Here is a 72,089-nt window from a genome sequence, read left to right as displayed (position 1 = left end):
ATAGTGTTATTCTCTAGTTGTCATTTGACAACAGACGTGGTTTTTTCTCCAGTTTTGGAGTTTTCATGTTAATCTCTTGTGTTGTTATTTTGTTCCTCTTTTTCTATATATTTTTTATTTTTCCAACAAGTGGTAACAGAGCTGTTGGGGAGTCTGGGAGAGTCGAGAGCATCAATGAGACTAAAACTAAACACAAAGACCTAAATAAAACAAGAAAAAGAGACAAAGATTCGAAGGACTAGTTCTAGAAGAGTCTTTGAAAATACTCACGTTTGATGTCGTACTGGATGTTATGACATCCACAATTACACAGCACAAATCGTTAAAACAGAAACACATAAAAACAATAAAGAACACACATAATTGTTTACCCAGTTCGGTTCAAACCACCTACTCTGGGGGCTACCAAGCCAGGGAGGGAATCCAATATAAGCAGAATTAATTCGGAGTTAAACTCCCCCGTTTACAACTCCTCACTTAAAACCTACCCAATGAAATTCTAATCTATTCCTAGACCTGAGTATCTCCACTCACTCCCCCTCAATCACAGCAGTGATTACAAACAAACATTAAACAAATTCAGAGAGAAGACACACTTCAAAAACACACCTTGATCTGCTTAAAAGCTTCAATCAAGAGACACACACTCGTGCTTAAAAGCTTAGAGTGACAATTAACAAAACAACCTATTCCAATACAATCATCAAAAGACAATTGCTTGGAGTACAAGAGACAGCTACAGAACTATGGTTCTTCACAATTAAAATACTCTCTCTGCGTTCCAAATTAGGATTGCAGTCTTTTTATATGCAGCTCTTGGGCCTTGGGCTTTTCATGAATCAAATTAGGGTTAACCAAGTTAACCTAATTTACACGCCATCTGGTTGTTACAGAATGTGCTGTCAGCGAAATCTTCTAGACGAAATATTCAGCACAAAATAAAAGGTTTCCTAAATTGTAGATTGAGATAAATCAGGAAACACATTAATAAAATATAACAGCCTCTGCTGTCTGACAGGGATGTCATGACATCGGTCATGCCATTCACTAATAGAACCTGTATTAGCTAAACACAAATGCAACCTGCATAACACAATATAAATCATGTCATGACATCAGTCAAGACATTAAACACCCAAGTATGTTTTACCACAAATGCAGCCAACGTGAAAATATTTACAGTCTTCTATCGCAACACAAAGAACCATGACTTAAGTTGACAACAACAATTGAAACAATAGCGGCACGCCGTGTCAACATTGTCCCAGATTTCTAGCTCATATCGCTAAGATTCAAAGTAATGTTTGACAAATTGAAATTTAAAAGGGATTATTGCAAAAAAAATTATGTTAAACTTTTTTGCCGATTTAGATCATGAAGACTCGTACACGCACCTCTACGAAATTGCTTGAACGCTATGGGCTCTAGAAAATGAAGAAGCGGTATTCTTATGATTTTTTCCACATTATTTGATTGGTAAAGCAAATGAATGGTATCTAGATCAACCAACAATGACAATGACAAATTGGAACTTCGTGGAGGAAAAGTTCTTGAGTAGATTTTTTTCCTCAAAACATTTATGGAAGCCAAGACAACCATCACAATGTCTTCCCAAGGCATACAAGATCTCTCTATGAGGCATGGGAAAGGTACAAGTCCATGCTAACACGATATCCAAACCACAGTTTTAACGAAATCACGCAAATACACATCTTCAAGAATGGACTTCAACAACAACTAAAGTTACTGCTAGATGCGGTTGATGGGGGTTCTCTTATGTCCAAAAGCGTGGATGATGCAATATTAATCATTTATCTCATGGCACTCAGTGATTAACAAGGGCAACACATCATAAACCCCTCCCTAAGGAATAACACTATCATAGAACTGAATACCAATGATGTCATTCTTTCTCAAAACAACTTGTTAACTCGAACAATGAATAAACTGACAAAAAATTTGTCAAAGTTGATGCAATAAATGAACAAAATGCATTAATTACCTAACAACGTATCCTTTGATCTTCACAGGGGGAAGTACGTCATAGTCTTTTAATGAACCAATGTGAATTGCCGCTTGAGCAAAAGTGTTGCCAAGAGAAAAGACAAAAGTAGCCTCCAATATTTTTGAATTCACCAAACTTTTGAAATGTCTTTGTCATCCTTCTTGATAAAACTTTATGTAATAACCATGATTAAATATGTTAAAAAAAACTAACGCTGCTGAAGATAAGATGCGAAACAAGCTCAATCACTCACCGTTCCAGAAACCCTAAAAATGTGTAAAACAAAGGTGAATGAAAAATGAGACATGCAAAGATGAAATCGACAAGAAAAATTTCCTAAACATAAATCGACGCTTATACCAAAATATTTCCAGAAAAATGAAAGTAACAAAGTGTTTTTCTGTGCAAAGTCAATAACACTCGAAAGGGGCAAATATAACATTCTGAGAATCCTATACACTCCCTTCGAAAGCTGAAGATCGTTCAATCACTTTACACTATCAACGATGAAGATTCGTCCAAAATGGCTTGATAGACACTCAAGCACCCTAATAAAGGAAAATCATCATTACTCACTAGAGCAATGACACAAGTCATCCACTCTTAGCCTCGTGTAGCACGACACATGATAATATTTAATTTTCTTATTCTGAATAATGGCGAATTCTCATCAAAGATTTCTATTTTTATGACTTTGCGACCAAACAAGATTACTTGTTACAAAATGTCGCCCTGCAGAGGAGAAACATGGGCTTGAGGGGCAACTTGTATGGAATAAGTGGATTTCATTTTCCAGAACACTCTGATGTACCTAGTCGCAAAATCTATCCTCACAGTCCAGATCCATTTGACAATCGACCACATTTCACACCCCATACACACATTCAGTTGCTAACTGACTCCTCTATTTAAAGAGATAATCACTCCATTTCTCTGGGAATGAATTTTTTTCCATTCAAAATTCATTTCTTACTCCCTTATTGACTTGAGCGTTGGAGTGCTATATTTACAAATCAACCCCCTTTCCACCGCATCAGAACCTTAAACCACTGCATATAGCACTGTGAATTCAACCTCTATGATCATCACTTAGTTCCATAGTATCCCAAATCACAACATAACACTCATATATGTGAAATCAAATTTCTTTTATGGTCGACTTTATAGGGCAGTTGACACTATACCATTAAATTAAGAGAATTTTTTTTCTCTTAATCTTAAAATTTACCGTCAACTAAATTATAAACTTCACTTTAGAGTGTGATTGGATGAGGTAATTAAAAATTTTAAAATTCTAAGCAGTTCAAATGATTCAATTGAAATCAATTCCTTCTTAAACTCTTTTGTTTGAAAAGAGAATTAAAACTATTCATTATTAAATTTTAAAGGCCATTTTTATACATTTTAGAATATTGGAGCCTAAATTTAAATTTTGGAAAATAGAGAGCAATTTAGAAATTTTAAAAAATTTAAAGTGACCAATTTATAAAATTTGAAAATTATTAAATACCAATTTGCATTTTTTTTTTAAATATTGGAGATCACTTTTAATATTTTGGAAAATATTGTAACCAACATACAAAATTTGAAATGATAATAACCTATTTGACATTCACATTTTAAAGAATATAAGAATAAATTCAAATTTTTTAATTTTATTTGTCATTTTAAAATCATTAAATTTAACTTGAGTGAAATATCTCAAAATATAACATTTCAAAGTTATTTTCATTATTTTAATAAGTCTTCTAAATTTTATATAAATAATAAATTTTATTTAAATCATTTTAAATTCTTTGAAAACATAATATTACATTTTTTATTAAAAAATTTAATCCAATCACACTCTTAAAGAATTCAATTTGATACTAACATTTATGATATTCAGCTAATATGAGAAGAAACTTAACCCCTCAAATTTATTCTTTTCTTATTACATTCTATGGTCAATATAAAACAAATAAAACATATTTAACTTTCAACCTTTCTTTAAACCTCTAAGGCTACCTTCAATGATGAGAATCAAATTCCCCTTTGATGCTCTCAATAGATTCCAAACTTGACTTCATATGCTAGAATGGATTAAAGGTTAAATTTAAAGTCAACATCAGCACATGTTGCATTTGACCATGCTTTCCAGCCACCGTTGCTCTTTGAAGATATCAGCTCTGACTGATGTTTTTTCTTTGATGGGTACTCATGTTTTTTATACAGCACAAAGCTCCTTAATTAACTCATAAGATCATATGGGTTCCATTGAATTCAGAGCTATCAAAAAAGTTTAACTAATCAGAATAAACCTTTAGCATATAATTATAATTTACAAGTAGCAAAACTTTACTTTATATTATAACATAACATGGACACACTTTGTATAGGTATATGGTAAAAGTTATTTTTGAATAAATTTAGTAGAATTAAAAAAAACAATATTGGTTAAGTTTAGTTTTAAGGTATGCATATTCTTTTTTCTTAATTTTAAGGAAACTAATATTGATTAAGGTTACCATTAGGTTGGACCACAATCCTTTAGCAACACTTTAGGCCCAAGAAAGAATATGTGGTGGAGTGGATGGTTGTCTGGAGTAAAGCAGTGAGTTAAGACAGAGAGATGCTTGTACTCGAAATGCATTTTTTTTTTCACTTTCTAGTTATTTTGGTAGGGGATTGAAATTAGTTCCAACTCTATATTGCAATTTTGAGAATATTTGGATTGTGGTGTATGCATGATCCATATTAATTTTGTATGCTATAATGATACTGTAGTGGGCCAAGGTGAGGAAATTGAGCAAGTGCAACCCACAAGCCCATCAGAACCAAGAGGATTCCTAACAAATACCAAGACCACATACTCTACTAATATTTTGGAATTGTCATGTGACTTTTATTCTATTTTATTTCTTAAGATTCTAGAAGCTTGTGACTCAGCTTTATTGTTAGGTTTGATGAGCTGTCATATCTAGGGATAGATTTTGTTATAACCAATTGCTCTATCAATGGAAAGAAATATGGACTAGTCATCGTTGATGATTATAGTAAATGGACATGGGTAAAATTCTTAAAACACAAGGACGAGTCGCATTCTGTATTTGCCAACTTCTGTTCTCAAGTGCAAAACGAAAAGAGTTGCAAAATAGTCAGAGTCAGAAGTGATCATGGTGGAGAATTTGAGAATAAGGACTTTGAGAGTCTGTTTGATGCAAATGGGATATCACATGATTTCTCTTGTCCTAGAACTCCACAACATAATGGTTTTGTTGAGAGCAAGAATAGAACCTTGCAAGAGATGGCTCACACCATGATCCAAAAGATTGACATGGCTAAGCACTTTTGGGCAGAAGCAGTGAATACGACATGCAATAGGACTTCTATAAGACATGTTTTGGGTAAGACTCCATATAAATTGTGGAAAAATAGAAAACCCAACATTTCTTATTTTCATCCATTTAGATGTACTCGTTTTATATTAAATACTAAAGAGATTTGAGTAAATTCGATTCCAAAACACATAAGTGTCTGTTGTTAGGATACTCTGAACGCTCAAAAGACAATAGAATCTATAACACAAAATCACGAATTGTGGAAGAATCAATTCACGTCAGATTCGATGATAAGCTTGACTCTGAAAAGTTAAAGCTAGTTGAAAAGTTTGCAGATTTGGAGATAACTCTTTCAGAACCAGTGGAGAAGGAACAAGAAGTTCAAGAATCAAAAGCTCCAATTGTTGAGGCTGCTACAGCTCCTTCTGATCTCCCACAACAGAAGAAAAGTAGAATTAAAGCTTTTCACCCTGAAGAATTGATTATAGGAAACAAGGATGCCTCTGTCAGAACTATATTAGCTTTCAAACCTACTGAAGAAACTCTTCTGGGTTTGGTGTCTCTCATTGAGCCAACATCAATTGAAGAAGCTCTTCTAGACAAAGACTGGATTCTGGCAATGGAAGAAGAACTGAATCTGTAACATCCCGAAAATTCTTATTTAATTAATTTAATCAAGTTTTAAATTAATTATGGGAAATTAACATTTTGTTGAATTATGTGGAAAAATAATAAAATGTTAAGTTATTGGGCCATGCGGTGGAATTAGTAAAGTGGGGGTGTAATTGTGTAAGAGCCCACTTCTAATTTTATGTTTTTCATAAAATAAAGGAAAACAAGAGGAGAAGGGAAAAATTAGAACGTGAAAACCAGAAGCTGTGAGAAGAGGAACTGAAGAACGTGAAGGAGAACCAAAGAGGGAGAGGAACCAATTCAAGAATTTGGCTAAGGTAAGGGGGGGACTTATCTGATTATCATCTATTATCGGGTTAGGGGTTGATAATACTGAATAGATGTGGAATTCGGGTCGATTGAGTCATATGATAGGTTTAGGGATTGAGTCAATTGTATGATGTTTGATCTCTATGTTTGAATCTATGATGTCTGCGTTGTTATGGTCTCAATTGATGTGTAATTGGTGTATTATGAGATGTATTTTGTGTTGTTTGTGCATTCCATTCCCCTAGGTTCGTACTGGTATGAATTGGGTGAGTTTGGAATGTGTAGAATGCTGTTTTCTGCAGGTTGGGGTTTCTGAAATCGCCGGTTCGCGCCGCGTGCATAGGGTTGGCGCCGCGAACAGGTGGGCAGAATGCCAGGAAGTTGTGATACGCTCAGGTCGCGCTGCGTACCTGTGTTCGCGCCGCGAAGGCGTAACTTTTCCTCGCTTCGCACCGCGTGTAGATGTTTGCGCCGCGAACAGCTTGGCAGAGGGCCAAGGAATTCTTGGAACGCTCAGTTCGCGCCGCGAACTGATGATGGCGCCGCGTGCTGTTGGTTTTTGAGATATTTTTGAAAGTTCAAAGATGCATAACTTTTTAACTGTTGGTCCGTTTGATGCGCCGTTTCGAGCTAAACGAACCTTATAGGATAATCTATATGATGATGATTGAATGGTTTTTAGAATGATGAAAATACATGTATGCTATTCTTATTGAATATGATGATTGGTGCAAATACGTGTATGTTTTGTATATGATGATGATGGAATTGTGATTGAATGATGTTAATATATATGAACATACTTGAATGATGATGTTGATGATTGATGGTGATGATGGTATAAGTATGTTGTATATGTTGCATTCATTCATGTTCATTGATGATACTGTATCCATAAGGGTGTGTTGGATCAGTGAAGGGCATGATTCCCATTGTGTGGAATCTGTGCTGGCAGGGCCGTATCTTGGACGATGTTGGATCGGTCATGGGTTATTCCCATTTGATGATGTTGGTACCACATGCATAGTGTCAGTTCATACATATGCATAATTTATAACATGATTGGATGTATTCCAGTGTTGTAAATGTTGATGATGTGTTGATTGTGGTTTGACTTGTTGTGAATGTCTGTTTATGAAACAATTGGGTGAATGATGCAACTGTGATGTGTTATTGCTTTATAACCTTATAACATTTGTTAATTATGATGAGACTCACCCTTACATGTTGTCATTTTCAGATTGAGGATAGCGGTTGTTCGACTCGGTGAGGATTAGCTCATGAGTCAGTGTCTTAGTTAGCGTCAGGTGTCATGCTCTGATAGTTGTAACACTGGGGACGCGATTGTTTAGAGTTTATGATTATGACTCTAGTTATGTTTTTGATGTTTTGAAGGATAATTTTTAAAGATGTTAAACTTAGTCCGTTTTTGATAAATTTCCGCTGTGTTAACATGAAACGTTTTAAGTTATGATGATTACCTCAGTGAATGCATGACATGACTGAATGATGTTTATTTATTATGAATTGTGGCACCCTTATTTCATGTACTCTGAATAATTGTTTTAAATTGCCGCGGGGTTAGTAAGGGGTGTTACAGAATCAATTCTCAAAGAACTATATATGGGATCTTGTTCATACACCTAAGGGTGTCCATGTCATTGGAATCAGATGGGTGTTCAGAAACAAGCTCAATGAAAAAGGTGAAGTCGTCATAAACAAGGCACGACTAGTAGCACAAGGTTATAGCCAACAAGAAGGAATAGACTATACAGAAATATTTTCTCCAGTCTCCAGGTCAGAAGCAATTTGTTTACTTATTTATTTTTTTGTTAATCATAGAATCATCCTCTATCAGATGGATGTTAAGAGTGCATTTCTGAATGGTTATATCTGAAGAAGTGTATGTTAAACAACCTCTTGGTTTTGAAAGCTCTGAGAAATGAGATGTTGTGTATAAACTCAAGAAATCTCTCTATGGTCTAAAGCAAGCTCCCGGAGCTTGGTATGACATATTGAGTAGTTTTCTTTTAGAAAACCAATTCCTCAGAGGAAAGGTTGACACTACACTCTTCTGCAAAACATTAAAAAAATGACATTGTGATTGTTCAAATTTATGTTGATTATATTATTTTTGGTTATGTTAATCCTTCTCTTTGTGAAGAATTTTCTAAGATGATGCAGGCTGAGTTTGAAATGAGTATGATGGGAGAACTGAAGTAATTTCTGGGAATTCAGATTGATCAGAAATCAGAAGCTACTTATATTCATCAGAGTAAGTATACAAAGAACTTCTATAGAAATTCAACATGCTATATAACAAGTCAGCGAAGACTTTGATGCATCCGACATGCATTCTAGAGAAAGAAGAGGTAAGTGGAAAGGTATGTCAAAAGCTATATCGTGGTATGATAGACTCTCTTCTCTTTTTAACAGCTTCTAGACCATATTTTATTTAGTGTTCATTTAAGTGCTCGATTCCAATCTGATCCTTGAGAATCTCATTTAACTGTTGTTAAGAGAATTCTTAGGTATCTGAAAGGAACTACTAACCTTGGCATGATGTATAAGAAAACATCAGAGTATACTCTTTCTGGTTTCTGTGATGCAGATTACACTAGATATCGACTGGAAAGAAAGAGTACTTTTGGAAATTGTCAGTTTCTTGGAAAGAATCTGATCTCGTGGTCAAGCATGAGGCAATTTACAATTGTGCTTTCAACAGCAGAGGGTGAATACATCTCGACATCTCTTTGCAGCACTCAGATTCTATGAATGAAGAATCAACTGGAAGATTATCAGATCTATGAGAGTAACATCCCAATCTTCTGTGATAATACTGCTGCTATTTGTTTGAGTAAAAATCACATTTTGCATTATAGGGCTAAACATGTAGAAATAAAGCATAATTTCATCAGAGACTATGTTCAGAAAGGGGTTCTTTCTTTAAAATTTGTGGATACAGGCCATCAATGGGATGATATCTTTACTAAACCCTTAGCTGAAGATAGATTTTCTGTTTATTCTAACATCTGAAAATGGATTATTGTCCAGAGTAAGATTTCATCAAAATCATATATGCTTTAGTGTTCAGTCATAGTCTAACGAAATGTGATTCTGATTTAAACAAAAAGTATATTATTTTCTTTTTTTCCAGAATCTCAATCATCAGAAGATATTTCAATCAGAAACGTCTCTGATTAGAGGAAAGTATTTTGATTTTCCAGACTCTGAGGACATTAACACGTATCACTTGGCATGATTAATGCGTGTAACCTTTGGTTATGCTTAATCATTAACTCTGACTAGTATCACTCGAGCAGTGTGTTTATTTCTTGGAATTGATTAAAATCAAATTGTGGCTATCATTTATTATCCCTAATGATTATGTTTCTTTTTCTCCCTCTTCCAAAAACACGCTATACACTTTCACCCACGACCTCACTCTCTCACTACCCACACTTTTATTAGAAACCCTAAAACCTTTTTCTCTCAACTGTTCTTGGTGTTTTTCATCTCCTTCCATATCTTCATCAACGTTCTTCATCTTCTTCAACAACTCTTCATCATGAATACTTAACAGCAAGAAGCGGTTAAGTTCTCTGAAGAATATAAATGCATTTTTATTTCTTCCGGGTCTGTAACTACAATTGTTCCTCCATCTTCATCAACTGTTCAACCAAGTTCTTCAACCGTTAAAACCAGTTCGTCAACTGCTCCTATCATTGATAAAAATCACATAACAAGGAGACCTCCACAAGTTCATTGTATCACTCTTCCTTCAGAGTTAAATGTTTTGTGTGAAAATCTTGTGGATTTTGTCAATCTTGCTGATAATGGATATGATTTGAGTGAAGAGATAAATGCTCAAGGTTGAAAGAATTACTTTGAAAGACTTTATGGTCTAGTCTATGAAGCCCTTGTTAAAGATTTCTGGAAACTAGCGGATTATGATGATCTTCACGTTGTTTCTCATGTTTTGGGATACAAGATTGTTATCACTAAAAAGTCCATATCAAATCTTCTGGGAATGGAACTTCTGAAGGGAAAGCGAGTTTATGGAAAGGATAGCAAGTCAAAATTTGTTAAGGAAACTATTCATAAAGAAATCTTCAAGAACTAATCTCTAGAAAAGACTGAATACAAAGGAATTGATCTTCATGAAGATTTGAGGATCTAGCAAAAGATCATTCTGGGATGCATAAACCCTAGGCCTTCTTCAAGCTTCTCTGATTACTTCAACGCAAATCAGAAGTACATGGTGTACTATCTGAAGACTCATCAGAAGATGTGTCTTCCCTCAATTCTTTGTGAAGATTCCATCATATCTTACTTTTGGAAGGTTGCTAAGTGATATCTTTGTGGAGAGTGGGGAGGTCAAGTTTCTAGTAGAAGAAGTTAAGTGTATAGAGGATTTGACTCCACGCATTGGAGAATTCATCAATGCAAGCAATCTGAAGTACATGAATTTGCTGAAGAAGATAGTCACCCAACCTCTGACAACTCTTTCATCTACCATCACTAACATAAGATTTCATGTTAACGATTTCCCTCTATTCACCAAGGGAGATTGCCCGAATGGAATAGCTGCATATGTGGTAATGATGGCTGAAGCAGGGGTTGATGTGTCAACCTTCAGATATGAAGATGTGCATCCTACACCTGCTCTCACTGAACCATCCAGAGGCAAACGGAAGCAAACTTCAAAAGGCCTTGAACCGAGGAAGATGAAGAAGAAGAAAGACAGAGCTCGGGCTTTTGGAAACATCTCGGTTGGTTATCCAGAATCTTCGGCTGGTGGCTCTACGCCTAATGCATATGCAAGTAAGTTTGTTTTTGTGTCTTTACCTTATAATATCAATGTTACTTCATCCTCATCCATTCCTCTCTCTAAATCCCCTTTTTTCGCCTATATGTTTATACCACCATCTTTTGTTGTTCAGAACCTTCGAAAACTATTCCAGTCACTATAGCCATACCAACAACCATACCAATAACTGTTTCTGATGTTATTTATACAGCTTTTGATCATGTTTCTTTGATTATGTCATCTGCTTCAATAACAAACAGCATGTTTCTGTCACTTTTCTATCTTTAACTCTTCTCATTCCATCAACACTGATTCAAACCTACACATCACATGTTTTAACCCCAGTATCTGAAATTTTTCATACTGCCACCTCTCAACCTACTACCACTCGATCTGAAACGTTTCACTTAACAAACTTGCATCCTTTAATGAAAAAGGGTATGCTTTGTAGAAAGAAGATGAAAATCTCCATATAAGGCATATATTTTAATATGTGGGAACCTGTGAAAAATGGTCCATTTGATCTCACAAGTTAATGATATTGTGGTGAACAAAAGGGAATATGATTGGACCAAAGAGGAAAGATAAAAAGTGAAGCGGAGTCTGAAAGCTAAAACTATCATCACTACTTCTCTTGATCTTGATACGCTTTTGTGTACGTTTCTCACTATGAAAGATTTTCTCTGTATCCATAATGAATAATAACTTTAAAATATTGATACCCGTATAACCATTGATGCACTCTTCTTTATCCCTCTCTTTAATTTTATGTATAGTTTGTATGATTATATTTTTGTCGTTTTCGTAGAATCGCATGTTGTTAGATTTTATCTGTTTGTAGCGATTTTTGTATAAGCGTGAGTCTGGAATAGATTAAGTCATCAGATTCATCTTTCTCGTGATTATATGTGTTTGTAATTTGTAATATTTTATTGGTTGTTTGATTAATAAAATTTAATTTAAACACCTCATATAAATTGAATTTATATTGATTGATTCATTGATTGTCTAAAATTCTCATAGCTTAATATTTCATCGTATCGTATGAATATAGTGTAATTTGAGATATCAATCCAAAATATATTTTATAAAAATACTGCTGCTCTTTTTTTTATATAAAAACTCTAATTTAAAACAAACAAAAAATTAAAACCGTTTTTAAGGGTAATGTCTATTCAACACACGGTCAAACTAGATGATAGGCAACTTAACTCCAAAGGTGGACCATATAGCAGAGGTTCTCGCTAGTCGCTACCATGAAGATTATTGTTGACGGTCCACTCCGTTCACAAACTTCTTTATGCTATAATGGTTTAAAGATAAAATTCAAAGTGGATATAAGCACATGCCATATGTGATATTAAGAAACCAATTACCCATTATATTAATTTCTAAAGTACAAGCACTTGGAAGAACATATACACTTCAATGCTAAGGCCATTATCATCTAGTGTGACATTGACCACAATTCAGAAATTCAAACGGAATTTTCCAACATCTTCACAATTCATATGTCATCAATGTGACAAGATTTTCAAACCAAAAGATTTGTTTAACCATGCTTTCCAGCCACCATTGCTCTTTGGAGATATCAACTCTGATTGCGGTTCTTTCTTTGATGCATACTCCTGCTTTTTGCACATCACAAAGTTCCTTGCCTCATAAGATCCTATGGGCTCCATTGGATTCAAAGCTATCAAAAAAGTTTCACCAATCAGAATAAACATTTAGCATATAATCACAATTTACTAAAATCTAAAGCAAGCTATAAAGCACGGTCACAAACACATACATGACACCGACTCTGACACACGTTAATACAAGTAATAATTTGAAAAATAATAAATGTAACATAATTAATTACTAATCTCGATAAGGTGTTTGTATCGGTGTTAGACACCCGACACGGACACGTCTTTTTCAGAGGTGTTGGTGGTCCGAGTGAGCAAGCATACCATCAAATCCTGCGTTTGGATGGTAAAGAAGAAAATTGGCAGCATGGAAACCAAGAACAGGAAGCCTTCCTTCTCTTGCATAGGATTTAAGGGCAGTATCAATGACCCCAGAAACAAGCTCTTTCTGGTTCACCACAAACCTTATAGGACCCGAACTTCCCATGATGTTTATAGTCACCAAAAACCTGTCGTTTCTCCCTGTTTTCTTGTTCTTCTCAAAAACAACTTTTTTCATCATGCTGAGTTTTTCTTTTTCAAATCAAACAGTGAGTGACCCAGACGAAACAAAACCAAAAAACTGCAACTTTGTATGTGGAAATGGAACAATGAAACTAAATTTGTTTAAGGGTCAAGGCCAAGGCAGAGAGATGGTACAAAACATTGTTGGAGATTCCGAATGAAGGAGTTGGTTGTGAAGCAACGTGGAAGAAGATGAAAGGGAGAGAAATACGCAACATTTGTTACGTAATTGGAAGTTTTGAAGAAGAATAAGAAGAATGCATCGAGTTCAGGAGAAGAACAACATGGAATGGAAGTGTTTTTAGCCTACGCTGAAAGCTTCTTCTTATATATAAATATTTTATGTTTTTCTCTTCTAGAAGTTATTCTGCCTAATTGTGTATCGCTCATTAACACATGCACTTTATTCTGTTTTATTTCTTTGCATTTTTTTCAAAAAAAGTATGCTTAAAGAATTTAGTACAAAAAGTTTAAATATTAGTAGGTTTTTACACCAAAATTAATCCAAATTAAATTCATAAATGAAAAAAAAAATCAAATTTTTTAGAATTTCTAAGTACTCACATTATTTTATTTTTTAACTCAGAATCTATCCTCATAAATAAATTTTACAATTTATTTTTATTATTAGTGTAAGAGGAGGGTTAGTAACACACTTTTTAAATTATGGCGGTCAATTGTGTTGTGATAATTCTGAAAAACCTACAATAATGTTTGGAGTGACTCTAAAGGATTTGAAGATCTAACGAGAATTTTTTTAAATGACGTATTCGAACATTGACATCAACGTGTTAAATCAAACTCATATCTTTTTAGATTTTTCTGAGGGACAGTCATCTCTTGTACAATTTATAGTATATATAACTCAGGATTTATATTAGGTACTATCTAGTTGATGGTATTTATCCAAAATAGACTAGGTTTGTCAAGACCATCCTAATGTCATAAGGAGATAAAAGGAAAGTGTTGCCCAATTTTAAAAAAAATGTAAGGAAGGAGGTAGAGCATGCATTTGGAGTTATTCAATCATAATTTGTTATTATATGAAACTTTACACGTAATTGGCATATGGATATGGATATTGTAATGTTATATTTGTAAGAGGTCTTGTCTAGGGTGATGTTCTAGAACTGTCTTAGAAAATGGAGGCAGCATAAAGTTGTTCGAATGGAGGTATCGCCTCGCCCTTAAGTCTTCTTCGTCCATGAAAAAAAATGTGGGATAAGACATGTCTTGCATATATAAAAAGTCAGAGTCGTTGCTGACCCCATCTTCCTTGGGAATAGGGATTCAACTGTCCACCATTTAAGTGAGTGGGGAGTGACCTTTTCCGAGGAAACCCTAGGTCCTAGAGGCCTTTACAAATACATTACTCCTTAAGGAATTACGACATACTCTAAGTCATATACACTCTCCACGACTCAAAGAGCACTACGCTCGTAACCGACGTAACATATTCAAGCAATCTAACTGCCCGCCTGCAACCAAGCAATGCTACTCATCTGCAGGATCTCACTTCACGAGGATAAAATTTGTGTGTTCCCTATTTTTCCCCCTCGACCACTAACCCGGGGTGAAAAATAGTGCACATTCCATAACGCCATAAGTTACCTAGGACTTGCAACTGAGATAAAATCTTTTTTCCAGTCGATGTGAAAATTCTTTTTTTGTAGGAGTGTAAAGTAGATTAAAGGGGTCTTTCTAGCCTTAGGATCATTCATTACATACTCATACAATTATACTTTTACAATTAAGTAGCCTTACACATTGAAAACAATCTTGCTTTCATGATTGTACCAGTAATAGATTATCACTTCATTCACGATGAGATTGTTTGTCAAAATCTGCAAAAAATTTATGTTTCTACTCACACGTATCTTGTAGATACATTTACAAAAGATTTAGGTCGCACCTAGTTCATACCTTATTTTGATAAGTTAGGCATTTTTTATTTGAACTGGAAAACGGCTATGTAGCAAGAGTATGATGCTCTTATAAATAATAAAACTTGGACCCTTATTTCCTTCACTCCCAAAACCGGTTATTGGCTGCAAGTAGGTCTTTAGAATTAAGGAAAATTCGTATAGTACAATGGACAGGTACAAGGCTAGGTGTAACACCCTTCTAATACCCCGCATAAATATTAAACAATAATCAGAGTAAAACATGAAAAGGGCATTACAACTTCCATTAATCAAACAAATACTCATGTCATGCCATAAAAGAGAACGTTAAACCCAAATTTATTCAGATCATCATGTTAACACAGCGGAAATATATTTAACATCTGAACAAAGAAACATCCAAAGTCATAGACTTAAAACGCCATCATAATAAAACACCCAAATAAAAAAGTTTAACTAGTAACTCTAAACAACGTCCCCAGTGTTACACGACCAGAGCATGACACAGACCCAACTGACTCTAACGAACTACTTGACGAGCTAATCTTCACCAAGTACAAGAGCTACTCCTCAATCTGAAAAATAACAACAGTAAGGGTGAGTCTCATTCACATTTAACTAATGTTATAAGGTATAGATAATAAAATATCAAATCACATGCCATTCACCCAATTACAGTTACAATCAGTATCACAACCACACAATCAGTACAACAACCAAACAATCAACACATATTATAACATTGGACAATCTTCCATTCATGTTATAATAACACAAGTAGCCTAATGCAATGCAACTACATGCATGTGGTACCAAAATCTGGGATAACCCAACTCACCGATCCACCATCGTCAAGGATACGACAACACCCACTCACTAATTCCACACAATGGGAATTAGCTACCACTGACCCACCATCGTCAAGGATCAGCCACACAATGATTATGAATGCATGTATCAACCATAACATGCTCATCACCCACATAAATCAACCAAATGTCATAATCATCAACTACAATAATCAATAGCCACACACAACCATGCTATTTCTCAACCATATTAAAACACATATTTTATACCAACAATACATGTATAACAAACACTGGTTACAACCACAACATCATAGCAGGTAGAATATTCACTAGTATACCTGTAAGTATAAACCACCACAACCAAATAAAATCGAGTATTTTAAAATAATCTCGAGTCACGACTTAAAACACCATTTTATTATGTAAATTATTTGATTAGCTTCACCATGCTCGAAACGGCACCAAAATCTGGTTTACGGTTTAAAAGTTACACCTCTTTAAACTTTTCAAAGTGGCCTGTCACCAACAGCACGCGGCGCCAACCTTGGTTCGTGGCGCGAACTGAGCGAGTCAGAAATCCCCAACATTCTGCCAAGCACTTCGCGGCGCAAACATGTGTTCGCGGCACGAAACGAGAAAAGAAGTACGCCTTCGCGGCGCAGCCATATGCTCGCGGCGCGTACTGAACACAACAAAACTTCCTGGCTTTCTGTCAAGCAGTTCGCGGCGCCAACCTCTGGACGCGGCGCGAACTGGCGATTTTCAGAACTCCGAATCGCAGAAAACAGCCTACGATTTCGCCCGTCTTTCTCTGAATCATTACCAACCTGGCGGCGCGAACTGGCGATTTTCAAAACACCGAATCGCAGAAAACAGCCTACGATTTCTCCCTTCTTTCTCCGAATCATTACCAACCAATTCCATTTCAACCAGATTTCGCATACAGTAAAACAACCACATATTATAACACATTTATTATACATTTCAACCATCCAATTAACACCATACATGATCAATACAACATTATCAATCAATTCTCCCAAAAACCTAACATTTCTACAACCTAAGCATAACCTAATTGACCTAAATAACATGATCAATTCTATCCTACTACCTATAACCCCATAATAGTAGATAAACGGAAGAGTCCCCCCTTACCTGAAGGTTGATTCTTCGCTCTTCCTCTTGTCGCACTTCTCTGCTTCTCCTCTCTTTCGCGTGTTTCTCTTTTTTCCAAATGATGTAACCTTCTCTATTCCACAACTCCTTCTATTTTATTAAAAATGGAATAAAATTATTTTAATTAGTAATAGGGCCTACCAATGCACCCCCTCCTTTACTAATCGCGACTCAAGCCCATCTGATTACTTCTTCATAATCCTCAATAATTCCAAATAATTCCCCCATAATTCAATTAAATTAATTTAAATTAAATTATGAAAAATATGGAGTGTTACACTAGGCTTGTTGCTAAAGGTTTCCATCAAAGATATGGGTTTGATTTTACCGAGACCTTTTCTCCTATGGTCAGACCTATTACCATCAAAATCATTCTCTCAATTGCTCTCACTTACAAGTGGTCAATTCAACAATTAGAAGTGGATAATGTCTTTTTCAATGGCCTTCTTCATGAAGAAGTATATATACAACAACCCAATGGATTTGAAAGTTCCAACCCTATTGGTTTGTAAGCTCAATAAGGCACTTTATGGCCTTAAACAAGCATCAAGGAAATGGTTAGAAAGGCTCCAAAGTGTCTCAATTCATTTACACTTCAAACCTAGCAAGTGTGATTCTTCATTTTTTATCTACTTTCTTGAAGGTCATACCATCTACATTATGATTTATGTAGATGATATCATCATCACATGCAGTTCAACTTCTCTCATACAAACTATTATCTCCAAGCTTAATGTTGTTTTCTCTCTCAAGCAACTAGGTGACCTAGATTACTTCCTAGGCATTGAGATAAAGAAAGCTACTCAAAACTCCATCTTGCTATCTCTTTGCCACACAATTGTTTCAGCTTTCGATCTTCAATTCTCATAGGCAAAGTGTCATACCCCAAAATTTGCCCATGCTATTTCTCTTGTTCAAGTTCAAATCAAGGTACAATGTTCAAAGACACCCTCTCCTAAGCAAAGTTCAAAGAATTAGGGTTTTGTTGTTCTGAGAAGAAATCAATGGATCAAAAGCTCCAAGGCATCCCACATGGTCTATGATACCCCACATTACTTCCATGACAAGTTTCAGATCTCAATTCAAAAGATTGATCACTCAATTGTTCAGAAAGTCAACAGTCGACTAGGTTGACTTAAAAGTCAATTATGGTCAAAGTACAGTCAAAACTCCTTATTTTTTGTCAACATCCTCATATTGAAGTATCATTCACCATTTGATCAAGAATTGATCATGGTTCATCAAGGAAAGATCAGAAATCAGCAATTCCAAAAGTTTCTAAATTAGGATTTTCATTGGAGAAAGTCAACTGAACTTTGACTAGCCATAACTCCCACATGGAACATCAGAAATTTTCAATCCAAAGCTCATTTTGAAGGAAATTTGATTCTCTACAATTTTGTGTCTCACAAGCCAAGGCTTAAAATGCTTCATTTGGGAGATGTGGACCAAAACATTATAGGTCCTTTTCAAAAGTCAACCAAAAGTCATTTTTTTCAAAAGGACACACAAGGAGCATGGAAAATTATTTTGACATGAGACCAAAAACACTGGTTAGAGGACTCTCCAAGGTTTCTAAAAAGTCCTAGAACTCCTCCATGCCCTAAAAATTGAGGGAGATATGCCTTGTCAAAGTTGGACAAATTTGAGAGGGAAAAATGTGAAATAAAAGGCCTCAAATTGATTTCTTTTGCAAAGGAGCCCAAGTTTTTATGGCCCAATCTTGCTTCCCAAGTCATCTAGAAGATCCAAGACCAATGCCACAAAATTGTGATAATTATTTAATTTTTTATTGAATTTCTATTCATTAAAATATGATTTAAATCAAATAAATCAAAGAAATTTGAAAAGATTTGATTTAGTTATATTTTTTAGGGTTAATAGGCATTTACACCCCTGTAATGTTAGCGAATTTTGCTTTACCCCCCTCCGTTGCCAAAAGCAGGTTTTGGCAACGATTTTTTTGAAAAAACCGTTGCCAAAACCTGCCTTTGGCAACCGAGGGGGGAAAAGCAAAATTCGCTAACATTACAGGGGTGTAAATACCTATTAACCCTATTTTTTAATCAATTCAATCACCAATTAAACACAATATTTGATATAATTTCGTGCAGATACTAATTGAAAGAGATTGGATTATATTTAGACAAATTTAGAAACTTTAACATGATATTGAAACCAAATCTCAAATATTTGATTAAAGAGGATTTGATTGGTTTTCACAACCCTAATTCGTTCTCCTATAAGATCATAACATCCTCAGAAGCAAAAAAAGAGGATTAGCTGCAACCAAAAATCTCAGAGAAGCTCTCAAAATTCAACAAAAAACTCCAAATCGGTTTTGGCATTTGAGGAGGTTTCAAAGAGAATCAAGGGTTCCATCACCTTCTTTGGAGTTCACTGAACTGGTGTGGATCATTACGTGATATCAATACCCCCAGAAATCCCTCCTATAAGCCACGGTAAGAAGCTCTTAAACCCGAGCTCGATTAGGATCATTCATGCATTGTTCATGAAAATTAATCGCATATATGTGTTCATGATGATGTGCTAGTGCTTTCTAGAACTTTAATTACATTATTATGCTTGTTTGATGACGTTTGCTATGGACAAATCTTAGGGTTTCCGATTAGGGTTTTTTCGTTTCAGCAAGAATCAGGTCTTGATTTTGGTATAGGTGTGACCGCATGGCCAAGACGAAGCCAATGGTGACCTTATTTTTTATTTTTGTGCATGTATGTGTGATCTATCATTTGCCAGGTGTTATATGTTTGCGTTTTCGTAGCGTTCTGTAAAAGAGCGCTGTAAAAAGGCTGTTTACAGGTTTCAGTAAGGAAGATGATGAGTTGTCATCATCGTATTGGCCAATTCAAATGTTCGCGCGCGTTTTCTATTATCCCATTTATGTTTATATATTATATGCCACGCGCGTACATTGAACACATGGGCAGCCTGGTTGAGTTGGTTACCGCGTGTGGGAGAGGGCGTCGGTTTGATTCTCCTCTCCTACGTTATTTTTACAAAATATTTGGCCCATTGATCTGGTGCGTACCATGTAAATGGAGCTACGATGCAGCCGCATCCTCAACCGTCAGATGATCGTTCAAGATCAATCCAAAGGACCAGAAGGCGTAAGACTACCATGGACCATCACAACCTTGCAACATACAATCAAGCTAAGTTTTTATTTTAAATTTTTCTATTTATTATTATATAACTGTTTTTTATTTATTTATATATACATATATATATATATATTGTTTTTTCCTTTTTTTATAACCTTTTTTAAAAATAAGTTTGTTTATATATATATATATATAATAAAACTTTTTATTGTTATATATAATAAAACTTTTATTTTGTTTATTTAATTATGTTTTTATTTAATTAGTTTAATAAATTCATATAATTTCATAAAATCATAAGTAATTTATTTTAATTAATTAAAAGTACATTAAGGTCATATTTAATCGAAACTTATTTTCCATCGATTTAATTAATTAGGTTGAAAAACCAATAATTAATTAAATATGATTTTCTCTTATTATTTAATTTACGCCTGAATCAGGGTTTACGAGAATTTGCCATACATTGAAAAAATATTTTTTTGTGCATTCTTTTCAGGGTTATTTGCACATACCCCCCGATCACGCGCCACGCCTTTTACGAAGCTAAGTTCTGATTTTATTTTCCTTTAAATACTTATTTGCATTATAAAATTGTTATTAGGATTAAAACCTCAAAAGTCAATGGACTCTTTTGCACTCACGCATTTTGCCTCTTTTTGCCTATTTTTCAGGGTTAACCTCTAGGCTACCGTCGACTACGAACCATATCAGATCAAATCAAAAGCTAAGTCTTATTTTATGTTTAAGTATTTATTTTGCCCTCTTTTATCAAATTAGGGTTAGCCCTAATTGTCATTTGAATTAATAATACACTCACCCCTTCGTGTTTATTTTTCCTTTTTCCAATTTTTCAGGGTTAGCCAACCGCCAAAGCTCAATAGTCGGTAACCCTAAAACCCTGATTTACTTTTTATAATTATTACTTGTTTAGACTTATGGCACTATTGATCCGCTGGTTTCTTTCTCCCTTTCCCCCGCTGGTTTCTTTTTCCCCTTCCCCATATTAATTGATGTGGTTAGTAATTTTAGGGAGTGTAACTCTGAACTAAATTAGAGTCATTTAATTATAAGATAATTTCTGAATTAATCACATGATTGTTGCACCCACGCACCTTTTTCGGTAACCTCTCTTGTTGCCTGTTGTTTGTTGCCTTGTGTTTTTTTTTTTGCAGAATAACCATGTCTCTCGAATACGAGGATACCTCAGCCATGTTGCCTCGACTAATGTAAAGATCATAAGTCCCTAATGATGCTGCCTTCGATACACTAATTATGATCTCGTCCCTCGAAAGTTGCCTACGAAGGGCTGAGGTATCCTCTGGTTGCCTAAACGAAAGGCTATTTTGATCCTTCCCTTAGACTACTTGCCTCTCTATGGCATGGGACAGTCTTATGGCGAACGATAATGCGATGACCCTTCAACCTCCAAATCAAAGGACTTCCTTGTCCTCCTATGGCAGGGATAGCCCTGAAAGGCTAAAAGAACTCTTCTACAAATATTAAGGTAATTGCTCCTAATTGCCTTGCTCTGGCTAAAATTTTTTTTTCTACCCTTTTCTCAAAAATACTTTCAAAAAGCTACGCTTATTTACAAGCTAAAGTCTTATTGCATTTCTACACTTTTTCTTCAAAGAGCAAAGCAATTAAGAGCCCATGGAAAACCATGGATGCAAAGGGTGCCTTACACCTTCCCTTTGCATAAATTACCCCCCGAACTCAGTTTTTTTATTTAAAAGGTTTTTCCTGTTCTTTTAGCCTTTCCGATATTTGGATAAAATAAAAGTCGGTGGCGACTCTTGCTTACCGCGACATTTCGATAAAGTCAGTTCACCGTATTACACAAAGCTTCAACTGTCATGTTATCCTTCACCTGTACATCATCTACCTAGATCACATGAGATGGATCCGCAATGTATTTCCTCAACTGTGATACGTGGAATACATCATGCAAATTCGCAAGCGTTGGCGGCAACGCAATACGATAAGCCACCTCTCCAATCCTTTCTATAATCTGATACGGACCAATGAAACGCGGAGTCAACTTCCTTGATTTCAGTGCTCTACCAACACCAGTCGTAGGAGTCACCCTCAAGAACACATGATCTCCTTCTTGAAATTCAAGTGTCCTTCGTCTCTTATCATGGTAGCTTTTCTGGTGACTCTGAGAAGCCTTCATCTTCTCTTGAATCCATTTAATCTTCTTCGTGGTCTCTTGTATGATTTTTGGTCCAATCACAGTACTCTCACCAGATTCATACCAACACAAAGGTGTTCTACATCTTCTACCATACAAAGCTTCAAATGGAGCCATACCAATGCTCGAATGAAAACTATTATTGTAGGTAAATTCAATCAACGACAAATAACTATCCCACGCACCACCTTTTTCTAATACACAAGCACGCAACAAATCTTCCAATGACTGAATTGTCCTCTCTGTCTGACCATCGGTCTGCGGATGATAAGCAGAATCCAACCTCAATTTAGTACCCAAAGCCTTCTACAAACCTTCCCAGAATCGAGATGTAAACCTTGGATCTCTATCTGATACGATACTCGAAGGAATACCATGCAAACTTACTATCTTCTCAATATACAATTGAGCTAACCTCTCCATCGGATAATCCATTCTCATCCGTATAAAGTGAGCAGACTTCGTCAATCGGTCCACAATAACTCAAATAGCTTCACAATTCTTCACCGTCCTCGGCAAACCAGAAACAAAATCCATAGATATACTATCCCATTTCCATTCAGGAATAAATAACGGTTGCATATCTCCATACGGCTTCTGATGCTCACTCTTCGACTTCTGGCAAGTCAAACAAGCATAAACAAATTCAGCTATCTCCTTTTTCATTCCAGGCCACCAAAACAGCTTCTTTAAGTCATGATACATCTTGGTAGCACCAGGATGAATACTCAATCCACTACGATGTCCCTCCTCAAGAATACTTCTTCTCAATTCGACAACATAAGGAACACAAACACGGTTGCCAAACCTCATTATACCATTCTTGTCGATTCTGAATTCACCTCCTTTACCTTGGTTAATCAGAGTCAACTTATCAACCAACTCTACATCAGTCTTCTGACCCTCTCGAATTTCTTCAAGAATACCACTAGTCAGCTTCAGCATACCCAATTTAACACTGTTAGGAGTGTCTTCGCATACTAAACTTAAATCTCTGAATTGTTCAATTAAGTCCAACTCTTTCACCATTAACATAGACATATGCAAGGACTTCCTACTCAAAGCATCGGCAACAACGTTTGCTTTACCCGGATGGTAATTCAGCCCAAAATCATAATCCTTGAGAAATTCTAACCACCTTCTTTGTCTCATATTTAGCTCTTTTTGATCAAAGAGATACTTCAGACTCTTGTGATCACTAAATACTTCAAACCTTGAACCATACAGATAATGCCTCCACAACTTCAACACAAATACAACTGCTGCCAACTCTAAGTCGTGAGTCGGATAATTCTTCTCATGCGCTTTTAGTTGTCTCGACGCATAAGCGACTACCTGTTGATTCTGCATTAGCACACCTCCTAATCCCATCAATGAAGCATCACAATACACAACAAAAGATTTCGCCGGATTCCGCAAAATCAAGATCGGCGCACTAGTCAGCCTCCTCTTCAGCTCTTGGAATCCTTCTTCACATTTCGAATCCCAGATGAACGCTTGACCCTTTCTAGTCAACTTAGTCAACGACAATGCTAACTTTGAAAAAACTTCAATGAACTTTCTATAGTAACCCGCAAGACCAAGAAAACTACGGATTTCAGAAACTGACTTCGGAGCTTCCCACTGAGACACGGCTTCTACCTTTGTTGGGTCAACGGCAATACCATCTTTAGAAATTACATGCCCAAGAAAGCTTACTTCACTTAATCAGAACTCACACTTTGACAGTTTCGCATAAAGTTTCTTTTCCTTCAATAGTTCCAATACCACTTTAAGATGCTCTGCATGTTCTTCTTCACTCTTAGAATATATTAGAATATCATCGATAAATACTACTACGAACTGATCGAGATAGGGATGAAAGATCCTATTCATATATTCCATAAAAACACCAGGTGCATTAGTAACTCCAAATGGCATCACAGTATATTCGTAATGACCATACCTCGTTCTAAATGCAGTCTTCTGAATATCGTCGGTCTTCACCCGAATCTGATGATATCCTGACCTCAAGTCAATCTTACGGAACACGCACGCCCCAACCAGTTGATCCATTAGATCATCAATCCTCGGCAACAGATACCGATTTTTGATAGTAACTTTATTCAGTTGTCTATAATCCACACACAGCCTCATCGAGCCTTCTTTCTTCTTTACTAGTAATACCGGTGCACCCCACGGTGAAACACTAGGACGAATAAATTCCTTCTCAAGTAACTCTTCCAATTGACTCTTCAATTCAGTCAATTCAGATGCCGACATACAATAAGGTGCCATCGACACAGGACTAGTCCCAGGAATTAGCTCAATAGCAAATTCCACTTCTCTCTCAGGTGGCAACTCTCTAACATCTTCTGGAAAGACTTCGGGAAAGTCGCATACTACCGGTAATTCACTTCTCGCCACCTTCTCCTTCACTTCCATGGATGCAATCAACATAAACACGGTAGCCCCGTCCTTAACTGCTTCATTTATCTGTCTAGCAGTCATCGCCAAACCTTCCACACCTTCATCTTCAGGGAAAATAACTGTCTTCGAGAAACAATTGATATGAACCCAATTGAATTGTAACCAATTCATTCCCAGAATAACATCGAGTTGCTCCAACGGAAGGCACACTAAATCCATTCCGAACTCTCTACCAAAAATATCAATTGGACAGTTCAAACAAGCAAACGAAGTAGTCGTTGAACCCGACGCAGGAGTGTCAATGATCATACTTCCATTAATATCAGATATTTCCAAGTTCAGTCGTTTAGCACAATCCAACGAAATAAACGAGTGAGGTGCTCTAGTATCTATAATTGCAATTAAAGGAGTGCCATGAATAAAACACGTACCTTTAATTATCCGATCTTCTGGAGTAGTCTCAGAACCAGATAAGGCAAACACCTTACCACCAGCTTGATTCTTCCTTGGCTTAGGACACTTCGGACTAATATGGCCCTCTTCTCCGCAGTTGAAACAAGTTACTGTGTTTCCCTTGCACTCAATAGCAATGTGACCTGCCTTCCCACATTTATAGCACTTCTTTTCTTCACTTTTGCACTCGTGAATGCGATGTCCAGGTTCTCCACACTTGAAGCACTTAATAGGGGCACTAGAGTCTCCCCCACTAGGCTTCTTCCAACCTCCAGCTTTCTGGTTACCTTTACCATATGGCTTACCACGATCCATATGCTTCTTCCCTTACCTGTCGACTAACTCGCGAGAGTGTGACGACTTCAGCTTAATATTGTCCTCTTCAAAGATTCGGCTGCAGTCAACCAAATCAACAAACCTGTGAATCCTCTGATATCTGATACCCTGTTTAATCTCGTCACGGAGACCATTCTCAAACTTAACACACTTCGAGAACTCGCTAGCCTCATCATTGTTGTAGTGGACATAATACTTTGCCAACTCAACAAACTTGGACGCATACTCCGGCACTGTCATGCTACCTTGCGTCAGCTCCAAAAATTCAACCTCTTTCCTGCCTCTAACATACTCGGAAAAGTACCTTCTCAAGAACTCTCTCTTGAACACAGCCCAAGTAATTGCAACACCAGCAGCTTGCAGTTCATCCCTACTAGCCATCCACCAATCATCAGCTTCTTCAGACAGCATGTGAGTACCATACCTCACCTTCAGATTTTCATCACAATCAATCACTCGGAAGATCCTTTCAATTTCCTTTAGCCACTTCTGAGCGCCTTCGGGATCGTGAGTGCCTTTGAACAACGGAGGGTTGTTCCTCTGAAAACTGTTCAGCTGCCTGTCAGCACCAATTCCAGCCCCATTGGCATTCCCTCCCAGCACACCAGCAATCATACCCAGAGCCTCAGCAATCGCGTCGTCGTTTCTTCCTCCACTTCCGGCCATCGTTCTGCTAAATATTAAAACAATATTTATTAGAACAAGAAGTATCGATCGTGTCAACCTTACACTAATCGCATACGAGGGATTAACCGACACTAAGACTCTGACTCAAACGATCGACTATGCTCTGATACCACTTTTGTAACACCCTTCTAATACCCCGCATAAATATTAAACAATAATCAGAGTAAAACATGAAAAGGGCATTACAACTTCCATTAATCAAACAAATACTCATGTCATGCCATAAAAGAGAACGTTAAACCCAAATTTATTCAGATCATCATGTTAACACAGCGGAAATATATTTAACATCTGAACAAAGCAACATCCAAAGTCATAGACTTAAAACGCCATCATAATAAAACACCCAAATAAAAGAGTTTAACAAGTAACTCTAATCAACGTCCCCAGTGTTACACGACCAGAGCATGACACGGACCCAACTGACTCTAACGAACTACTTGACGAGCTAATCCTCACCAAGTACAAGAGCTACTCCTCAATCTGAAAAATAACAACAGTAAGGGTGAGTCTCATTCACATTTAACTAATGTTATAAGGTATGGATAATAAAATATCAAATCACATGCCATTCACCCAATTACAGTTATGATCAGATTCACAACCACACAATCAGTACAACAACCAAACAATCAACACATATTATAACATTGGACAATCTTCCATTCATGTTATAATAACACAAGTAGCCTAATGCAATGCAACTACATGCATGTGGTACCAAAATTTGGGATAACCCAACTCACCGATCCACTATCGTCAAGGATACGACAACACCCACTCACTAATTCCACACAATGGGAATTAGCTACCACTGACCCACCGTCGTCAAGGATCAGCCACACAATGATTATGAATGCATGTATCAACCATAACATGCTCATCACCCACATAAATCAACCAAATGTCATAATCATCAACTACAATAATCAATAGCCACACACAATCATGCTATTTCTCAACCATAGTAAAACACATATCTTATACCAACAATACATGTATAACAAACACTGGTTACAACCACAACATCATAGCAGGTAGAATATTCATTAGTATACCTGTAAGTATAAACCACCACAACCAAATAAAATCGAGTATTTTAAAATAATCTCGAGTCACGACTTAAAACACCATTTTATTATGTAAATTATTTGATTAGCTTCACCATGCTCGAAACGGCACCAAAATCCGGTTTACGGTTTAAAAGTTACACCTCTTTAAACTTTTCAAAGTGGCCTGTCACCAACAGCACGCGGCGCCAACCTTGGTTCGCGGCGCGAATTGAGCGAGTCAGAAATTCCCAACATTCTGCCAAGCACTTCGCGGCGCAAACATGTGTTCGCGGCGCGAAACGAGAAAAGAAGTACGCCTTCGCGGCACAGTCATATGCTTGCGGCGCGTACTGAACACAACAAAACTTCCTGGCTTTTTGCCAAGCAGTTCGCGGCGCCAACCCCTGGACGCGGCGCGAACTGGAAATTTTCAGAACTCCGAATTGTAGAAAACAGCCTACGATTTCACCCTTCTTTCTCCGAATCATTACCAACTAATTTCATTTCAACCAGATTTCGCATACAGTAAAACAACCACATATTATAACACATTTATAATACATTTCAACCATCCAATTAACACCATACATGATCAATACAACATTATCAATCAATTCTCCCAAAAACCTAACATTTCTACAACCTAAGCATAACCTAATTGACCTAAATAACATGATCAATTCTATCCTACTACCTATAACCCCATAATAGTAGATAAACGGAAGAGTACCCCCTTACCTGAAGGTTGATTCTTCGCTCTTCCTCTTGTCGCACTTCTCTGCTTCTCCTCTCTTTCACGTGTTTCTCTTTTTTCCAAATGCTGTAACCTTCTCTATTCCACAACTCCTTCTATTTTATTAAAAATGGAATAAAATTATTTTAATTAGTAATAGGGCCTACCAATGCACCCCCTCCTTTACTAATCGCGACTCAAGTCCATCTGATTACTTCTTCATAATCCTCAATAATTCCAAATAATTCCCCCATAATTCAATTAAATTAATTTAAATTAAATTATGAAAATATGGAGTGTTACACTAGGCTTGTTGCTAAAGGTTTCCATCAAAGATATGGGTTTGATTTTACCGAGACCTTTTCTCCTATGGTCAAACCTATTACCATCAAAATCATTCTCTCAATTGCTCTCACTTACAAGTGGTCAATTCAACAATTAGAAGTGAATAATGTCTTTTTCAATGGCCTTCTTCATGAAGAAGTATATATGCAACAACCCAATGGATTTGAAAGTTCCAACCCTATTTGTTTGTAAGCTCAATAAGGCACTTTATGGCCTTAAACAAGCATCAAGGAAATGGTTAGAAAGGCTCCAAAGTGTCTCAATTCATTTACACTTCAAACCTAGCAAGTGTGATTCTTCATTGTTTATCTACTTCCTTGAAGGTCATACCATCTACATTATAATTTATGTAGATGATATCATCATCACATGCAGTTCTACTTCTCTCATACAAACTATTATCTCCAAGCTTAATGTTGTTTTCTCTCTCAAGCAACTAGGTGACCTAGATTACTTCCTAGGCATTGAGATAAAGAAAGCTACTCAAAACTCCATCTTGCTCACTCAATCTAAATACATTAAAGACTTACTTTTAGATAACAAGATGCTAGAACCTTGTCATGTGCAAACACCAATGCGATCTACATGTAAATTAACCAAAATTAGGTTTGCAGTTGTTACTAATCCTTTCGTGTATAGGTTAGTTGTGAGTGATTTGCAGTATGTTATTATTACTAGGCCTGACATTGCCTACTCTATCAACAAGGTCTGTCAGTTTATGTTCCATCCTCTTAAGACTCACTGGGTGGCAGTAAATAGGATTCTTAAATACCTCAAAGGCACAATTGGACATGGTCTTCTACTTTCTCTTATGTCCCCATATGTTTCTCCTTCTCTTCATTATGATGTTGATTGGGCTTTTGACCCAGATGATAGAAGAAGCACCTCTCGGGCTGCAATCTACTTTGGAAATAAGCTCATTTCTTGGTGGTCCAAGAAGCAACATGTTATTGCTAGGTCCATCATTGAGGTAGAATACATGAGCCTTGCTCAAGCTATTATTGACTTGCTCTAGGTGCAGACTCTTCTCAAGAAATTCCTTATCTCTTCCAAGATTCTTGTGGTGCTTTGTGATAATCAGTCAACAGTTATGTTGGCTCATAATTCTATTCTTCACTCAAGAATCAAGCACATGGAGATTGATCTCTTCTTTATAAGAGAAGAGTGTTGGCAAAACAACTGCATATCTCTCATATTCTAGGCACATACCAATCCTCTCATATTCTAGACATAGACCAATGGACTGATACGCTTACCAAGCCTCTCCCTTCAACTAGATTCCGAGAGCTAATGAACAAACTCAAGGTTGCAAGCTCCCCTTGAGCTTGTGAGGGAAGGGAGATATTAGAATATGTAATAGAATTAGGCTCAAGACAAACACATATCAGCTTGAGCGCTGATAAAACCTACTATTGTAGGTCAACTAATCTGCTATATATAAAGCAAATTGTTGTAGCTTGATGTAACTAACTAATTCTAAAATCAATAGTTAATTAGATCTAAAACGCGTCTACTATCTCCATCTACCAATTCTATCAATATTGGTTTCAATTATTTTATTGATCCATCTGAAGTCATTTTAAAGAATGCAGTACCTTCAAATACTTTTTTTTTACACTGTCATGTTGCTAAAATATTTATAGAAAAAATAAGCAAACAAATTTTGTAATTTTTTAAATTAATTTTACATAAATAAAATATTATAATTTAATAAATACATTATTTTAAAATACAATGATGTGAAATTACTAGTAAGATATATTAGTAAACAAAAAATAGAATTGTTGAGTTGGAGTGATAGATTTTATAATAAATACTTTTACTTTTTTCTAAAAAGATATAATAATTTATGTGATCAGAGATCTCATTGTTTAGATGTTTATTATATAATACTAATGTGAATGTCTTAAGCAATGTCTTTTTGATGGTGGAACATACACTTGGTGCAACATTATTTTTTGAGAGGAAATGCTGCATGGAGCAGGCAAGTATCAATTGGTGAAGTTAATGAATTGATGGGAACAGGTAAATTATTGTTATATTGCATGAAAAACTATTATTTATAAAATCTTCATTTATTTATATAATGCATGATATCTTTTTGCAATTGTCACAAGTGGAATGAATGAGACAAACTAAAAAATATACATAAAATGTTAGCGTGCTTGGACACCAAGGCTGCTATTTAGAATATTAATATAACAACTAATGTGCACATGATGTAATGTGTTATGTGTTGCATTTCAATTTTTCAAAATTAATTCAAAGATATGACAAATATAACACATTTCATTAACATTTACAATAGTATATGTGAAGATAGACTTGTTAGCTTATAAAAACGACTTGTGATTAAACAACTTATATGCAAGTGCTGCTGGGATTAATTAAACAACAATTATTACTCACTCAACAATTAACAAATTATTTTTCATTAACCCTTCACCAGTTACAGGTAACTCTGATGATAGGTGCCATTCACCATCTACTAAGAATTTGACTTCATACCTGGATGATAATAATTTTTGGTTTTTGAGAGTTAGAAGGAAACTAGAGATTGTAATTAAGCTCAATTTGAAAGCTTGAGTGAGTTGATAAACTTGTACCTTCCAGGCCTGAGCATCAATGTTGTTGAGAACCTTGTGTAGGAACCTGTATACTCTGGTGAAAGGTGCTCTCCTTGGCTCCAACCATCAAAGCTGCCCATAATTTGCACACTCTGATAGAAACAGAAATTCAAAACAAATTATCAGTATGTTGAAATGTTTCTCATCTAAAAGTTGAAATTATTTACTTTTATTTTACCCTCTGAAGTGAGGAAGTCAGATCATAATAATGATGAGAAAACTTTCCAAAAGATAAGAACTTGAGATTGTTTGAGTTAAGGGAAATATTTTTTGACATGCCCCGTAAGTGGTTTTCAGCTTATTCCTATAAGTTCTTCAGGGTAGCTTATGATAACAGCTTGAAGCTTATGTCAAAACAGTTTGACTTTATTTTATCTTTTGTTATAGAAATAACTTATACACCAGCAGTATATGATAAGCGTTTATACTATAAGAGCTTAATTAAGCTGCTCCCCGAACAGGGCATTAATCTATGTCTATATCCTAAACATTTGAAGACAATGATTCAAGTTAGTTTCATCAAATAACTAATAATTGAAAACATTGTCCATAGAAAGCTATGTGAGTATATGTTCTGAGAGCACTATATAAATAATCATTACTGCAAGCAAAACACAGTTCCTGTGTGTTAGAATCATGTAAATTGAAGAGATTGAAACTATTTGGTCTGAATTTTGTTTATAATGATTTCCCAGTTGCATTTACAATGGTGATCAATCTATTTATGGATTTGCTCTAGTAGGTTCTAGGTAGATAACTCACTGTGATAGTTGTCAGTTAGTAACAAGCATTTTATAAGCTATGGGAGAGACTAAGCAAGCTCTCCGAGCTTGAGATAGGCTATTCCTTTAATACTCTCCGCAAGCTTAATTGAGTGTAGGGAGGAATCAACACACATTGAGTATGGCACGAAGGTCTTCAAACAAGGAAGGAGCAAGGGTCTTGGTCAGCATATCGTGTGCGCCTAGGACCATAAATGACCAAGAGATTTTTTTCAAGGACCTTTTTCCCCGATAAAGAACAAGCCTAACTCTATGTGCTTGTTAAGAGCATAGAGCAATGGTACTCATGTTTTCACAGAAGACTGTAGGAGTGCAAAATGGAACACCTAGTCTAATGAGGAGAGACTGAATCCAATGAATTTCTGAGGTAGGAAGGTAGAGACCCATTAATCCTGCAATACGAATCAGCAAATAGAGCACAAGCAAGGTGTAGAAACAGATGCAATTAAAGTAAATATAGTGTAGTACTGATCATAAAGGATAATAGTAGTCTTCTTAGCCTTCCTTTCAAAAATCCTCCATAGCTTGGGTTTGCCCATATTACCCTTATCACTAGTTTCCTTCCCGTCATAGCCAGGGCAAGGCTTCTGAAATCAGCTTCATTACTAGACCTGGATATAACAGGTTGCTTTTTAGCCCACCAGAGATCAAGTTTTAACCTAAGAATACACAAGCACCAGACGTGGATCTTTTGACACCAAGAGAAGTGACATTACTGTTTTATTTGGTTTAGAGGAATTGTTAGTACAAAGTCCTTTTTGAAACGATGGAAGCAGAGAGAAGCATCGTGACCATATATGTGACACACCTGGCACTGAAAAAATTTGTGCCCGCGTACCTTCTCCAAACATGAATTCTGCGCATACTGAATTCTGCGCATACTGAATGAATCATTAGATTTCATAGGATCAGTTTCTTCAGATGGAGGTAGACTGCTTATCATTGGTGGATGTGTTAGGACTTGCAGAGCAGACAAGAATGACTTAAGGTAATGCTAATTTGCAAACAAGTTTAAGACAAGCTTCGTGACCTAGAAGTAAGGTTTCAACCTCTTTGATTGAAATTGAACCAAACTTTCCACTGATGAATGAAACTCTGGACTCATAGTCATGATTCAATCCTCCAAGAATGACATCAAAGTGTTTGTGAACTGAAATTGATTTGTCAATGGCATATTAGCATGAATTGAGCCAATAGTAGACTCAGTCTTGAGATGGAACTCTGAAACAAAGTAATTCTATAGTTTCGTGTTACATAATTCAAAACGAAGCTGCCAAAGCTTCGCTTAACATGCGTTTGAAAATATGTGTGTGGATCTTGTCCCATTATTTCCAAGAATTCTTGCAGACTATCACTCCACGAAGCATTTCGCTAATTAAAGCCAAACAAGGAGCAATTGATGGTTGATCCCATGTCTAGAATTCTTTGGAGATGCAAATTGCTTCAGTACCTTCAATAGTTGCGTATTTTGCCGGAATTGCAGGATTTACCTAGAAATGGTGAAGCTTATGAGCATTAATAACAGGTTCTAACTGGTGGCACCATTGGTGGTAACTCTCAGTATCGTGTTTTTCAGAGATAGCAGAAAACGAATTTGAGTGTGACGACAACAAAGCAAGGAAATCAGCGACGGTGGTGGCAGTGCTCCAGTTTGTGACGGAGAAGTTTGGGAAGAGAGCACTGGATTGTTACCGCTCTTCTGATATCATGTTGGAATTATGTAAATTGCAGAGAGATTGAAACTATTTGATTTGAATTATGTTTATAAGGATTTCACAGTCGTATATACAATGGTGTGATCAATCTATTTATATCTTGCTCTAGTAGGTTCTAAGTAGATAACTGAATAATAGCTGCCACTAGTCAGTTACAAGCATTTTATATGCTATGGGAGGGATTATGCAAGCTCTAATAAGCTTGATCTAGGTTATTCCTTTAATATCGTGGTACAAAATTCCAAACTACATTCTCAATATTTGTAAGTCTATTCTTGCATATATGTTTACCTCAGCCATGCCGGCCCAAAACACAGAGACCTCCTTTGATTGTGCCGCATCAACATCCTTTATTTGCTCGTTTAATTGCTCGTGTACAGCTATGAAAGAAAAAACAACAAATTTGCATCAATAAGGATACAAAAGAGGAAGAAATTGCGATGCAGTCCAAAAGTACACATATGTGCCATGTAGGTGTTGTGCAGGGTAAGTACCATTATACCTTTTAATCTACCAACAAGGTGAGTATGAATGTACTTTCCATTGATCTTCCTCGAACCTTCTGGAATACCAGATTTAGCTATTTCTTCTGCTAGCCTGGCCAAAGCCTGCATCCAAAGAAACAATGTTACAGTGCAGATTAAGATTCTCAACAGATTTTATGTTTGAATAATTATATAAATGCAACCAAATGAGGCAAACTAACGTTACGCATACTAAATTTAAATATGATGCAAGTTTGCAGAGCTGACTAATTTATTGGGTATAGAACTAAACTCCACTTAATCTTGTGCGCATTATCATCTATTCATCATACTATTACAATATAGATTTTACCATCAAAAGTTGCTATAGATTAAGCTATTTACTTGCATAATTATATAATTAACAAAGGTGCTATAAAATTTTGTGAATCAATCCCAGAAAAAAAAATAAGGGTTATCTAGACATCAATTGTTATGAAATGTAAAATAGCCAGTGTTATCAAATGGAAGCTATAGAGGTGTTATAGCATAGTAGAATTTTAACAAATCACTATTATTGTGCAATATGTGACTGGTGCAATGCGTGATTGGGTATAAAGTGTTGCCTAATAGAGGTTTAGTAGAGCTATAGCACTGTAGCATGATAAAATTTGAATAAACGATTATTTTCTGGGATCCACAATAAATAACACTGATAATAGTGAAAATTTATTAGCTCATAGTGCCAGTTCATTCAATTAAAAAGTTTGAAAACTGCAAGTATGTGTTAATCAGCTGGTATCAAACAAAGAAATGCAACCAGCATAAAAAATAGCATCAAAATTGACAAGGTGGTAAGAAAATTTTACCTGAACTTCAAGCTCTAGGACAGCAAGTTCACTTTTAAACGTTACCAATGCATCCTCCTTTATATACAACTGCAGAGAAAGAGTCGAAATTACAGTTTACTGCAATGGCCTTTTCCTTTTATACATCTTTGTTATATTTTCGAACTATACAGTCTCAAATTAGAAAAATATTTCCCTTCTAAATGTTTCAGCATATAGTCAGAAATCAGCATGGCTTATGAGTTCAGTAATAAAACCATCCCCCATTACGTTTTCCTGTTAACATCATAATTAGTAAGATACTGCATCCAGATTGCATTGACTAAACCCAGCCAAGGGGCTGGTATCGACATCCAACACATCTTCTCCCCATAAATATATGATATATAAGATTCACAATATCTTCATACAAGATTGTGATCCAAGTCTGATCATTTAGGGGATAGCATAAACTCCCAAAACAAGAACCATTGCTATCAAAAAGAAAACTGCAACTAGATTTCAATTTAATGGTAATGCAAAAGATCTCCGGCACACACATACACACCTGTCTTTTTAGGAATCGATTTTGTTGGTTGGCTTCACTAAGCTTCTTAGTGAGGTTTGCTCTTTGAGTATCAGCAAGCAATACCTTTATCTGCTTAATACAATTTGAAACTGAAGATCTAAGTAAGATAAGTTGATTGAAGTTACATGCACACTTAAAAGGTATCACTAATATGCGTGAGCCAAAAAAAATATAATTAAAATGTGAGATACTTTTTGCCCCAAAAAGTATTCTCAGCGTACTGCACTTATCACAAATTCAGTCTAAGAACCTCGTAGCTTACAGAATATTGATTTTGATTATATACAAACTTGTTTTAGTTATGAATTATGAGTCACATATTCAAGAAGCCCTCTTCCCCAGTTGCAAAGAATGACTCAACTAAGAATTAAAAAGGAATATACAAATACACACCATAATAGCAGCCACTTAAAAATAACGGCACACAAAAAAAAAGGTGTTGAGTATTTGGAACTTGGCTAAACCATTTGTTCCAGTTATTTTTCTTATTTTAGAAATTGTAGAAAAACTAATCTGAATATTAATAACTGTGTAAAGAATACAAGCAATAATCTCAGTATATGACAAACTCAAACTACTTAGCCTGATTAATGGGCCTATACAAAAAATTTAAGATTTATGATTTAAGATCTATTTATAGTTCACAAGGTAATGCTTTGAAAGATATTCTATAATTTCAAAACAACAGATCCGTCTGTATTCCAAATAGAGAAAAATAGCAGGGATACTTGATTAGGACAATCAAATAAATGTTAAGGAATACCTGTTCATTGGTAAGTGGTTGTGACAATCTCTCGTCTTCTGAGTCTGTAGATGGATCCATATCCTCATTAGGATTATCTCCTTGTAATGATTCAGATTCCTCTATACGAGTTGCCATTGAATGTGTTCTACAAAAAAAAGGCCTTCTTGGATACACTGCAGTAAATGTTTGGCACGAAGAGGCTAATATTTGAAAGTCCCATCTTGAATTCAGGGATACTACATTGCACAGAAGTTTATGAGAAATTTTTCTTCCTTTTGTCCTCGAAATATTGGAAAAGAATATCCCTTGTGCTTCTAGATGATGACACCTATTTAAATTATGAAAGAATCATGACCAAGAATTTACCAACAAAAAAAAACAAACTTAAAACTTTCAAGACTTCAATGTTTATGTACACTACACTATTATATTTTCAGTGTAAGCTTACCTTGAAATATTGATTTCCATCACGAAGAGGTTTAACTTCCCCTGTCAAGGATATGAGAAAAGGGAACTTTTCGACCTAATCAAGCAAATATGATGAAATTTACAACAAAGTAAACACTAGAAAACCAAAATGTAAGAACTTAGGATAACTGATTTCAAGGAAAAAAATTACATACATTCTCAACAATGTGTTTCAAATTTAGTGGCCATATATTGATACTTAGAACAAACACCAAAAGTTAGAATAAAGAATGACTTAAAGATGACAGTTTTGGCTTCCAAATTGTAGGGATGACAATCTTTATATCCTAATTCACAACTATTGTATAAAATAACGGGATACCGTGTTCCTTAATTCACCGCCTAATGCACAACAATTACACTCAAACTGCCAACGCGACATAATGATGAAATCTCAAGAAAAAGAGAGCTATAAAAATGAACAAACCACCTAAGACAGGATTCCATTCTACCACCTTATCTAGGTCGGATATGAATCATTCCAATTTGTAACCTTAGCTTTACTTGTGTGACCACTCATCAGTCTTAATATTCTCATCCATGTGACCCTAAGTTAATTTAGAGTCTCATATCATATAAAATATAGTATGAAAATATGCTTATAAGTAGGAGGCATCATTCATCTTACCTTACAAGCCGGTTAAGTTAGGTAAGTTAGGTACAACCTGAAATCTAAAATATTTCACTTGTTTGTAGGCTCTTTCCCACCCTACATTCAATCTCCTACAGCATTGTCGGTCGAGGAGTGCTAGCAAGACTTACTCTTAACACATTTTTTGACATTTCTTCTGGGCTGGCCATATGCCCAAAAAGAAAAGGCTCACATTTGATTCAGATCTTGAACACCTCAACCAAATTTCATATATAAGAGATCTTATGTGAAAAAATGTATGATTCAAATTCATTCTCACATTATTTCCCACTCTCTCACTGGGAGTTTAAGTGTTAACCTTGAAGGTCAATCCCTTCTCCACCACCATACCAGAAACACAACTCTGCCGCATCAAGGCATTCACCAATCATTTCTAGTTATGGACTGAACAATATTCATTATCTTTTTCAGTAAAATTCATACGAGTCCCACCATATTAACAATATGTCCTACATAAAGTGGGTGGTAGGACCCACATGAACAAGAGAGTGAATGTTGGAAAGAAAGTGTTAAAGTTTGTGTTGCTAGCAGCACTACTCTGGTAGACTTGATGGTTGTGTGATAAAAAATTTCCTTTAAACTTTAGTAGTACTTTTATATCACACATGACACCAAAAACATTCACTCATTTCACCTACACTGCTTGGGTTATATGATTGACTCCTTACCACCACTACTACACCAATTGCTACTTTTTTTCCCTCAACCAGCAATTACAAAAAAACTCCAATTTTCAGTAAAATTATCCACCACAACAATATTCTATCTGAGAAAAGAAACAAAGTCATATATCTCATATGATTTTATCCTTAGACCCTAACTCAAAACAAGTTTTCATAGGCACATAACATCAAACACAACACAGGCATGGAATCGTTGTTAGCATGAGAAACGAAAACCTTATCTTTTCAATTCTTAACTAAGATGCTTAAGGAAATTCGGTTTGGTTTCCCGGAAAAACAGAGAAAAATGTAATGCTGAAAGTTAAAAAAAGAGTGATAAACGGCAATTTCGGTTAAAGAAAGAAACAAAGTGCGATGCAAAAAACTTACAGGGACTAGGAATAGCAGGAGAGAGTTAATAATTGTTGAATACTCTTGAAAGTTTGATAGAGTTCAAGCGACAACATTAGATTTTTGTGAGCGGTGCTTATCGGAGTGAGGGACACCACACTGATATTTCAGATCACGTGGTAAAGATCAAAGGCACTCATAAATCGGCACGTGGATATCATTGGAGTTGATGTGGTTTAGATTTCTCCTAAGACCAAGTGCAATGGGCAGTTTAATTAAAGTCAACATGGGGAAAAGATGTGCAATGGGGAGTTGAATGTGGTGTTGAGTGTGTGTTGGAGGAGAGAGGTGTTGAGAAAACTCAACACCAATTAATCTGTCCCAGAAGCTGACGTGGCAGCGTGTGAGTGGTGCAACGCAGGCGCGTGTGGGCCACGCGCTGGGAGTGAGAGTGGGAGAGTTTGCACGCGGAGAGAGAATGGAAAAGGAGATAAGTGCAGCCACGTGGCTGTTTCTGATTGGCTGGCCAGATTTTTATCCATTTAATACTTTGAACTCAATTATTTCGCTGCAAATTAATTTTTTTTTTTTTATACCAAAATTCATGATTTTTTTTTCTCTATAAATAGAGACTTGGTTCATTTGATTTGGACACAGAAAAAAAAACCTAGTTTTTCACTATCTTTCTCTATTATTATCTTTCTATTAGTGTTTTTTTTAAGTTAAGTGTCTTTTTTTAGTGAAATGGATCCCAATAATCATTTTAACACTCAAAATTCTGCTAATTTTCCATTTAACCAAAATCCCAACAATTTTCAAAATCCCAACAATTATCAAAATCCCAACTATTATCAAAATCCAAATCAATTTTCCAACCAACATCCTCAAAACATACCTAGTTTTGGTTTTCCACCAAATTTCAACCAGTCATCCTCTGTTCCAAACTTTCAACCATATTATGGATCTATGCCGAGAAATCCATCTCAAACACCCCCGTTTAATGGTTATGTGACAATGGCGAATGCAAATTTTCCAAGTGGTGGTGTACCTGAATTTCCCGAGTTTTCAACACAACTAACTATTGGTGGCATGATAGTTTCTAATGAAGTCGCTCCAAATTCAGAGGATTCAACTCCTAAGAGCAGGAAAACTCAGCAACCAGCATGGAACACTGAACAAAATTTGGTGCTAATTAGTGGGTGGATTAAATTTGGAACAAGCAGTGTTGTCGGGAGAAACCAAAAAGGTGAAACATATTGGGGTAAAATTGCTGAGTATTGTAATGAGCATTGCTCATTCGATCCTCCGCGTGATGGACCTGCATGCCGAAACCGTTTTAATTATATGAACAAAGTGTTGGGTAAATGGATTGGCGCTTATGATGGCGCTAAGCGTATGCAAGGAAGTGGTTGGTCGGAGAATGATGTTTTGGCAAAAGCGCAGGAATTATATGCATGTGGGAAGAATGTTAGATTCACTTTAATGGAAGAATGGCACGCTCTCCGTGATCAACCACGTTATGTTAGTCAAGTAGGAGGAAATATTGGCTCAGGAAGTAGTGGATCTAAGAGATCTCGCGAGAGTGATGCATGTGGCTCAAACACTGTAGAATCCAGTGCTCGTCCTATAGGAAGGGAGGCAGCTAAAAAAAAAGGGTAAAAAGAAAAGCAAGGAATATGCCTCAGAGGTGGTGGACAAAGAATGGGCTGAATACAAAGAATTCAAGACGAAAGAGCTTGAACGATTGGACAACATAGCCTTGATGCAACAGCAGGCTAACAATATAGCCTTGGAAAAGACTAAAACCAAGAAAATGAAGATGTATCTAAAGCTAACTTCCGAAGAGCATCTAGATGACCGGAAGAACCAGCTGTTGAAAAAGTTGGAGGCAGAACTGTTTGATAATTAATTTCAATGAAGTATTTGTCAGTGTAGTGTTTGCTTTAATTATTGTTGTTTCAATATGTCAGTGTAGTGTTTGCTTTAATTATTGTTGTTTCAATATGTCAGTGTAGTGTTTGCTTTAATTATTGTTGTTTCAATATGTCAGTGTAGTGTTTGCTTTAATTATTGTTGTTTCAATATGTCAGTGTAGTGTTTGCTTTAATTATTGTTGTTTCAATATGCCAGTGTAGTGTTTGCTTTAATTTTTGTCGAATCTATTCGAATATATTCCTGATCTGATAATTAACTCTATACAATAAATTATTTCAAATCCGTCAGTGGTCCACCACCCACATCCAATATATTCCTTATCTGATAATTAACTCTATACAATAAATTATTTCAAATCCGTCAGTGGTCCACCACCCACATCCAATATATTCCTTATCTGATAATTAACTCTATACAATAAATTATTTCAAATCCGTCAGTGGTCCACCACCCACATCCAATATATTCCTTATCTGATAATTAACTCTATACAATAAATTATTTCAAATCCGTCAGTGGTCCACCACCCACATCCATTTATATATAGGGACTCATACATCCATTTATGTACCAATATCCCAAATCCCATCCAATCTACCTCCAATATCACAAAAAAATGGATCCATCACAATATCATTTTGATATCGCAACCTACAATCAAAATCGTGAAATTGAAGAAAATTATATAGTCAATCGATTTAGAGAGCGTAGAAACAAAATATCGGAAGATAATGCACCTCGTAGTAGAAAATATCTCAATAGAGATCATGCAGCGGCAAACCAAAGACTAATTGACGACTACTTTGCCAATGAGCCTACATATGGCGATGCAATGTTTGGTCGTCGGTACCGGATGAAAAAAAATGTTTTCCTTCGAATCGTTGGGGACCTTTCAAGTAGTGATAACTACTTCACCCAGCGAGTTGATGCAGCCAATAAAGAAGGTATATCACCCTTAGCAAAATGTACCACAGCAATGCGAATGTTAGCATATGGTGTTGCAGCAGATGCGGTCGATGAGTACATCAAAATAGGAGGTACTACAGCATTGGAGTGCTTACGTAGATTCTGTAAAGGAATCATACGCTTGTACGAGCAAGTGTATCTGAGAGCACCAACCCAAGATGACCTGCAAAGAATACTGCATGTTAGTGAAATGCGGGGGTTCCCAGGGATGATTGGGAGTATTGACTGCATGCACTGGGAGTGGAAAAATTGTCCTAAAGCATGGGAAGGACAGTTTACTAGAGGGGATAAGGGAACCACCACAGTTATTCTTGAAGCAGTTGCATCTCATGACCTATGGATCTGTGTTGAGTGTCTTTTGTTGTTTCTATTCGTATGTTTTTAAGGCACTTTTTAACCCCTTTTTCTATGTTTTTAGAAGAATAGCTTATGTAAATAAGTGATTTTTGTCATATGTAAATATTTGGTATTTTGATCTATTTTCTAGTGTTTCAGTTATTGGTGATAGCAAATGTTCAGAAAAATCGGGAAAAAAGTCGAAGAATCGAGGATTTTGGCAACTCTGAAGGTGTCAGTATTCCTCTTGTTTTCGCCCGGCGAATAGCTTGGAAGCGAAGCTCCGCCCGGCGAGGGGTAGGCGAGCCAGGGGCGAAGCAGCTCAATTTTTGGCCATCTTTCTGCTCTGGAGCGCCCGGCGGAGCATCTGTCTCGCCGGGCGGAAGAAGATATTTATTTTGGGGTTCTTTTGTGTACTTTTGAGGTCACGTGGCCTGTTTAGTGGGTTTCGCCCGGCGAAGCTGTTCTTCCGCCGGGCGAATCTGGGCTGATGTGCCATGCTATATAGTGCTTGTTAGATATTTTGAGAATCATTCCATCTTTAATTTCTCTCTCTTGAACCAAAATATACCATTTGGAGTAAGAAACCCTAAAACTTCCATTGTTAGTAGAATTCAAGTTTTTACCCATCAATCTTGGAGACTTCCATCTTGATGTTCATAAAGCTTGATAGTTTGCTTGTTACTCAAGTCACCATGGAAATGGGTGGCTAAACCTTCTTGGTGTCAAGATTAGAGGTAGATGATTTGCTTTTAGTTTGTATTTCTTTTGATCTTTTGTATGTGAACAAGTGATGATATATATATGGTGAAAAACCTTGTGTTTATTTAGTTATGAGATTTGTATTCTATTTGAGAAAATGTTTTCAAGTCTTGACCTAGGTTTTTTATCTATCAACAAGTAAAGTTTAGAAATAGCTTTGTGAGTTGATATTTACCTATATTAAGCTTTGAGTGTTGTCATTTTGATAGTTAGGTTGAGAGATCATTTAAGGATCAAAATGGCAAATTTCACAATATGGTTTAGACATGAAACATATTGAGAGGATTGTGATTATATGTATCATTCATGAGTTCACGTATTTGATCAAGAAAATACGATAGAAGCAAATCATCAAAAACAAATCTAATCTTGACATTCTTTTACCATCTTTTAAAACCACATACCAAGTTTAGCATTTCTTGCTTGAGATTAAACAAATTATGTTACCAGAATCAAAATCAAACCCCATGATAACTTTAACTCACGACAAAGTAAACTATAGAACGGCAGTGATATCGCAATAATCCCTGTGGAAACGATAAACAAAAAGTACCACAATACTTAATCAACAAAATGGCGCCGTTGCCGGGGATTGTTGTTTAGATATTGCAAGCATTGCAATAGTTTGTTTTGTATTGAGTCTTATAATTAATATCTTGTTTCTAAATTTATTTTCCTTGTGTTTGTTAATTTGCTTGGTTAGTTTTTCAGATTACAGTTTATGCGAGGACGTGTACCTGCAGATCAACTCCTTTTTGATCCTGAGATTGAGAGGACTGCTCGTAGAGAGAATAGCAAAACTCGTAGGAGGAGACAACTAGCTAGGGAAAGAAGACAACAACAAGAGGCATCTTCTTCTTCAACTCCTGTTGAAAACTTGGTTGAGGAAGAAATGGCTGCGGATCCTCCAGCTCGAGGGCCATGTGTTAACAGCCCTCGTCTAAATGCACAATTTGCTCGTGATCAGGCCAATGGAAGAAACTCCGAAATGAAGACGGGGTTACTTCAATTATTATACCAAAATCCGTTCACAGGGGCAGATCACGAGGATCCATTTACTCATCTAACAAAGTTCTACGAGATCGCCGGAACAATTGGTGCTCCGGAAGACCAAGAAGAACAGGTGTTCAGGAGACTTTTTCCTCATTCCTTAATTGGAAAAGCTAAGGAATGGTACCTTGATCAACCTAATAATGTCATGACAAATTGGAACGAGTTAGAAGAGAAGTTCTTGGATCGGTTCTTTCCTCACAATAGGTTCATGGAAGCGAAAACTTCTATTGCGGTGTTCTCTCAAGGTTCGAATGAATCTCTCAATGAAGCATGGGAGAGGTTCAAGTCCATGGTTAGAAAATGCAAAGGTCATGGGTTTGATGAATTGTCTCAAATCCATATCTTTAGAAATGGACTCCAACCTCAACCAAAAACTCTTTTAGATGCTACCGCGGGTGGTTCGTTGATGTCAAAAACTGCTGCAGAAGCGATTGCTATCATTGATAGAATGGCTTTGAATGATCATCAAGGGCAACACAACCGTAGTGCATTGCAAAGAAAACCGGGAGTTCTTGAATTGAATACTAGTGATGCAATACTTGCTCAAAACAAGTTATTGACACAACAAGTAGAATTGCTCACTCAACAAATGTCAAAACTCCCTCAACAAATCAAAGAGATAAATGGGAGCCCTTCTAAAAATCAACATGTGTTGTGTTGTGAATTGTGTAGGGGTGACCATCAAACAGGTTTTTGTCCTCCACCGGGTGAAGAGGTGAATTATGTGTCTAATCCTAATCAAGGATATGGTGGGAGACAACAACAACAACCTTACAACAATAACCAAGGTTACCAACAAAGAGGTAATCAAGGTTATCAACAAGGATGGAGGCCGGAAGCGGGCCCATCGAATCGTCAAAATCCTTATCAAGGCGGTTACAATCAACAACCTCAACAAACAAAGCTTTCAATCGAGGACACTCTTAGCCAATTCATGCAATTGCAAATTGCAAGCCAAAAGAGTACGGATGCCGCAATAAAGAACCTTGAAACTCAAGTCGGGCAATTGTCAAAGCAACTTGCCGATCATAACAAAGGTCCTTTTCCGGCTACTACACAAGAAAATCCTCGTGAGCATTGTAAGTCAATTCTAACTCGTAGCGGTAGAAATATTGATATGGGAGTAGGAGAGATAGTTGAGGAGGAAATTGTTGAGAGTGAAAAAGATAGGGTGATTGAAGTAGAAAAAAATGTTGAGGGTGATTTAGTTGAAAATGAGAAAGAGAAAGAATTAGTGGAAAAAGAAACTCTTGAGAAAGTTGTAGAAAAAGAGAGAAAAAAATTGAGTGTGAGTGAAAAGGGAAAGAAGAAGGTGGATGATTCTATACAAGTGAAGAAATTACCTTACCCTCCCGGTCCGTCAAAGAAAGAAGATGCAAAGCACTATGCTCGGTTCTTGGACATTTTTAGCAAGTTGCAAATCAATGTTCCTTTTTCCGAGGCATTAGAGCAAATGCCGATGTATGCGAAATTCATCAAAGACATCATCACTAAGAAGAGAAGATTCTTGGATCAGGAGGTAGTAACGGTGAGCTCTTGTTGTAATGCGTTAATTCAACGCACTACTCCGATAAAATCAAATGATCCTGGGCGGGTAACCTTACCGGTGTCTATTGGAAATGTTCACATAGGCAAAGGTTTGGTAGATACCGGTTCTAGCATTAATTTGATCCCATTGTCTATGGTGAGAAGATTAGGAATCAACGATTTGAAGCCGACAAGAATGACGTTATCATTAGCGGATAAATCCACAGCTCATCCTCATGGAGTTGCGGAAGACTTGCTTGTCAAGGTTGACAAATTTTGGTATCCTGTTGATTTTATTGTCATAGACATGGAAGAAGATCCTGAGATTCCATTGATCTTAGGAAGGCCTTTTATGAAGACGGCCCGAATGATGATAGATATTGATGATGGCTTAATGAAATTAAGGTACCAAGATGAAGAATTATGTCTTGATCTCTTTGAAGCCATCAAGCATCCTAGTGATGACGATGATTGTTTTAGAATCGATGCCACAGAAAAAGCAATTATGAAAGTAGAGAATGAAATGCACTTGACTAATCCTCTTGAGAAAACTTTAATGGAAGCTCTTGAAGTGCTTACAAAAGATCAAGAGAAGGAAATTGAAGATTGCTTGAGAAATCTTGAGGCATGTGATGAGATGAATCCTTTTGAAGTTCAAATTGATGAGTTGAAAGATGAGCTTGAAGTTGAAGAACCAAAGGTGGAATTGAAAGTGTTACCTTCTCACTTGAAGTATGTGTTCCTTGAGAAGAATGCAAACAAGCCGGTTATCATTAGCAACGCCCTTTCTAAGGTTGAAGAAGAAAAATTGCTTGTGGTCCTAGAAAGAAACCAAGAAGCAATGGGATGGACACTTTCCGATCTCAAAGGCATTAGTCCCTCTTTTTGTATGCATAAGATTTTGATGGAGGACGACTTTAAACCGGTGGCTCAACCACAAAGACGTTTGAATCCGGTGATGAAAGAAGTAGTGCGAAAGGAAGTAGTGAAAATGTTAGAAGCCGGGATGATTTATCCGATCTCGGATAGTGCTTGGGTGAGTCCCGTCCATGTGGTGCCTAAGAAGGGTGGAATGACTGTGATTCGAAATGAGAAGAATGAGCTAATTCCTACTCGAACTGTGACTGGATGGAGGATGTGTATCGATTATCGTAAGCTTAACAAAGCTACGAGGAAAGATCATTTTCCCTTACCTTTTATGGATCAAATGCTCGAGAGATTATCCGGTCAACAATTTTATTGTTTCTTAGACGGGTATTCGGGATACAATCAAATTGTAGTCAATCCCGAGGATCATGAGAAGACCGCTTTCACATGCCCTTTCGGTATTTTTGCTTATCGGCGAATGCCTTTCGGGTTGTGTAATGCACCGGCAACATTTCAACGGTGTATGCAAGCTATCTTTTCTGACTTAATTGAGAAGTGCATCGAAGTTTTTATGGATGACTTCTCGGTTTTTGGGGCTTCATTTGATTTATGTTTGAAAAATCTTGATACCGTGCTAAGTCGTTGTGTGGAGTCAAATTTGGTCCTCAATTGGGAGAAGTGCAACTTCATGGTTACTGAAGGAATTGTGCTAGGCCACAAGGTGTCTTCAAGAGGCCTTGAGGTGGATAAATCAAAAATTGAAGTTATAGAGAAGTTGCCTCCTCCATTGAATGTGAAGGGTATCCGTAGTTTTCTAGGACATGCCGGGTTTTATCGAAGATTTATCAAAGATTTTTCCAAAGTGGCAAAGCCGTTGAGTAATCTACTCAACAAAGGTACTGAATTTCTTTTCGATGAATCCTGTTTAAATGCTTTCCTAGAGCTTAAAGAAAAGTTGGTAACCGCACCCATAATCGTCGCTCCTAATTGGTCGCTTGATTTTGAACTCATGTGTGATGCGAGTGATTATGCGGTGGGTGCCGTATTAGGACAAAGAAAGAACAAAATTTTTCATGCTATTCACTATGCAAGCAAAGTTTTAAATGAAGCGCAAGTCAATTACGCAACTACCGAAAAAGAGTTGCTTGCTGTTGTGTTTGCATTAGAGAAATTTCGTTCTTACTTGATTGGTTCCAAAATTGTGTGTTATACTGACCATGCAGCTATCAAATACTTGCTCACTAAGCCGGACTCAAAACAAAGGCTGATTAGGTGGATTCTCTTGCTTCAAGAGTTTGATCTTGAAGTAAGAGACAAAAAAGGGTCTGAAAATGTGGTAGCTGACCATTTATCTCGGTTGGTGAATACCGAGGTAACACAATTTGAAAGTGAGATCAAAGAGGAATTTCCTGATGAGAAACTGTTTATGGTCCAAGAGGTTAGACCCTGGTTTGCTGACATGGCTAACCATAAAGCTACCGGGTGGATTCCGGAAGATCTTACTTGGAACCAAAAACGGAAGTTTTTATCCGATGCTAACTTTTACGTTTGGGATGAGCCTTATCTTTTCAAATTAAGTAGTGACAATCTCTTAAGGAGGTGTGTAACTAGTGAGGAATCTCAAAGTATTTTGTGGCATTGTCACAATTCACCATATGGTGGTCACTACAATGGATTACGTACGGCAACTAAAGCCCTTCAGGCAGGTTTTTGGTGGCCTACGTTGTTTAAAGATGCCTATCGTTATGTTTCGAGTTGTGACAGTTGTCAGAGGAGTGGTGGAATTGGTCGTCGAGATGAAATGCCTCTACAAAGCTTCCTAGAGGTGGAAGTGTTTGATTGTTGGGGAATTGATTTCGTCGGTCCATTTCCATCCTCATTTGCCAATGAATACATTCTGGTCGCTGTGGACTATGTGTCTAAATGGGTGGAAGCGATTGCTTCACCAAAAGCTGACGGTAAGACCGTAATCAAATTTTTGAAAAGGAATATTTTTTCGCGTTTCGGTACGCCAAGGGTGTTGGTGAGTGATGGTGGATCGCATTTTTGCAATGCTCCACTTGAAAAAGTGTTGAAGCAATATGGAGTTAGGCACAAGGTTGCTACTCCATACCATCCGCAAACCAACGGCCAAGCTGAGGTTTCAAACCGTGAGATTAAAAGGATCCTTGAAAAAACTGTGTCAAGTTCGCGAAAGGATTGGTCTCAAAAGCTTGACGACGCATTGTGGGCGTATCGTACCGCTTATAAGGCTCCAATTGGTTTAACTCCATTTCAAATGGTTTATGGTAAAACTTGCCATTTACCCGTTGAGATGGAGCACAAAGCTTTTTGGGCGTTAAAGCTTTTAAATTTTGATCCTAACTTGGCCGGTGAAAAAAGGAAAGTTCAAATCCATGAGTTGGATGAATTGAGACTTAATGCCTACAATTCCAACAAAATTTATAAGGAAAAGGTAAAATTTTATCATGATAGCAAACTTCGGCAAAAAGATTTCCAAGTTGGTCAAATGGTGCTTCTCTTCAATTCCCGTTTGAGACTTTTTCCGGGAAAATTGAAGTCAAAATGGTCTGGACCGTTTTTGGTCAAGGAGGTGAAGCATTTTGGAGCGATTGTGGTAGAAGACCCGAAATCCAAAGAAACATGGACTGTTAACGGGCAAAGATTGAAAGTGTACCGTGGGTGCGAGTTTAATAGAGAAACAAAGGTGCTTGCTCTTAGTGATCCTTGATCACTTATAGCCGTCGAGCTGACCGACGTTAAACAAAGCGCTAGTCGGGAGGCACCCCGGCATTGTAAGTATTTACTGTTGTTTTAGTTGTTTTATTAGCTGTAAAATCTTATTTGAATGTTGTGTAACCAAAGGCCTAGACCTGTAATCTTTTTAAAAAAAATTTTTGGTTCTGGTGTGGAGCGCCCGGCGGAGCAATTTGTCTCGCCGGGCGAAGGAGTATTTTCTGTGGCAGATTGTCACGTGCTTGGGCTGCAGAAAGGGGGCTAAATGAGTGAGGCCCACTCTTGCCAGCAGTTCCAAAAGAAACTTTCGTTTCCCCCCTTCTTGTTGTTGCCCTAGCCGTTTCCTCCTCCAAGCCAAGCTCTCATTTCCTCTATTCTTGCTCTTCTCTTCCATCAATTTCAAGCTAAGGTATTTTCTTTTTGTTCTATTTTCTCTTGTGTTGTTCTTGAGCCATAGATTAGAGCATGAAATTAGTTAGGGTTTTGAAAACCTTGGTTTGAAATAGAGTTGATTAGATTCACATTTAAGTTTTAGAGAGTGTAGCAAAATTGGTGTTGAGAGTGGATGCTTATTGTGTAGAGTGTTTTCCCCTGTTTCGCTCGATTCGCCCGGCGGAGCATTCTGGCTCGCCGGGCGAGTCACACCAGACCTGCAATATTATTATTTTTGGTTCCTACAGTCGATGGTGTGTTTTGTGCTAACGATCTTTGGTGGCTTGTTTTGTGTGGTTCCTTCTTTTTGTGCAGATGTTTAGCAGGCAAAGGAAGCGATCCAAGTCTCAAAAGGATGCAACTGCGGCTGGTAGTTCAAATCCTCCGCCAAGAGCTTTTGATGCATTGCGTTTCAGTAGTGCCATCCACCAGGATCGTATGCCCATGCTGGAAAAGAAAAAGATTTTGGCGGAGAGGAAGTTTGTGATTGACACTGAGGGAAGCTACAAAGAAATAGCAAACATTTTCAATGCAAAGAAGTGGGGAAGGTTGCTCACTCCGGTTGATTGCATAAATTATGAGATTGTCCGTGAGTTTTATGCTAATGCACTTCAACCGGAGGGTGAGTTGTGTTCTTATAAGTCTTTTGTTCGTGGTAAGGAGATCGATTTTTCGCGGAATGCAATCAGTGAGCTCCTTGGCAATCCTTGGAATCCATTTGATCCAAATATCCAGACTGATGAGTTTTCTGTTGCACGGCGAACTCATCAGAACCAGGAAGTAATTTCTCGTGTGATCCTTAAACCGGGAAAGCAGGTGGAGTTGAACAATGTTCAGGAGCCGATTCGTTACAACAGGATTGATATGACTCCTTTGGCGCAAGCGGTGCTTCTTCTGATTGTGTTTAACATAAGGCCAAGGTTTCATAAGTCTTCGGCACCTCTTGATGTGGCTTTGCTTGTTTATCACATCTTGGAGAACAAGACGGTCGACGTTGCTAAAATAATTGCTAATGAGATGAAAATCTTCATCGAGAACACTCGTCGTCCTGGGGTACATTCTAGCGCACCTATCATTTTTCCTTGTTTGATTACTTCTTTGTGTCAAAAGCAGGGTGTTCGTTTTCCAAGTGTGGTGAACGAAAGGAAAAGAGATGTGGTTGATGATATCTACATCAACCGCTACTGTAATGCTAAGTTGGCTGCTAAGAAAAAGCAGAAGGAAGCTGGTGAGTCCTCTGCTGCAGGTGAGCATGGTGAGACTCTGGATTATGAAGATTGGGATCCGAGGTTGAGAGCATCTTTTAATTATACTTGGGATGCGCTTGAGGCTGGAAGGAGGTCCAGTGAATTCCTTATGGACTCCATGAGGCAGTTGTATCTGCATCAGTCTGCACCTTCTGGTGAGATCCCTCCTTTTCCTTCTCGCGAGGATTATTCTGCTTATGCAAATTGGCCTGAGGGCAGGCCTTTCTTTTCTGAGGGGGTGGATGATGCTGATGCAGAGGGTGATGAAATTGGTGATGACATCCTTGATTAGGAGTTTGCTAGTTATTTTGTTTTTGTCTTAGTTTTTTTTTATATGTTTTAAGTATTTGCTTTTGGTTGTTGGCGCTTGGCCATGTTTTGTTGGATAATGTTAGTTAATTTTAGTTGGATTTCTTTTTATATATTTTAGTTGTTTAAATTTTTAGCTTTGAACCATTGTTTAAGATTTTGGTTCCGCAAGGAGCAAGAAAAACAAAAATATTTGTCAGCTCAAAAGTGTGGATGGTGATGATAAGATCCTCAAAAGTGTGCGTAGAAGGTATTACTTTAATCGCTTTGTAGAATGATAGCACGATAATTAAATTAACGCTTTATGCAAATTCGTGATATGCATCATCTAGTAAATATATGTTCAAGTGTGAATCATTAGGACTTAACCATAAATGTGAGTAGCTTCCATTGTTCACCAAAATATTGTGATGTCTAGTAATATTGTTTAACTCGTTCGATTCATGCCAAATCTTGTGTTCAATTGAAATTATGGAACTTTGAAGGGATCAAGGCATTGTTTGTATTATTGAGGAAAACCACCATTCCAAAAAGGCTTCATTTAACCGAATTAGTGTGTGCGCATTTGTAAACCTTTTTGAGCCGAAAGTTTGTGTGAATGAATCCATTGCATGCCAACAAATTATTAAGATTACCACTTAGTAGTTGTGTTGTTGATCAAGTAAATTTAGTCAATGATGATTCATTCTCATATTTTTTCTTGTGTAAACACTTTCCCTTGAACCTTTATCTTACTTTGAAAAGCAATTCTCGTCTCTTGAGATAGAAAAGTGTGAAGTTGGGGAGAGTGGTTCCTATTTGTGAAGTTGCCATGGGAAAGAAAGTGTGGTGGGCAATGCATCTTTTAAATACATGATTATAAGAAAATATGGATATATATATATATATATATTGAAAAAAAAAAAAAAAAAAAAAAAAATGAAAATGAAAAAAAAAAAAAAAAAAAATAATAAAGAGAAGATGCATTGTAAGAAAAGGAAGTGAATTGTGAGAAGTTGTGATTTGAGCAAGAATGAATTTATCAGATTGAGAATTGTTTTCCTTGTTTCTTACCAATTTTCGTTTCAATGGCCTTATATATTATCCTTTCCTGTTTATCCTAAGCCAAGCTACAACCGAGAAAAGTCCTTTGTGATCTTTGTTCCATGTTTTTTTTTGCGAATTGTCGAGATGAACGTATGAATTGTTCTGGATGTTAATATAGTTATTAGCGAGAGTGTTTTGTCCATTGTTTATATTGTGTATAATCCCTGTTTTGTGAGAAACTTAGGTGATTCATACATGAGCATGTTTTGGCAAAGATTTGCATTTTGAAGTTTGTGTTTAGGGTTTAATTCGTTATAGTGCTATCTATCTATCTAAGTTATGAAGTTGCCTTGGGCGTGCACTTGTCGAGTTTGAACCATTCAAGTTTTGTTCGGTTGATTTTGTGCTTTGAATCGTTTTGGTTTAATTTTAAAAATTTTCCTTTGATTGAGGACATTCAAAGATGCAAGTTGGGGAGATTTTGTTGAGTGTCTTTTGTTGTTTCTATTCGTATGTTTTTAAGGCACTTTTTAACCCCTTTTTCTATGTTTTTAGAAGAATAGCTTATGTAAATAAGTGATTTTTGTCATATGTAAATATTTGGTATTTTGATCTATTTTCTAGTGTTTCAGTTATTGGTGATAGCAAATGTTCAGAAAAATCGGGAAAAAAGTCGAAGAATCGAGGATTTTGGCAACTCTGAAGGTGTCAGTATTCCTCTTGTTTTCGCCCGGCGAATAGCTTGGAAGCGAAGCTCCGCCCGGCGAGGGGTAGGCGAGCCAGGGGCGAAGCAGCTCAATTTTTGGCCATCTTTCTGCTCTGGAGCGCCCGGCGGAGCATCTGTCTCGCCGGGCGGAAGAAGATATTTATTTTGGGGTTCTTTTGTGTACTTTTGAGGTCACGTGGCCTGTTTAGTGGGTTTCGCCCGGCGAAGCTGTTCTTCCGCCGGGCGAATCTGGGCTGATGTGCCATGCTATATAGTGCTTGTTAGATATTTTGAGAATCATTCCATCTTTAATTTCTCTCTCTTGAACCAAAATATACCATTTGGAGTAAGAAACCCTAAAACTTCCATTGTTAGTAGAATTCAAGTTTTTACCCATCAATCTTGGAGACTTCCATCTTGATGTTCATAAAGCTTGATAGTTTGCTTGTTACTCAAGTCACCATGGAAATGGGTGGCTAAACCTTCTTGGTGTCAAGATTAGAGGTAGATGATTTGCTTTTAGTTTGTATTTCTTTTGATCTTTTGTATGTGAACAAGTGATGATATATATATGGTGAAAAACCTTGTGTTTATTTAGTTATGAGATTTGTATTCTATTTGAGAAAATGTTTTCAAGTCTTGACCTAGGTTTTTTATCTATCAACAAGTAAAGTTTAGAAATAGCTTTGTGAGTTGATATTTACCTATATTAAGCTTTGAGTGTTGTCATTTTGATAGTTAGGTTGAGAGATCATTTAAGGATCAAAAGGGCAAATTTCACAATATGGTTTAGACATGAAACATATTGAGAGGATTGTGATTATATGTATCATTCATGAGTTCACGTATTTGATCAAGAAAATACGATAGAAGCAAATCATCAAAAACAAATCTAATCTTGACATTCTTTTACCATCTTTTAAAACCACATACCAAGTTTAGCATTTCTTGCTTGAGATTAAACAAATTATGTTACCAGAATCAAAATCAAACCCCATGATAACTTTAACTCACGACAAAGTAAACTATAGAACGGCAGTGATATCGCAATAATCCCTGTGGAAACGATAAACAAAAAGTACCACAATACTTAATCAACAATCTGGCATGCCTTTTTTGGATGTCCGGGAACGTTGAACGATATAAACGTTCTAGACCGGTCACCAGTGTTTGATGACGTGGAACAGGGAAAGGCTCCAAGTGTGAATTTCTTTGTGAATCAACGTCCATATAATATGGCATACTATCTAGCTGATGGTATCTACCCTTCTTATCCAACTTTCGTCAAATCGATTAGACTTCCTCAAAGTGAACCCGATAAATTATTTGCAAAATTTCAGGAGGGATGTCGGAAGGACATCGAACGTGCATTTGGAGTGCTCCAAGCTCGATTTAAAATCATCCGTGAACCAGCTCGCTTGTGGGACATAGCTGATTTGGGTATCATCATGAGGTCATGCATCATATTACATAATATGATTGTTGAGGATGAACGAGATTCATATTCTCAACGTTGGACCGATTTTGAGCAATCTGAGGAAAGTGGATCTAATGCACCACAACCATACTCGACCGAGGTGTTACCCGCTTTTGCAAATCATGTGCGTGCTAGATCAGAGTTCCGTGATCCAAATGTTCATCAAGAATTGCAAGCTGATCTAGTGAAGCACATATGGACAAAGTTTGGAATGTTCCGTGATTGAATTATTTGTGTGTTGTATTGCATTTTAAATTATTTGTATCGTACTAATTACGTTACTTGTGTGTTGTATTGCATTTTAAATTATTTGAAACGTACTAATTACGTTAATTGTGTGTTGTATTTTAAATTAATTTAAGATGATTTGTATCGTATCCAATTATTTAAATAAATTTTGTTTTTATTACAAAAAATTAAAAAATAAATTATTAAGTATTTATTATTTTAATTTAATTTTAATCGATAATTGTAATTTTATGTAATCATAAAAATAAAAATAAAATTTAAATAAGAATATGAAAATAAAAAGTGGTGGGGTATGGTGTTGAATGAAAAACCATTGGAGAGGGTAAAAGTTGAATGGGTGTTGAGTTATTAGGTCGAAGAAAGAGAAAATGATGTGGAGTGTTGGGAGTTGAAAAAGAGGGTGTTGAGTTTTTCAACCATTGTAAATGGTCTAATGTTAAACAACAACAACAACAACAACAAAATAATAAAATAATAAGTAATAAATAATAAAATATTAACAATGATAGATTTTGCTAATTTGTACTATAAAGAAATAATGACACAAATTAAGGAATTTGTTCTTCACGAAAAACACAATTGATGTTGATTGATGATGTTAATTTTTTGAAATACTAATGTTGATCTCTGATACGATGGTGCTTGATAAATCTCAAAAGTTAGTGCTCCAACGTCCTAATCAATTACAGGGTCTAAGATAAGTAGTTAAAAAATAAGATCAGAAAGTACATTGAATCTCGTGTGTTTTGATTTTTTATTAGGCTTTACATGGTTGGGTTGGATATATGGATTTCACCCATATTGGGCTATTGACGGAATCAGAACAATTGCTTTTAGGGTTAATACCACTTTACCCCTCTGTCATATAGGCGTGTTTTGCTTTATCCCTAAAAAAAACTTATTAGACAGACCTTGCCAAATAAAGATTCCAAAAAATTTGACTCTGGATCAAAATTCCAAAAGAATCTGCATACGTGGCATGCGCATGTGGTATTTTTTATTTATTTTTAATTTCCACGTGGAATTTTGTTTTTTTCCAAATTTTATTTTTATTACTTTTTTCCAAAAAAAAATTTTTATTATTTTTTTAAAATTTTTTCCAAAATTTTTTTTATTATTCTTTCCAAAAAAAATTTTATTATTCTTTCCAAAAACTTTTTATTGTTTTTTTATTATTTTTAAATTTTATTTTTATTATATATAAATCCACAGATATTGTCAAATCCGCAGGTATTTTCAAATCCGTAGGTAAATCCGCAGGTATTGTCAAATCCGTAGGTAAATTCGCAGGTAAATCCGCAGGTAATTTTAAATCCGTAGGTAAATCTGCAAGTAAATCTGTAGGTAAATCCGCAGGTATTGTCAAATCCGTAGGTAAATCCGCAGGTATTTTTAAATTCGTAGGTAAATCCGCAGGTATTTTTAAAGGTAAATCCCCATGTATTCTTAAATCCGTAGGTAAATACGTAGGTAAATCTGCAAGTAAATCTGTTAAATCCGCAGGTATTGTCAAATCCGTAGGTAAATCCGCAGGTATTGTCAAAATCGTAGGTAAATCCGGAAGTAAATCCGCAGGTATTGTCAAATATTTTTTAAAAACGTAAAAAAAAATATTTAAAAAAAAATTAAAATAATAAAAAAAACTAAAAAAAAATAATTTTTAAAAATAAAAAAAAAAAATTTCCACGTGGCAGTGCTGACTGTGCCACATCGCTTATGTGTTGTACAGTCAGCACTACCAAAAATGCCACGTAGGCAAGATTCTAAGAATCTTGGCCCAAAAAATTGATCAGGGTCAAATTTGATGGAATCTTTATTTGGAAAGGTTTGTCCAATAAGTTTTTTTTTAGAGGGGGGTAAAGCAAAACACGCCTATTTGACAGGGGGTAAAGTGGTATTAACTCTTGCTTCTAAGGCTTGTCAGGTGTTTTATCACCTGAGAAGATTTTCTAAGCTAATGGTGGGAAAGTTGTGAGGTAGTCACAAAGGTAATGGGGGGAGGAACATTAAATACATCTCACACCATTGACACGTTTCGTCAATTTTTCAAGCGTGTGGCCTTTAGGTTCATAGGTTAGGGTATGATGCTCTTCCCTAGGGCGTTTGAGTGTACTCGAGTACAATGGTACTACAAGGTATAATTGAATTATCGTTTTTCGTCTTCTCATTTTCATCTAGTCTAGATTGTTGATTGTAATTTGTATTGATATAATGAGATGGACTAATTTTCAAATGTTCCTTTTCTTTCGTTTGTCACTCAAAATCTTTATTCCCTCTGATATCGTCTTTTGTTTTTACGTTCCAATGCTTTTAACCACCTATGTCTTCCCAATAGTGAATTTTGCTTCCTTGTGTCCCTGTCTTTTTTTTTTCTTGCCTTCACCAAGATATTTCTCTATCTCTTGTTGTATATCATTATGGCCAATCCATGGATTGTAGCTGTAAATATGGCTCTTGAACCTAAATGTGATAAGTCTTCATCAGTCGTTGGAGTTGAGGATTAAAACCTTATTGACATTTTATACGGGGTGGATTCTCCTGTCCCTACTCACTATGTGCCTAGCGGTAGTTCTTGGTCAGGGTTGGGATCTTTAGATAATGAGGAAGGTCCTGCGATGGGAAATATCGTTATTTGTGTCGCCTTTCTTGCCTTTTTCGACTTTAAGCACCTTAACAAATGAGGTAGATATGCCTCAAATGTACAAAGTCCATTCGATCACGGTATATGAACTCACTCTTCTTTTTACCAAAGCGGCTTAAATTGGGCCAAATGGAAGAACCCCGTCTTTTATATATGTCATAATTGGAGATACCCAAGAGGATTGATTAATGTTACTTACAGCTATCACTACGTCTCTTGGGGTTTCAATGCTTGGAACCTTAAAAAAAAATGGACGGAAGAGTGGTTGACCCTAAAATCTCTTGTACTTGTTGGTCTAAAGATCACGTCTGCTAGAGTGTTTTCTTCCCGCGGGAAATGTGCAACCTCGAACGTCTTAAACTTTGCTAACTTATCTATGGATAGGATCATATATCTTTTCAACAATGAAGCCTTAGCTTATGCTTCCCCTTTAATCTGAGAAATGACCAACTCGAAGTTTGTCCTTAGCCTAATGTTTTTCCCCCATCTCCCCCGCCAAGGTGATCCCAACAATGATTGTTCCATACTCGAATTGGTTATTGGTGGCATAAAATTTAAACTACAAGGAGACTTCTACTATGAGGCAGAATCCATTTTCTGAAATCACGCTATCTCTACTGCATCGGCTGTTAGATGACCCATCCGTGAATATTGTCTAAGTATGAGCTTGTTCAAGTGGGTTGGGAACCAATTTTTCCTGGAAGACGTCCTAATAGAGGGCCAAGTACAAATTGAGGACTTCTCCAAGGAGTGGACAAATATGTGGAGCATTGTTTTGCAAGTAATATACCTTTAACCCAGACATTGTCATTTGATGATGGCAACTGTAAAGGACAACCATAAGGACAATTGATGATAAGTCAACCATAGTGCTTAAGCGGTTAAAGATGCGAACTCAGGTGATATGGTTTGATGAACTTGAAAATTCAAAGAAGGCAAGAAAAAGTAGAAAATATCTAAAGTCTCAAGTGATCTCAAGCAGTATCAACATAGAAGATAATATCTGACAAAGGGCTTGTAGGATATGAGTTAGTCTCCCGACTTAGTAACTGAGTAAACTTTTGTAAGCAAAGGGATTTTCCGTAAAATTATATGGCTATAAGCGCGCGCACACACACACAAAAACTTTTTTCAAATATCTTTATCAAAAAGAAAACATATTTAAAAATGTCTTGGAGTTGTACCAGATGACTTATTAGGAGATAAGGAAATAGCTAGAGGGAAATTTGATTTATCTAATTGATTAGGACTTTGATCTAATCGATTAGCTCAATTCAAACTTACGCCTTAAGTCATTCAGACAACGCCTTAATGATGTGCAATGGTGATATATCTTGAATTTCCATTTTGGGAACTTATAATCGATTCTTTTTAGAAATCTAATCGATTAGCTAACGGTAAAAATCATTGAATGCAATTTCCATTTTGGGGCACCTCTTGCCTATAAATAAAGGCCTCATATCTCATTTTAAATAATCTAGAAACGTGTTTTGACACTACCTCCTCTCACTCACTCTCTCTCTCTCTCTCTAATTTTTATTGTTTACTTCTCTCACTAGATATTATAGTCAAATGCTTTTGTGAGGAAAGTCTCTTTGTGAGTGAGGTTAATTGTGTAATTCTGGAAGGCTAGAATTGTAAAAGTTCACCAAGGATATTGTTTATATGAACCTTGGTTGAATACATTCATTTAGGGATTATTTGTGGTTAGAAGTTAAACTCGATAAAAGATTTGGTTGGGGATTGTGTGATCAGTTCCTATTTTGGTTGAAAATTAGCCGTTATAAAAATCTTCCTTTGGTTTTTGGTTAGTATCCGGTTAAAACTAAGATTGGTTGAAGATTAGCCGATAGTAAAATATTCCTACGTTTGAGATTAGCCCGGTTAAAATCTTAGAGGTTGTGGTTTATCCCGTTAAAGCCAGGATTATTGTGCTCATAATTTTTGGAACTTGAAGACTAACCGTTACAAGGTCCATGTTCATGGAAAGGAGACTAATCACTTAAATCCGCAGTAGAGAAGAAAGCTTGGCCACTTTACTCTCAATAATATTTTGGAGAAAAGACACAAACTCCTATATCTATTGTCTTGTAATATTTTGGTTGAAGGTCAAATACCATTTCCTTGTAAAAGGGGGCTCGTGAGCCTTTCCTACTAAGAGCTCTCAAGTATTATTAGAAACTCTAAAGACCAAGTCTTGGGGACAGGAGTAGTTCCTTTTGATTTTACCAAGCCTCCATAATTCTATGTGTTCTTCTTCTTCTATTCACTATTTAATTTCTATTATTTAATTTCCATTTCTTAAACTTTTAAAAATGTTTTTAAACTCATATTTGAATTGCCAAAAGTTTTCAAAACCATGTTTTTTTCAAACCACACAATTCACTCTCTCTTATGTGTGAAGTTTCAAGTCCAACAAGTGGCATCAGAGCCTAACTCCTGTTTAAGGACTTATTGTCTCAGGAGGAAGATGACTTCCTACACAAGATCTTTTTTAAATTCACCACCACCTTTTGAAAATAACAACTTTTTATTTGGCAAGCTAGATTCATACTTTTCTTGAAAGCTAGATTATAGTTTTTGGGAAACAATTATAAAAGTTCCGGTATACCCCTCTCATCAAATTAATGATGAAATTGTGATAAACCCTATTCTCTTTAGACCGAAGATGAAAAGAGAATTATAGGCATAGATCTTAAAATCAATAATTTCATAATAATGTATTTAGATGATAATAGTTTTTTCTTTGTTCGTCATTTTAAAACCGCCAAGGAAATGTGAGATACTCTGGAAAAGATATATGGAGTTTCTCCAAGTATCAAGCTAGAGAAGATGAACACACGAGGTGAAGAAGATATAGAAGCTAGTCTTGGATGTTCTTCTATTCTAAATAAATATAGGAATTCGTGTTAAAAACTATTTCACTAACAAATATCTACGAATTAAGAATTCAAGAATTAATCTAACTCTTAAATCTATAGATATAATCCTTCATGGATTTTAGGAAAAATCAAGAAATAAATATATCATAGAGAAGATGAAGGGGATGATGCAAATACTTCAAGGTGAACAAATCCAAACTGAAGAATTATCATCATCATCATCTTGCTCCTATCACACAACTTCGGTTCAATCCATTGAAAGAACATACTCAATCATCGAACAATTAATATCAGACAAAGGATCCTCTTGTTCAAGGAAAGAAAAAGAATATGAAGAAATCTCTTCAGCATTTGAACAAAGAAGAGGAGAAACATCAACCTCAGGTAGAATTGTGAAAGAATCATTTTCAAACGAAGAAGATAGAATATGCTCAAAGGTGCCCAACGAGGAAGACACGATCTCGAGATTAGAAAATGGAGATCTCAGAAAAGGGAAGTATCCAGTATATAAATGCACTTATCCATTCTTTGGTTTTACTGACTCTCACATTGTTAATGTTGTAAAGCAGCAAGCAAAAGATTGGAAGTATTTCAGGTTTTACCGTATTCACAGAGAATGGTACGAGGGAAAGAATTACATTCAAGAGTTTCCGTGGTTTTGAGCTTACCATAAAATGGGTTTAAAGGTAAAAGGTATTAACATGAAAATAAATACATTCTTCAGGGAGAAAAACTTATTAGGCATGAATATAAACTACTCGTCACAAACTTAAACTTATAAATCAGTTGTACTCAACCTACAATACTCGTCAAAATCACCATGTATCTCTCACATCAGTTTCCATTTCTCAAACACCTACGAGAAGTATCACAACCAAGGTTATGTCTAATGCAAAGTTGAGAGAACAACTGTATTCTCGCGTCGGCGATCTCTCGCACGAAACAATAGCACGGGAGCTTCAAGCTTTGATACACACAATGAATATTAGCTCTAAATCTATCTATAGAATCTAGAAAATAATAGATATCCATCATCTATCAAGATTTAAGGAGTTTATGTCTAAAGCAACTCAAATCCTAATATAAATGCAAAAAGATTAAGGAAGACATCAAGATTGATTTGTAAAGCAAGCTTTATACAACACCATGATCAACAAATATACATATGTTCATAGAAAATATACAAACCTATCCAACAAAAAGAGAAATACACAGAGAGGAAGGGAGGAAAACCAAACATCTCACGGGTTATCAGTGTTGATTGATGAGAATTCTGCCTCCGAATCATCCATATGCAAGACCCAATTGTTGTTTTCTAGCTAATCCTACCAAATAATGGAATTTATGGAGTTACAACCCCCACCCCCAAACACCATAACCTATAACTATGCTGAAATGAAAGATATTAAGACAAGATTTACGTTGTCGCACTAAGCGCGCTCACTAGACTTAGCGGGCTGCCACTTATTACACACAAAGTCTGCCACACCAACCTAAGCACGCTAATCGGGCTCATCGTGCTTAGCGAACTCAGAAAAACAAATCTGCTTCTGCCAAAGAAGTTGTAGCACGCTAGAAAGTAAGCTTAGCGGGCCCAAACTTTATTTTCTTCCAAAATCAAGTATTTGAAGTTGTTCCTTCGACACTTTATTGCTCAATGCTCCAAACATGCACCAATACCTACAAAATGAATGAAAAATTATCAAATGGTACACAATTGACTCAAAAACACAATTATACTCTATATGTACAAATATAACTAATATGTGTGAATTCACGCACAAGGTGAGGCAAAAGAGTCAGTAAGTGCTACAAAACTATATACAAAAATAATTGCGGTTTTGCACTTATCACACATCCAACGATGTGTGGAGAATGATACATCGTAAGGTGTTTTTCCCATCTGAAAAATATTTATCAAGAATCTTTCTTGATTAAAGAGGTAAAATTATTTTAAGGTTGAAATGATCAGGAAAATTTAATTAAACCCTTTAAATAATCATTTTATTTATTTTAATTATTTTTTTATCATTTGAATAAAATTATTCTTAACCCATAAAATGAGCATTTGTGTTAGTTTCATAACAATAGGTGTAAATGGGGGTACAAAAAGAAAAAAATTCAACACAAGACCCAACAAGCACCAAGAAGGATGAAAAATAATATCTTAATGGATTAGTATAATAAATTAAAAAGGCTTGAGAGTTATATTCTCTATTCAAATCCAAACTCATCTTGCACACCAAGTAAATCAAGTCTCAGCATTTATAGAAATCTCACCAAAAATAAAAAGATTGACAAATCTAATCGAATAGAGGAAAAATCTAATCGATTAGGAGACTCAAATAATGAGATTTTGGATCCGATATTTGAACAATACAATCTTCCCATTAAGATCTCTTATTCTACACGCTCAAATCCTCTAGAAGAAACTATATAAATATGTACCTCATTCTTACTCTTCTGGCATCTCATTCCTCCTTTTTCTATAATTTCTTATGTCTTTGTGTGTGAAAATACTCTCGCAAAATCATCATGAGCCCTATAAGGTTAAGCTTCACTGTCAGTCCTATCATTGATGATTTCACTACCAAACAACAAGAAATCAGATGCTTCAAATAATTTTCCAACCTAACCATCATGAGAATTCATACCCTAGCTCTAGAAGATTTTAAGAAATGAAATTTGTTCAAAAACTTTGAAGAACTCAACGTCACCAACTTCCTCTACACACTCTAAAAAATAATTTATACCCCCCTTATGAAGATGTTTTTCTCAAACCTACACTTCACTGATGGAATACTTCAAAGTGAAGTAAGAAAATATAGGATAAATCTGTCAGTGGAAGAATTTGGAAAACCTATGGATCTTCCTCACGAGGACAGACTCACTGAACTAGGAGACAAGGCAAATAGGTACAACTGCGTCTTTGCTGCATCCTCATGAGAAAACCATTATCACACATACCATATCCATTCAAAGCTAGATACATCCTTCCTGAAAGTAGGATGACTCACTATGTGATGACTCACATCCCCTTTCTCAGACAAGGAAACTTTGGTCTCCTAACCCAAACAGATGTAGAAATAATTTGGTTAAAAGAAAACAAAGTCAAGATCAACTAGGTCTAATAAGTAATTAACTACATGTTGGAAAATAGTTCAAAAGGGACACAACTTCCATATGGAAACATGATCACAAAAATACTAGAAGAAACAGGGTACAACTTCGAAGATGGAGGGGAATTTAAGGTAGATCAACTGAGATATGAATATTTGTCCTACCCTCAGTGCATTATGAATTAAAAGATGGGAAGATCATAGAAAATACATCATCAGACAAAAAGAAAAGAAAGGTCATAAGTCAAGAGACACCCATAGAATTAGATAGCTTAGATGACTCCCATCACATACTCACAACCATAAACCTTCTGAAAATCCTAAGTGAAAAGATAGATATACTCAGTGACAAGATAGACTTCGTAGTACACCACTTCATTTCTTACTAAAACAAATTACCACCTCACCTTTTCCACCATGATGATCTTGATGAAGAATAGTCTACTTAAAGTTTTTAATGTTGTGCAATTTTCTTTCATGTACCTTTTTTTTGTAATTTCAAATTCAACAATTTACCTTTTTGTATCTTTAAATTCAAAAATAATATGAGTGTGATGTTTGTTTCCTTTCTTAAATGCCTAAATTGCCCTTATTTTGCATATTTACTTTTCGTAATGCATCTTTACCCGCCTTTTTAATTTTGACAAAGGGGGAGAAGTATACTCTCAAGTGGAGGGTATATTTCTATCTAACTCAGGGGGAGCTTTATCACTCAAAATATTTGTATGATTTCTTTTACCACCTCCCCTAAGAGATGCATTGTTATCATAAAAAAAGATTAGTATGTGGAACCTTGTTTTGCAGGTAATATACCTTTAACCAATACATCGTCTTTTGATGATGACAACTGTAAAGGAAAACCATAAGGACAACTGATGATAAGTCAAACATAGTACTTAAGCGGTTAAAGATGCATACTCAAGTGATATGATTTGATGAACTTGACTATTCAAAGGAGGCAAACAAAAGTGAAAAATATCTAAAGCCTCAAGTGATCTCAAACAATGTCAACTCAAAATCACAACTGCAATAACATCTATCGGTTAAGAGACCAGATATTGCAGCACACATGTTGGAACATCGGGTTCCACACGTGTCCCTTCTGCACCAAAACTAGGTTGAACAAACTCAAAATCACAACTGCAATAACATCTATCGGTTGTAAGAGACCAGATATTGCAGCACACATGTTGGAACATCGGGTTCAACACGTGTCCTTTCTGCACCAAAACTAGGTTGAACAAACTCCATATTATTTTATATAATGCAGCCAATCCACAAGGAACTTCAGTTATCATGCATGAAGTATTCTCAAGATCAAAATCAATTTGTCGTTTTCTAATACCAATAAATCATTAATGTTGTTTTTCTTATTGTGCCCTTATATATTAATTATTTATTTTCTTTCAATTTTTAAATTTTATTTTTTCAAAAATACCATTATTAAAAGACAATTTTGTAAAATAAATTATAAGTATTCTTTCTAAAATAAAATTAACTATATCTTCAAAAACAATTTCCCATCATAATTTTTTAAATTTATCTTTTCAAAATGTTTGCTACATGTGTAGTGACTAGTGACATAATAATTAAGTTAACATGTTCACTTAAGTCTTGATATCATATAAAATTCAAATTAGATTTGTCATATTCAACAGGTATAACCCTCAAATCCAATCCATTCTAAGTCATAGCAAATTTGCTCCGCAAATTTCTCCTTCACCTAGTGTTTTGTCTTTAATGACCATGACCATAAAACCTTACTATAGACAATCAAGGACAAACCAAACCAGCAGAAAATACATATATTTCAATGTTCAACATGTTGAACAAAGATCAAAACAGAAGACAAATTAAAGCAATAAGCTGTTATTGTTTTATAGTGCTACAACTCTCATATCTATAGTTATTTATCAACCTATATTCCCCTTGAACCTGGAATATCAACCCAGTGCAACTGAAGCTCAACTTCCCCACATTCAACATTTCTTAGTCTAAGAACCATGTTTTGGAAAACCTTGCCATCTTTCCAAACAACGCGACTCTCTTCTGCTAAACAATTTTGTCTGCTAGGCACCACCTTTGTAACTATAGTCTCGTTCGGAAGACCTTCCAACCGCATCTTTATGGCTTCAATAAATGGACCTATGTCAAACTCCGCGTCCCCCATTTTGTCATCCAAGCTGAATGTGTCCTTATCGTACACATGCTGCATCACATGATTTTGTTTAGCATATTTCACTGTCTCAATTTATTTCTCATAATGCATCACATGATCATGTTTCGCATAATTAATTCTGTCTCAATTTTTCATAATCCCCAAAATTTAACATGTGTGTATGTGAGTTTCAGGTCGTGGTTACCACTTCGTCTACAGACCTAAAACATGTTTTTGCTATAAAGTAAGGTTTTTGAGGTTTTAGAAGTGTTCTGTCATATAACAGATCGAAAGTTTGTCTATTGAAAAGTCTCATTTTGATTACTGTTATGTGATCAATTGATAATAGTGATATTCAATATCAGTAAAAACATGATAACACAGATATTTAAAGTAAGCAGGTTTCAATTCTGGGATGAAAATAATTGATTTTGAATGAATTGATTCTGTAAAGTTCTTTATATAGCTAAAAATGATTTGAATGTAAAGGAATTTATGTTCGGATAAATTTACGTGGAAGTGAGTAGAACAGTAAATTTCAAGGTAAAAAACACATTTAATCTCAAAAGCTACAAATTAGAGGCAGAATCGATTCTACTTTAGAAGAACCAAACACCTCAAAATCATTCCAAAATCAATTCTATATCTCTAAAATTGCTTTTACTCTTCCAAAAGCTAAATCTAACATTCACTTACCAGATGGATTGGAATTTTAGGATCTGAAATTGATAAAGTCAAGTCTTCATTCCACTCTGGATTTACATTCTTTTTCACTACCCTAGTCTTCAGCTTCTGCATAGGACATGAAACGCAGCAATTAGATGGATGAACATACAACCCAAGACACTTCACATTCATTCAAGGTGTGTCAAGTGTCAGACACCAACATAATTGGTTTCATTTCAATTATTACCGGTAACAACGTGTCAGTGTCGTGTCTGACACATTCTTACCATATATCATATCCTTAATTTTTCCAAACATAAAATTGACTACATAATCTAGTGACAGTATAAAAATAATGATTGAAAAGCTACTTTATGACTCTAGCAATTTATTTATAAAATCAGCTTAAACAAAGCTCTAAAACCATCTATGCATGTTGAGATAGAAAGAAAAAAAAGCATGACAAAAATTAACAAATCTGAAGAACTATGATAAAATTCCCAGAAGAAGAAAAAAAAACAACCTAATTGAGCAACAGAAGAATTAAACCAAGTGAAAAACCAAACCTGTTTTCCCATTTTGATGACAACATAAGGATCACTGCTTTTAACATCTCTGACAGCAAGATTAACTCCTCTTTGAACATGAATTTTGAGCAATCCCAGCAAATTCTCCATGGATGTTTTTGTGATAATGTGAGAAAGTTCAGCAGAGTAGAGTTTTGAAGAGAGGAAAAGTAATGGCAGAGCAGAGGAGTGGGGCCCTTGAGTAAAGTATAGTACCTATATATTTAATTTTAATTTATGAAGTTCTTTCTTACTTGTTTTCTCTTTATTTAATGCAAAGGTCTAGACAAAGCTGTCTTTTTCTATTGCCCTCTCATACATTCCATCTATAAAAAAGTTTTTTTTTAATATGTTCATTGTTTCATTTTCACAATTTAATAATTTTAAAATCTTATAATAAATCAGTGTTTTTTCCATTTTATTCAAAATTATTTGTTGCTTCTTAGTAATTTTTTTTAGTTTACAACAATTAAGAATTATGTCAAATAATATAGAATAGAATCCAAATAAAAATTATAGATTTAGGTTCATAAATCAATTTCGATAATTATTTTGATCAATTATATATATATATATATATATATATATATATATATATATATATATATATATATATATATATATAAATATAATTTTTTTTAGTTTACAACAATTAAGAATTATGTAAAATAATATAGAATAGAATCCGAATAAAAATTAAAGATTTAAGTTTATGAATAAACTTGCGATTAATTATTTAGTTAAGAATTTAATCTTGACCGTTTTATTTTGTTATATTATTTATAGTAATTATGTTTGTATGAATTATTTTTTATAGGAACGTTGAAATTGTGTTTTTTTTAATATAATTTATAAATAAGTAAATATAATTCTTTTAGTAAGAAATAATTACAATAATTTAAGTAATTGGGTTTAGATGAAGTGATTAATAAACTTCAATTAGAAAAACATTGATTAAGAATATTTATATTTAAATTCTGAATAAAATAATTATTTGATTCAATCGAACTCTAAATTAATTAAAATAAGGACAAAACTTAGGTACAATTCTTTTCTTTTATTTTCACTCGTTAAATAGTATATAAGTATTTTTTTTAAAAAGATTGAAACAAGAAAAAAAAGTTTAAATAGTAATTAGTTTAGGAATAGACTTAAAAAAATAATTAATGTTGAATTGTAAAGTTATAAAAACACTTCTTTTAATGTGTTTTTCTTTATTAAATTAACACATGTATTGTGTGTGAGGAGTGTACATTTATAACAAGAATTTGTGAGTAAATTTTACCATTTTTGTAAACTCCACCCAAAATAGAGAAATAGACAAAGTGTGGACTCACTTATCACTTAGCATTTGACTACTTCCTAAACAACTTTTCATTTTGTTAGTTTCCACTTTTAGTGTTTGGAGGATGGCGTTTACTAAATATCTGAGTAGCGTGACTCGGATCAATAAATGTTTAGAGTAATCTTAATTGACATGTACAAGAATATGACATATTGGAAAGCGAAAAACGTGTGAAGCATATACCTAATAGAGAAAAATAGTGACTATTTGGTCAAATTGTTAGTTGGACACCCTTAATTATATTTTTGGACCAGGTTGAATATGAAGAAAATGTTTTAGTGTTTGTGGTACACACCCAATTCTAGAAAAGATATGATTAGGAACTTTGGGTTAGGTTTGGGGTGCATTGGGGGTAAAGGGTATATTAGCTGACTCTTTTTTAAGAGCTTTTTTATTTGTCTTAAACATTTCACCAACATTAATGTTATTAATATTGGTTCAAACATTTCAACCGATTCCTAATTTAATTTGAAATTTCACAAAATTATACACCAATAATTATAGGAGTACACATTAACTTAGAATTTTTTTATCTATGTAAGATTTTTGAGTCTATCTTGCAAGACGACCACCACTTGATCTATATTTTAGTGCACTTTTTCATATGACGATTTAAATCAGAGTACCATATTTACTATCACCATCCAACAAAATCCTTGAACAACCATTACATTTAGCCCTTAGATTCTCATCTTTGTCCTTCCCAATTTATTAAACACTTACCAAAAATCAATATTAGAAGTTATGACATTCTTAGACTTGGAGAACCATCATAATCAAATTTACTTGATTCATTTTCATCGTGGATAGTTTCATTCTCGTGGACCAACAATCAAATTCACTTCATCTACAATTTTATGTGAATTCATTTCATGTTGTCACTTATATATCTGTTTCGAATGAAGCTCAAGTTTGCAATCAGCAACAACAGATTTCCAAAGCGATAGCTTAATGACGATGTTGATTGAATCTTGTGATGAACTTCAATATGATTGATGATGCTTTGGTCTGACACTGGGTGGTGGTACCTGTAAATACTCTGACACTCAAGTTAGTAGCTATCATAGGTAGGCAGTATTTTTAAGTTAAGAGAGTTTGTACTTGAGTCCGAAGCCTTTGATAGGCTAGTGAGGTCCTAGGATTCTCAAGAAACTAGAACCTTCTATTTGTTACAACTATCAGGGGACATAGCACATTCTTGTCATCTGATGGTAGGGGTGAGAATAGGCCAGGCCAACTAACAGGGGCCTATGGCCTAGCCTACACAGGCCAAAGCTAGGCCAGACTTTTTTTAAGTAGAAATGGCCTAGGCTTTTTATAAGCCTAGGCTAGCCCATATGCCATGAAAAATGCCTTTTAAGCTTATCAGGTCGTCCTATTTTAATAAATACGGATAAATTTATTATTTTTTTATATTGTATTTTGTACTTTATATTGAAATACAAAAGTAAAGTTTAGTTATATTGAAGAACATGTGGAAATAAGTTGAAAAAACCTTATGAATAATGTCATTAGTTATTTTCATAAGTTCTGCTAAACAATTATTCTCAAAAAATTTATGCTACTATGTAAGCTCAAATAAGTCAATGTAAACAAACATTTAGTCTCAATGTACTTTTGATTCTCTAGTATATTTAAACATTAGATGAACTGTTTATTTACATATGTTTAAATGATATATGCATTAAAGCAGGCTAATAGGCTACTCAGGCCTTCGAAAAGGCCAGGCTCAGGCCGAAAAATAAGCTTATGATAGGCCAGAGACCAGGCTTAGGCTTTGAATTTTTCAGCAGGCCAGGTTCGGACTTGGCAAAACCTAACTCGGCCCAGCCTATTTCCACTTGTAATACGGTGGGAGAACTGACTTTTTGTTTTGTTTTTCGCAAAACATGTTGTGGTTAGCTAGAGTCGTCACCGACTTTTATTTTATCCAATTTTATTAGGAAAGGCATAAAAGAATAGGAAAGACCTTTAAAAGATTTTGAGTTCGGGGGTAGGTTATACAAAGGGAAGGTGTTAGCACCATTTATATCCATGGTTATCCATGAGCTCTTAATTTCCTAGCTCACTTCGTTTGACTTATGTGTGTGTGTGTGTTTGAAAAATATTTGGAGTGCCAGTAGTAAGGCATACTTTGTAATGATTCTTGTACAAATGTATACAAAGTGTTGTATGAAAATATTTTGTTTGAAAAAGTGAGGTGTGAAAATGAATTTGGGAGTGAGCAAGCATTTAGGAGAACCTACCCACTAAGTAATAGTCTTTCCTATTCTATGTATTTTTTTATTTTGGAGATAGTATTATCCATACCATTAGTTGGTAGGAAATCCTATCTATTGGATGTGAAGGGACAGGCGTAGGGTCATCGAATGGTCATAGAAGGCAACATGTAAGGATAGCTTAACAATTCGAAGGGACTATCATCATTTTATTGTAGGCTACCGAGGGACAAGATCATCTTTTTGTAGGCAACTTGAAGGATCATCGAGGGACTATGATCTTTATATCGAAGGGACTATGATGATTTGTTCGTAGGCACTTTTGCTAAGATATTCATACGTTCGAGGGACATGACCAATATTTCGTAAGGCAACGAAGAGAGGTTACCCTAAAGGTGGGTGTGTGAGAAGTGTGTTAATTCTGTTATTTTATCTTGAGATTAGGTTAGCTATGTTCAGTTATTTGTCTTGCCATACAATCCTATTAATCATACATCTAGTAGTTAATATATACGGAAAATAAAGTGTGGAAAGTAAAATAATACGATATTACATTGCTTTGGGAGAGATACATAAGTATAAAGAATGCGAGAATATAAATCCTAAACTATTATATCCTGTGAGCAATTACAAAATTTAGAAAATGCGAGGAAAATTAAAGGGCAGAAATAAAAGTCCTAATTAAACTATTACATCCCATAAGCAATTACATAATTGGTAAAAAATATGCGTGGAAAATTAAAATAGCGAATGAATTGAAAAGTCGATAGGTGGTTGACGTTTTGAGAAGAAAATGATTTAGGGTTAGAAAAAGATTTAAAGTTAATTAGAATCTAAACCTAAGTTAATGATTAAAAATAAACCTAAATCTAATTAATTAATGAAATAAATTTAATTAGATAGTTATGTACAATTAAATCAAATCAAATCCAATTAAATCTCTAACTAAGGTTAATTAAAATTAATATCAAAATTTGAATCAATTAAACCTAAATCTAAATATTTTTTATGGTAACTAAATTAATTAAATGATTAAATAAATGAAATAAATAAAACCTAATTAATTAAATTAATTGGATGTTTGAAAGAAAATTATTTTGTTAACTTAAATCATAATCCTAATTATTATTTGTTAATTGGTTAATTAAATGGTTAATAAAACAATTAAAGGTTAATGAAGGAAAAGGGTTGAAAAATTACACAGAAATAATGTAGGACGCTGGGAGTCGCGGATGGTGGTGTCAGCCGTTGCTGTTCAGATCTATTCGCCCTGGTGAACCAAGGGGCGGCTCGCGGTTGTCGTCGACTGGCGATTGTGTGAGTCACACAGTGGTTGTTGTCCGCGTGCGGTAAGGGCTTCACGCGGCAGATTTGACGACGGAGGTTGTGAACGGCGCTTGAATCCGGAATTCTATTCTTCTTTCATCTTCTATCTACAAAATAAATAGTAATAAGAACAAAATTATATTGGTTATTGTGTTGTGTTGGTTCAATTTGCAGGTTTGGTGATATTGGCCATGTTCATGATTTTTTTACAGTTTAACATAGGTGGAGGAACGGTTTTGGTATGAATTTTGAGTTCTTGTGAAGAGATGAATGGTAGTGGTGGTTTTACACGTGAAAGATGGTTGAAAAAAGGTTTGACCGAGACATCAAAGAAAATTTTATTTTGTATGAAAGAAAAATAAGGGTTAGAAAGTGTGGTGAATGAATGACCCTCTTGGTGGAAATTGTACGTGAAAAAAAGGTTAGAAATTGTTGTGTGTCTTTTCTCCTCATGATAAAAAGGTTCGTATATATAAGAGAAAATTAGGTTAAGTAAAATAAGGAAAAAAATTAATTTGGATCCAAATAATTAATCAGAAAATAATCAAAGAAATTGATTCTTTCTAAAAATAATTTACTTGTTCCCCAAGTTGTAAATCATGTTAAAATGCAAATTAATACCTTCTTTTTTTTGGATTTTTGAATATTTTATGATTTTTAGTCATTTTTTTGGTTAAAAAGTGCTTAAAGTGAAAAAGTCAACTTTTAAAAAATGTCTAATTAAGAACTACGAAAATTCAAATTAAATATTAAAAAAATGTAATTTCGTGATAAAAAATGGAAATAAAGTCAGTAACAAATAAAAGAAAAAATGTCACAAATAGTACATGCAAGATTCCAACCCATGACCTCTTACTTGCAAGCCTTATCTCCTTACCAATTGTGTTATGTTATTTGTTTGAAATAAAACGCCAATTGAAAGTGTATGAAGCATAGGCGAACATTTGGCTATTTACTAAAATATAAATAATTTAGGAGTAAACTATTATATTTTAAAATAGACTTTAAATTGAATATTTATAAAATTCAAGATGCCAATGTAAATGACCCCAAGATTTTTTTATAAAAATTCAATTTTGGATATTTAAAGATGGTGGGCAAATTTTGGGGTACAACACCACCCCTATCATACGGTTTACAACAATCATAATAG

At 35.5% G+C, this 72,089-nt stretch overlaps 4 protein-coding genes across 5 annotated transcripts; 1 reads left to right on the top strand and 3 right to left on the bottom strand.

Moving 5' to 3' along the window:
* Positions 1–12,345: 12,345 nt before the first annotated feature.
* LOC131656072 (uncharacterized) lies at positions 12,346–13,580 on the bottom strand. Its single transcript, XM_058925852.1, has 2 exons — positions 13,033–13,580; positions 12,346–12,770 (listed from the first exon to the last, which is right to left on the bottom strand). Exons 1-2 carry the CDS (start codon positions 13,268–13,270, stop codon positions 12,595–12,597), a joined length of 414 nt encoding a protein of 137 aa, XP_058781835.1. The 5' UTR covers positions 13,271–13,580; the 3' UTR covers positions 12,346–12,594.
* Positions 13,581–30,775: 17,195 nt separating this feature from the next.
* On the bottom strand, positions 30,776–38,581 carry LOC131661837 (protein PTST, chloroplastic). 2 transcript variants are annotated; one of them, XM_058931475.1, is made up of 9 exons: positions 38,426–38,581; positions 36,702–36,776; positions 36,272–36,581; positions 35,488–35,577; positions 34,962–35,030; positions 34,131–34,236; positions 33,920–34,008; positions 31,111–31,223; positions 30,776–31,012 (listed from the first exon to the last, which is right to left on the bottom strand). In XM_058931475.1, the coding sequence occupies exons 2-9, from the start codon at positions 36,719–36,721 to the stop codon at positions 30,910–30,912; spliced, it is 900 nt and encodes a 299-aa protein (XP_058787458.1). In that variant the 5' UTR covers positions 36,722–36,776; positions 38,426–38,581; the 3' UTR covers positions 30,776–30,909. The 2 variants fall into 2 exon arrangements, with proteins under 2 accessions (XP_058787458.1, XP_058787459.1); XM_058931476.1 differs by lacking the exon at positions 38,426–38,581 and adding an exon at positions 36,877–38,401.
* A 549-nt stretch (positions 38,582–39,130) lies between these two features.
* On the top strand, positions 39,131–54,020 carry LOC131656071 (uncharacterized). The gene is made up of 4 exons (XM_058925851.1): positions 39,131–39,672; positions 41,387–41,631; positions 42,697–42,701; positions 53,476–54,020. Exons 1-4 carry the CDS (start codon positions 39,131–39,133, stop codon positions 53,989–53,991), a joined length of 1,308 nt encoding a protein of 435 aa, XP_058781834.1. The 3' UTR covers positions 53,992–54,020.
* Positions 54,021–64,434: 10,414 nt separating this feature from the next.
* On the bottom strand, positions 64,435–66,264 carry LOC131656070 (protein C2-DOMAIN ABA-RELATED 4-like). Its single transcript, XM_058925850.1, has 3 exons — positions 66,047–66,264; positions 65,511–65,606; positions 64,435–64,865 (listed from the first exon to the last, which is right to left on the bottom strand). The coding sequence occupies exons 1-3, from the start codon at positions 66,155–66,157 to the stop codon at positions 64,575–64,577; spliced, it is 498 nt and encodes a 165-aa protein (XP_058781833.1). The 5' UTR covers positions 66,158–66,264; the 3' UTR covers positions 64,435–64,574.
* Positions 66,265–72,089: the final 5,825 nt, after the last annotated feature.

This window comes from Vicia villosa, linkage group LG3, assembly GCF_029867415.1.
Source record: "Vicia villosa cultivar HV-30 ecotype Madison, WI linkage group LG3, Vvil1.0, whole genome shotgun sequence".
NCBI classification, from domain to species: domain Eukaryota; kingdom Viridiplantae; phylum Streptophyta; class Magnoliopsida; order Fabales; family Fabaceae; genus Vicia; species Vicia villosa.
The sequence above is the reverse complement of the archived record's forward strand: the minus strand, read 5'-3'. Positions and strand labels throughout refer to the sequence as shown.

Excerpts from the sequence above, each read along its gene's own strand:
- LOC131656072 (XM_058925852.1), bottom strand. The coding sequence starts at position 13,270 with ATGATGAAAAAAGTTGTTTTTGAGAAGAACAAGAAAACAGGGAGAAAC. Across the intron at positions 12,771-13,032 it reads TCCAAACGCAGGATTTGATG|CTTTGAATCCAATGGAGCCC; the intron begins GTATGCTTGCTC and ends CTTTTTTGATAG.
- LOC131661837 (XM_058931475.1), bottom strand. The coding sequence starts at position 36,721 with ATGGAAATCAATATTTCAAG. Across the intron at positions 35,031-35,487 it reads ATCGATTCCTAAAAAGACAG|TTGTATATAAAGGAGGATGC; the intron begins GTGTGTATGTGT and ends CTTTCTCTGCAG. Across the intron at positions 34,009-34,130 it reads CCTTGTTGGTAGATTAAAAG|CTGTACACGAGCAATTAAAC; the intron begins GTATAATGGTAC and ends TTTCTTTCATAG.
- LOC131656071 (XM_058925851.1), top strand. The coding sequence starts at position 39,131 with ATGGATCCCAATAATCATTTTAACACTCAAAATTCTGCTAATTTTCCA. Across the intron at positions 39,673-41,386 it reads ATTGCTGAGTATTGTAATGA|ATTCTGTAAAGGAATCATAC; the intron begins GCATTGCTCATT and ends GTGCTTACGTAG.
- LOC131656070 (XM_058925850.1), bottom strand. The coding sequence starts at position 66,157 with ATGGAGAATTTGCTGGGATTGCTCAAAATTCATGTTCAAAGAGGAGTT. Across the intron at positions 65,607-66,046 it reads TCATCAAAATGGGAAAACAG|AAGCTGAAGACTAGGGTAGT; the intron begins GTTTGGTTTTTC and ends TGTCCTATGCAG. Across the intron at positions 64,866-65,510 it reads CTAAAATTCCAATCCATCTG|CATGTGTACGATAAGGACAC; the intron begins GTAAGTGAATGT and ends CATGTGATGCAG.